The 72089-nt window shown below is 36.7% G+C and overlaps 3 protein-coding genes, 1 long non-coding RNA gene, 1 other non-coding gene and 1 pseudogene across 8 annotated transcripts; 3 read left to right on the plus strand and 3 right to left on the minus strand.

Moving 5' to 3' along the window:
* The first annotated feature begins 7368 nt into the window (after window positions 1-7368).
* LOC145105825 (uncharacterized) lies at window positions 7369-9318 on the plus strand. The gene is made up of 2 exons (XR_013707421.1): window positions 7369-7855; window positions 8849-9318. It is a non-coding gene; the product is annotated as an uncharacterized LOC145105825 (long non-coding RNA).
* A 10312-nt stretch (window positions 9319-19630) lies between these two features.
* LOC145153041 (lipid phosphate phosphatase gamma pseudogene) lies at window positions 19631-29160 on the minus strand (annotated as a pseudogene). Its single transcript, XR_013733575.1, has 2 exons — window positions 28329-29160; window positions 19631-19759 (listed from the first exon to the last, which is right to left on the minus strand). The product of XR_013733575.1 is annotated as a lipid phosphate phosphatase gamma pseudogene (transcript).
* A 2026-nt stretch (window positions 29161-31186) lies between these two features.
* Window positions 31187-34556, plus strand: LOC145153057 (importin subunit alpha-9-like). 3 transcript variants are annotated; one of them, XM_079075447.1, is made up of 11 exons: window positions 31187-31388; window positions 31806-32028; window positions 32103-32256; window positions 32349-32451; window positions 32541-32725; window positions 32839-32918; window positions 33013-33163; window positions 33525-33606; window positions 33713-33771; window positions 33864-34185; window positions 34266-34435. In XM_079075447.1, the coding sequence occupies exons 1-11, from the start codon at window positions 31337-31339 to the stop codon at window positions 34289-34291; spliced, it is 1437 nt and encodes a 478-aa protein (XP_078931573.1). In that variant the 5' UTR covers window positions 31187-31336; the 3' UTR covers window positions 34292-34435. The 3 variants fall into 3 exon arrangements, with proteins under 3 accessions (XP_078931573.1, XP_078931574.1, XP_078931572.1); XM_079075446.1 differs by having other exon boundaries at window positions 31189-31388; window positions 33864-34169; window positions 34266-34556; XM_079075448.1 differs by lacking the exon at window positions 33864-34185 and having other exon boundaries at window positions 31188-31388; window positions 34266-34556.
* A 1182-nt stretch (window positions 34557-35738) lies between these two features.
* Window positions 35739-38613, plus strand: LOC145153109 (P-loop containing nucleoside triphosphate hydrolases superfamily protein). The gene is made up of 12 exons (XM_079075450.1): window positions 35739-35950; window positions 36104-36215; window positions 36329-36444; window positions 36544-36635; window positions 36710-36806; window positions 36892-36972; window positions 37082-37314; window positions 37403-37597; window positions 37672-37762; window positions 37846-37968; window positions 38040-38190; window positions 38275-38613. Exons 1-12 carry the CDS (start codon window positions 35867-35869, stop codon window positions 38487-38489), a joined length of 1590 nt encoding a protein of 529 aa, XP_078931576.1. The 5' UTR covers window positions 35739-35866; the 3' UTR covers window positions 38490-38613.
* Window positions 38596-41168, minus strand: LOC145153093 (Tetratricopeptide repeat (TPR)-like superfamily protein). The gene has a single exon (XM_079075449.1). It carries the CDS (start codon window positions 40993-40995, stop codon window positions 38677-38679), a length of 2319 nt encoding a protein of 772 aa, XP_078931575.1. The 5' UTR covers window positions 40996-41168; the 3' UTR covers window positions 38596-38676.
* A 13727-nt stretch (window positions 41169-54895) lies between these two features.
* Window positions 54896-55002, minus strand: LOC145151755 (small nucleolar RNA R71). Its single transcript, XR_013732311.1, has one exon. It is a non-coding gene; the product is annotated as a small nucleolar RNA R71 (small nucleolar RNA).
* Window positions 55003-72089: the final 17087 nt, after the last annotated feature.

Genomic DNA, 72089 nt, shown 5'->3' on the forward strand with positions numbered 1-72089 from the left:
GCGTTACAAATGGTGTAAGAAAATATGAAAAATTCATCCTTTATTTATAGGGGTTTGATCATAGAGTAGACCCTAAGTTTCATTCGTATCTTCCGTGTAAAAGCTCCATTTTCTACGTTCTTTATATTCCCACGTTGGTATTTACGGGTACTACAACTTTCATTTAGACCCAATCGGCTAATTCTCATTCTATCTCAGATTTACAAATTTGTATCGAATTTATCGCGCTCGAAGAGTAGGGACTAAGTTTCGTCCATGTATTTAACATACGAGCTCTATTCTCTATGTTCTTTATATCCATGTGTTGGTATTTGTGAGTACTATGACTTTCATTTAGACTCTATCGGCTAATTCTCATTCTATCTCAGATTTACAAATTTGTATCGAATTCGCCGCGCTCGAAGAGTAGGGACTAAGTTTCGTCCATATCTTTCGCATACGAGCTCCGTTTTCGACTGTATTTTTATCGTTGATCTCTTATTAACGAGATATTCAATTCTCTTTTAGATTGTTTTGGCTAAAAACCGACCGATCTAAAATTCTATTCCCGGGTTGTGCACTGCTATGCTAAATCTTAGAAAAATCATAACTTTCTCATACGAAGTCAGATTTGGACGTTCTTTTTGTGCACGCTCTCGGTTTAGCGTATACTACGACTTTTGTTTAGATCGCTAAGGCTAAAAAATATTTTATCGTAAATTCACTTTTTACGATTCCCGGTGTCGTGCCGGTTTTGATGTAAAACTTCGACATGTCATAACTTCTTCGTTATAAGTCGGATTTCAGCGTTCCTTATATTTCCGAAATCCTTGTTACGACTAATTCAACTTTCTTCATAGATATTGGTTCTATCTATTAGTCAATTTTTGACGTTTATTTTTATTACTATTTTATTACGTCGTTATAAATAAGTATAATGCACATAAAATCACATAATACTCAAATAATTCTTCTTTATTACTTCAAAATAGGTTACAATTGTTGATCCTAACTATTACATCATCATATTAATGCTTAGCCAGAAACACGGGCGTTACAAGTATTGATGCAAGTTGAAAACGTTTTAGACTTCATCCATATTTTTTTGCTAACCACAGGAACCAAATTTGCAATTTAGCCTATAAATTACATTAAAATCCATAACATAAATCTATAACATATAAATCCATATCACATAACAATCCTAGCATATAAATCTATAAACACATAACAATCCAAACATATAAATCCATAACATAAATCCATAACACATTAAATCCAAAAAGATCCTAAAGTCATACTAAAATCAAAAAATTAATCCAAACTTCTTTCTAGCACTTGTCACCTACGACTCACAAGTTGACGAATTGAGGCGCACGAAATTTTCCTATTACCTTCATTTTCAGGAAATAGCATAAGAGGAGTGGTGTATTTCGGATCTAATTCTCCCCAATCTAAGCCTTCTAACTTCACCATACATTCATCGATCTCCTTGTCAAAATTATTTGCTTGTGTGGCCTTGATAATATACTTGTTAACTTTTCTCAAATCATCATCTAGTGTGGTGTCCTTGTGAGCATTTTGTGTAACATCCTGTTTCGAATCGTCTGTGGTTAGGGTTCGTGGGCTGCAACCCGGGCATGAGGAAGTCTCGGGGTTGCGACGAGTTGCTAGAAGCGTAGGGCATTTCGTCACCTTTCCATGGGTATGAGGTTCTTTGGAAACGGAGTCATATCGAGGAAGCATTGGAAGTTTGAAGTGTTGGCAGGATAAGTCCCTTAATTGAGAAAGGTGGCAGTTGAGTACGTTGGGCGTACGTGTGTGTACGCTTAGCGTACTCATGTGGGTGGTTTTTAAGCAGAACCACCTAGTATGTTGGGCGTACCAGTGGGTACACTGGGCGTACTAGGCACAAAGTGAAAACCCTAATTTTAGGTGTGTCCATATATAGAGAATGAGATGGCCTCATTCCTGGCCACCATCCTCAGATTTCAAACCCTCCTAAACCCTCCTAAACCCTAAACCTTCGTTCATGGAGTTTGTGAGTGCATTTGAGAGCCTTTGAGTGTTTTATGTGCTCTTGGAGTGAAGAAGAAGCTTTGGAGAAGAAGGAGTGAGAGTCTAAGCCCTTGGATCCGAGCATATTAATGTTGGAAGCTTCATATAGAGGTATAAAGCTTCAAGCTTTCTCACTCTTTTGATTTGTGCATCATAGTGGAGTATTTTAGGGTTTTTGTCCCAAAAGTTGGAGACTTTATGAGTTATTGAGCTCCAGAGACTATGATCAACCCCTTTAAGTGCATTTAGTGGTGATGTGTCATAAAAATCAGGACTTGGACGTTGGGATCAAGCCATGCATGAGTTATGAGCATTTTGAGCTAAGAAAGTGAGAGTTTTGTGTGTTTGTGACCTTATCAGCCATGCAAAGGCTTAAAGTCACTGACTTTATGGAGTAAGAGCCATTAAGGAGTCCAGATCTGGGATTTGAGTTAATGTCTTAACGGGTTAAGACCAAAGGAGTAGGAAAAGCAATCCTAGTCGTACGCTGAACGTAATTCCTGTACGCCCCACGTACTACCAGGTGTCCCCGATGGCTAATCTGGATTCGTGAGTATGCTGAGCGTACCAAGAGAGGTACGCCCCGCGTAACCTCACTGTGGACTTTTGGGCTAAGTCTCATTTTGGGCCTTGAGTGTTGGGCTGGAGTTTGGGCTTGTTGCAATAGACTTTTGGACTAGAGGAATACACATTTGTGCTTTGGGCCCTTGAGTTGGGCTTGCCGTTTAGATTTGAGAGTTGGGCCTCGGGAGAGCCCATTTATTATTGGGCCTTGGTGGGCCCAATGGGTTTTAGGTTATTGATGGGATGGTTAGTGGACTACCCTTAGACCTAGTGAGTGAGAGTTTGGACTTAGTTCCTAATTGTGTTAATTGTGGGTTTGGCACAGAGTTAGAGGTCGGTGCGCAGCAGCAGCATTTATAGGGGTTGTTCTTCATCCGAGGTGAGTCTTCTCACTATACTTACCATGAGTGGTATCCTTGTGTGACTGAGCTGTATTATGTGCTTATCTGTGTATTGTGATATTCTGCATTATGTCTTTGTGATTTATGCTGAGTATTACTATTATTATTATTATTATGAGCTTATTGAGTTAGGACCGGAGGGTCCACTCGAGTTTTGGGACCGGAGGGTCCCATTGAGACACATCGACCGGAGGGTCTTATCTGAGTATAGCCATGAGAGGCTACTGAGACATGTGTGGTATTTTGGGGAACTCACTAAGCTTCGTGCTTACCGTGTTATGTGATATGTGTTTCAGGTTTTTCTCTGGATCGCGGGAAGACACCGGCTTGATTGTACACACCAGTGAAAGAGTTATGTTTTGAGGATCCTGGATTATTAATTAAACAATTATGGAATTGCGATTTGTAAATTAAATAATGAGATTTTTGTGTAATGTGTTACGAGAATTATGTGATTTTTAAATGAAAATTTTGTTTCAAAATTTACGGTGTTACATTTTGTTTTCCTCCTTTGTATTTTGTCCAACCAGAGGATTCTTCACTTGCATGTGAAGAACTTACAGGTGAGGGTACTATTGAGGATGAGGTTGATATCCATATGAGGTGTTGGGTCTTCCATCTCAATATCCTCAAAATCATGTGTAGTAAACACTTCGGTGGGATGAGGGAGTGTTGAAGATGACCCCTAACTGTGAACTTCGATCAATGTATCCCCATCAAACAGTTGGGTACAAAGATAAAGGCAATGGAGGGGTGTATTTCTCGATTTGTCTACAAACTTGTTCAACTATTTAAAAATTTAATAAATATTATCAAACTAGTAAAACAAAATAATCAAATTTAAACAATGTATATATAGAAATATATCTTCGCCTCCACTTCCCATTCTTCACCACTCATGTTGAAAGTGTTTGTTACAAGATTAAAAGATTCATGGTTTTGTTTTTTGTTTCAACCAAACAACATACCATGCTTTTTAGTTGTCATGTCGATTTTTCATTTGTTTTTTGTCAACAACAAAATTATGAGCATTTTTCAGTTTCTCCACTACTACAACAGACCATTAGTTGTTAGTTCGTGTATACATGCTTCTAAAAACATTTTTCCATACACTCTAACTTCCAACTAACTCTAGGTCTCTTATTTATCATGTTTATCATAAAAGAAAAGATAAATCAACCAACTTAACAATTTGTGATTTCAAGCATAAATCTTGTCACAACTAGGAATTTTGGTGCCTTGTAACTACAACAATTATGTCAATTATGAATCAACAATATGAAAGCATGTATGATGCTTATTCAATAACAACAAAACTTCATCAAATACTTCATTCAAGCACTACGAATAATTAACAAAGAATTGGAAACCCTTGAAATCCCGGTTTAAGTCCATTTTGGACTAGGATTTCCTTATTGGACCTAATGGACCAATAAGCTTCCAATTTAACTATATTGAACATAGAACTCTCAAATGGGCCCAAATTGGACCCATATACATGAAACTTAATATTTTGGGCCTTATAAGCCTAAAATAAACTAGGTTAACTTTAATGGGCCTTATTGGGTCACAACCAATTTAATTTAGCCCTAATAGGTCATAAAAATCATTCTTTGATTTATTTGGGCCAAACATCATCTAGTTGAACCATAATATGGGCTTAAGCATACAAGGCCCAATTATCTTTCCTTCCCCTCTCCATTCTCGGCCCAACAACCCAAAGGAGGAAGGGTTGACTTTTCATTTGCCACCTCACTAATATTTGATGGGTTTCCATGCAAAAGATCTCATGCTTCCAAGTAACCATCTTATCAACCATCTCTCTTCCCCTCTCCCTTCTTCTCTCGGCCGAACACAACACAAACACACACACATTTCACTCAAAACTCTCTCAAGGAAACTCCCTCCACTCTTCATCAAGTTCTCGAAATTTAGGAGGTTTTTCAAGAAGATATTTCCACAAATTCATCATCTAAGGTAAGTTCATGCTTGGATCTATGATCTAGATTCTTTGTTTTATCAAAAACCTCTTCCTAATCTATACAAAATCATGATCACTCTCTTAGAAATCATCTAAGTTCGAGATTTACCAAGAGGACTTGCTAGGATCGAAATTTCTTCATCTCTTCCTTCAAAAACCGAAACCACAACTCAAGGTGAGCTTCATACCCCTCTCTTTTCGGTTTTTATATGTTTTATGGGGGAGAATACAAGAAAATGTGTAGATCTATGTGTATGTGTATGCTATGTGTGATTTTATGCATGTATGTGTGATTTTATGTGTTTTTGTGATGAACATGTAATCAAAAAGGGGTGTCACTCGAGATCTATGATATGAGAAAGGAAACAAACATGATCTAAGTTATTTCACTCTAAACAAGTCAAAAATAATAACTTATAAGATTATGATAAACATATTTCAACATAAAACCCATTTTTGGGCTTAAATTGTCAAAAATACAAAACTTGGGTTAAAAACTGCCAAGTCACGGTTTCTTAAGGGCCAAAAGAGTCAAAACAGTTTCCATAATTGTTTTTATGAATATTAAAATTTTCAAAGGACTTGAAATGTAAATTTTTAGCTTAATGGGCTAATTTTGGGCTTTTTGGCCCAATAAGCCCAAAATTACGAAAAATGACAATCAAAGGGGCTGAAATGAAACTTTCTTCAAAACAGGGGATAAAATGCGTAATAAAACTATTTCAAGGGTCAAAAATGTTTTTCACTTCCAAAAAGGATCAAAAATGTAAAGTTTTTGGATTTTGGGCCAAAACTGTAAAATTTGCGAAAAATAGGGTTTTAACCGAGAAATACCATTCTGGAAGGGTTGAATCTGTTAACAAAATAAATTTTGGGTTAAAACTGTCATTTCAACAAATTTATGATGCAAAAGTGTCAAGAAAATGTTTTAAGGACTAAAAATGAAATTCTTTTATATAAAGGACTGAAATTCTTATTTTTATAAAAAGAAAGGTAGTGAAAAGGACAAACTTCTACTTTTAAACAAACTATTTCAATAAGTAAAAATACAAAACCACGACTACCGACAAATCGATAGACGAATACACGTTTAACTCCAAATATCGTGATACACGAATCGATCGGTCTCGAATCGATACAATATAACAAACGTTAAATCAAACCCTTCAATAGATACGCGATACCTACGATGAGAAAACTTACAAACTTTGGGCTTGAGGGTTTCAAATCATGCCTGTTGGATCTTGCAAGTCCATCAACATGATCTTTGGGCCCAAAGGATAACGCTTATATGTTATTGGGCCTCCTATGACCCAATTCCATGTAAAAGGACTTTCAATAGCTTTTATGTGCTATTGGGCCCTAGTGGCCCATTAGTAAGGCTAGTAAGGTCAAAGTAATCAAATGCGAGTTGGACCATCGCGTCTTTCGCATCCCTGACAGCCTAAGGTACTTACGATAGTAGCAGGACATAATGCTCCTCTTCCCTTTGTTCGCTAAGGCTTATGAGTAATCAAAGTAGACGGAATTAGGACGATATTCAAGGTGGAGTAATCAATATTCATTCGATATGACGATACAAAAATTAGTAATCACGTATACCTTTCGACATCCGAAAACATCGGGTTTTCCGGGGAAATCAATACTACTCGCTCGAAATTCTATATCTATAATACAAAACGCCCTTCATATATATGTTTTTGAAATCATTCATGCATCAACTTATGGATCTTCACACTTTGATAAACAAAAGTCTTTTCAGAAAATATCGGATTTTCTGGGTTTTACAAACTATACAAATCATTTTATTTACAACTTTGCTTATGAACTCACCAACATTCCATATGTTGACGTTTTTCCAAAATAACTTGTATTCTCAGGTAACAGATAAGCGGAAGGGTAATACCAAGTATGTTAGAATATTTTGTGTTATAAACTTTGAAACAAGTTGTGTTATGAAGTGTAATATTTGAAAACAATGTACTGGATGTAAACAATATCAGTTGTAATGTATTGATGCATGGTGATGTTTGTGTTACGATTCATGTATATTCATTGTGATGGTATTCAATTTAAGTCACACGAGCCCCCGGACGTTTCCGCCGTCTGGTTTCGGGGGTGTGACAAATCTAATTTGGTACCAAGATCATACAAGCTTTTAACAAATTATGATTTCAAAATAATATCTAAACAAGTTGTGATTTCATACCAAGATCATACAACATTTCAACAAATTTATGATATCATATATAGACCACACAAGCAAAATTTAGATTTCATACGCATATGATACCAACAAAGCATAAGTTCTTATTCATGTAGAGCAAAGCATAAATACTTATTCATGTGGAGCACAAAATTCTAAATTCATATATAGAGCATAAATCAGTTTTCAACTGATTTCATAAATATAGAGAAAAATTCATATCTCATCCATTAACATACATATAAAAGTACCAACTTCAGTTTTCAACTTATTTCAAAACAAAAGGAGAATAAAGTACCTGGCGCAGGCCGACGGACTTCGGTGCTAGTGATAGGTAGAGGTCGGTGTTGGCGATAGGCGAAGGTTGACGCTAAGCTTCAGGCGGCGGCAGCGTGGCAGGAGGGAGGAGCGGCGCCTTCAAAGTCTATGTAGAAGAAGAAAAAGAGGAATAGAGCTGAATAACGAGGTTTTTTTTTTCATAGGGTATAGAAGTCTTTTTTTTTTTGTCAGCTACACTTCAAGCATGGACTGAGTCATGAGATGGCTCAACGATTGTTGATTGAGTCAGCCAAAAAGTGATGACCGAACCTAGTGAGCTACGTATCAACCACCCTTAAATTCGGAATGGGGAGTTCTCGACACAAGTTTGGGAGGGTACCCGATTCGGTATTGTGGTCCACCATATATATATATATATATATATATATATATATATATATATATATATATATATATATATATATCCAATAAATTTTTTTTGTAGGAAGGTAAGAAGTTTTTTCGGCATATTTATTTGGCGAATAAAATAAATGAACCATTAAATGAATAAAAAATGAGATGATTCACAAAAAAATCCCAAAAAAACATCTTCATAATTCACTTTTATGATGATTTTGTTGATATTCATTAAAATTGTCACCAAAATGAATTTTTTCTTGATTTACTTAAAAATGAATAAGTGTTTTTTTTGGGATTTTTTTCTTGTGAATAATCTTACCTTTGGATTATATAATGATTCATTTTGTTTGTTTGTTAAAAATATATTTATATAAAAAAAAATTACATTCCTACCAAAATTTTCTTTCTTATTTGAACTTGGTTATATATATATATATATATATATATATATATATATATATATATATATATATATATATATATTATTCTGAATACTTTTTAGTGGCATTTCAAACTTTTGAATAGTGGCATTTTGGACATTTTAGACTATTTACTTTTTGAAGAGTATGGATTCTAACGAAGAGATATCAGTATTGTGGACAACTTTTCAATAAGTTTTCTTTTTTGCACATTATCGATTCAAACAAGTTTTAGGAATACAAATATCTTTTCGAGACATGTAAAACATGCCCAAAATGTAGTATATTTTTGATAAAAATATTTCATTGGAGTGGTTGTCGACATTTAGGTCTTTTTTTCTATTAGTATTATGAAGAATTAAAAGTAGTCGGGAACAAGTAGACTGTTCCAGAACATGAAAATCATGTTCGGAATAAAATGCAATTTTTTTTTCTAGCATGATTGTGTATACGACACAGTGCTCACTCCAAATTTGCAAACCAAACTTGGTTCGAGACATTATGGCTAGGCTACAACCTATCTGACACGAGTGACGCTTTTCAACTTGTCTGATTTTGGTAGGCGGATAAATGTAGCGACGGGTGTGGAAAACCACATGTTATTATGCCATTACTTGTTCTTCAAGGAGGTAATGATCAATTTGCGGTCCAATATGGATGTGTTATTATTTCCGTTGGGCTACTAAACAAGAGAGCATTTTTCCTAATAAAGGGATTGTATTTCGATAAGTATTTTTTATGCTCGCCTGTCGGTCACATAATTCGAAAGTTGGGTGTTTCCATTTGTCTCAACATCGGATACAATGAAAGTTGTTGACTTGCAGCCTGTCTTCGATAACTCAATTAATTAGCTATCTGACAAAGATGCAACATGAGTTTCACTATTGTATATGTTATAGAAAAGGTTTTATGGTAGATACGCTATCGTCGCTATGCATCTAATGTGGGACGAATACAATGTTTGATCTCGATCAGTTCAACAAGTATCATGTAATTTACAAATTTAATTATACTTATCTTTTTATTTTATAATATTTTATGACACGGGTACACTTAGGGCATAAATTATGAGATTGCACCTACAAACATATACCCATCGTGTTTGATAAAATAGAGAAGCAGTTGTACCTCACCCGTCGAAGAACCGGCCAGAGACACTCATATATCGTGCAAGAGTGTTAGATGCATAAAATGCATCTTTTGGAACATTTAATTATTGCATTTGCATCACATTTTAGTTTAAATTCATGCGTTTTTAGTTTATTTTGGTACATTCTATGTTCTTGGTGGAACTTCGTGATACTACACGATTTTGGTTGATTTTTACTTTTATACGAAAGCATGGATGGATTTGGGTTGCAAAAGGAGGTAATGGTTAAAATTTGAAGTAACTCAGGCGGAAAACGCGGAAGCTACAGAGAAGAGAATTTGGGCAAACAGAAGACAAAATGGGTCATATGGATTTACTCATGTATTCCACACGGGCTGTGTAACTAGAATTTAGAAATTGAAGACTCGAAGCCACATATGTCATACGGATTTATACTATAATCACACATTTCATGTAATTGCAAGATTTATCATGAAAGGAATCATATGTTGGAAGATTTTCTCAAGCGGGCATCATAGTTTCGTTGCCACACTGGTCGTGTGGAATTACATTGATTTCACATGGGTCATATAAGGCCCACTCATACCTTTTCTTAGTGATTTGTCAGACTAAAACCCTAGATCACTGTTTTGCAATAGAATCGACCATTTTATGGGGTTAATCATTTGATTTGATGTTGGTTTTGTATATTCTATTTAGCAATTTTAGTTTCAGTTTGACCAAACGTTTAAAATATAATTCGGTTCATGTTGGTCGCTTAAATCATGGTTAGTTCAATCTCGTTATTTAATTTTTAAAATATGTCATTATTTTATGAATAAATATTAAGTAATAAACATCGAATTGGTTATGTGATGAGATTTAATGTTGGTGTAAACTAATAACTGCATGTATTCACACTCCCGAGATGATAAGGAGAAATTGACATTGTTTGGGAATATTTACACAAAACTTAATGTGATCTTTCAAATTAACTATAAGAGGTTTTTAAGACTAAATTAAGAAGATTAAGTTTAATTCAAAGAGCCTTTTTTATTAGACAGTTTCTTAAATGAAAGAATACTATAGCTTGTTAGCTATCTTTAGTATCAAATTAGATATAAAATGCATTACTAGGAGAGTCAAACTATATATGGAAATAGGTTCGGAGAATACAAGGGACTCCAATCCCTAAATGTGACAACCGAGAGGTTTTCATCACTGATCACCATTAGGAAAAGAGTAGGAAAATAGATGTAATAGCTTAGTATTGTAATATTTGATTTTTGAGATAATAAGAATCAAATATGTCATTGCAATTATTTGTTAAAATGTCCATTATACTAAAAAATTAGCGTCCCAAAAGTTGTATTGTTTTCTAAGCTGGTTAACATATTTGGATAGTACTCGTTAACATGAACTCAAGGATATAAGATTCGAAAAAACTCTGACTCCAAAGAAAAGAGTTATGGATTTTATAGAAATTGAAATCAACCGCGTGATTAAAATTAATTACGTCAAAACAATACTTAAAGATTGGTTGAGTTTTGACTAAAAGTGCAAAAATGAGTTATGTAGTACTCCTCAAGATATAAACTTTAGGACAAAGTTTGCTAAAACGGGATACGTATGAGAGAGATATGATTTTTGTAAACTCATTTATTTTTACCCCCGTTAGGATCGAAAATGAAAGTCAAAACTAGCTAAAACAACCTAAAGGAGAGTTGTAGTACCCATTGATATCATCACATAGATATAGAAGGGCTTAGATCGGAGCTCGCACGAAGAAGTTATGATTTTTACAAAATATTTCCGTACGTGCGAGGTGCGCGTCTCTGCACGCCGCACACCTAACACCGGATTCAAGCAGATTACGAAAACGTGGCCAATTTGGGAAGTGACACGTGTCATTCTCTGGATGGAGCCAAGATGATCATGCGCGACGCGCACAAATATTTGCGTCACGCGCACCTCAAATCCATGACTATAAATAGAAGGATCTACTGAACACTTCTGCATACCTTCAACCATCACTCTCTCTGCATTTTCAAAAGCTTCTTCCCTTGGAGCGGTCCCCAGAGTCCTGAGCCCAATTCAACCCTACATCAAAGGTTTCACGCGACTAGGGCGAGTACACGGTCCCTATTTTATATTTTTAAATGTTTTTTTTTTTTTGGGGGGGGGGGGGGAGGGGAATAAATGCTTATCAAATGGTTTTACCAAAATATATTTATATCTATAAATATCAACCGTTTTATAAACCTTAAAACCTTAGGATAATATAGCTATAGATATTATGCCTAGTTGTAAGCTATGATATTATGCCTAAGAGTTATGATACCCGATAGTCTACGAAGAGATAATACCTAGATGTTATAATGACTAAATCCTTATAATAAAGTTGTTATATAATAGACCTAAACCCTAATCACTAACAAACGTAGTACCTAGAAGTTATTCTGGTCAAATGTATGGATATGCACCGTACCTAATTGTTACTCTGCTCAAATATTCTGTTTTTAAATAACAATTATTAGGGTGTATATATATATATATATATATATATATATATATATATATATATATATACACAAAATAATTATGAGATCAAAAGTTATAATTATCAAATATAAGATAAAAGATTTATATTGTGATAATTATAGGAAGTCCCTAGGAAAGATAAAAGATAAAAGATAAAAGATAAATACCTAAGGTTAATGCGTTAGTGAGTTGTTAATATTCATCCAAATGCCTTGATTAAATTCGGCATTCCTCAATACCTATAATCGTTAAGCTTACAAGAGCTAGAAAGTTATTCATAGATCTATACGGGGATTGACACCCCCACCTGAAATTGTTAGCTATAATCCTGACAAGATAACTTTATTATTATTCATTATTCGACATCCGATGAAGCGTCGTGGCGGTGCAAATTATTAGTCAAACAACATCGATTATGGGGGCTCATGGTAATACATTACAAAAACCTTATAGATCCGACTACCATTAGGGGCGCCTTAGAATGGTAGATAAATTACGTTAGGATCGTTAGATATCCTAAAAAGATAGTAAGCTAGTGTTGATAAAATACTTTAGGAAATGTTTTTCTAAAAAGAAAAAAGATTCTTAAATTAATACAACCAAATAAAAGCTGAAAAATATAAAAACTTGTGCACTCACCAACATTATGTTGACGTTTTCAAAAATAAATGTATTCTCAGGGAGATTAGTGTGGATGATTGTTGTGCTAAGGAAGAGGAAGTCTTCAAGGAAGCTTGTTGGAGTTTAGTTCCGTCTGTTTATCGTATCTAGTGATATTTAAGCTGTGTGCATGTCTTTTAAACAATGTAATCCCAGAATAATTTATAATAAATACAAATAATGTTTGCGATATACCTTTGTGTATTTTTCTTTATATATATGTATGCTTCGGTCCAATTTCCCCTCGTTCACACCGTCGATGTTTCTGCAGTCGGCCGGGGCGTGACACTAAATTATCATTCCATTCCCCATCCTCATCCTCATCCCCATACCCAACGGGGACCGGTGATCGTCATCGGAGAATCGACGATTTCTTTTTCCATTTTAATATGAGAACTTTTATGTAAAAAAAATCTAAATTTCAATTTTACCAACATAAGTTTAAAGACTTTACAAAACATAAAAATATTCATAGATTGTATGAAAACTATAAATAATTTTTCTACAAAATTTAACTACATATATGGAAAATCAAATAGAAAAGAAAATTATCAAAGTGATATTTGAGGTAAAAATAGATAAACCAAAAAGAAAAAAATATATACACAAGGTTAAATTAGATAAACGAAGATGGAAAAGTATAATTTTAACCAAGTAATTACTAACGAGTTGAGTTACTTGGATCAAGTTTTAGGTATTGTAATTTCAATATAAATATATGTTTTGTATTATTTTTATATATTAATATCTATCAAGGCCGGGTCCGGATCGAGGACCAGGGTATCCCCATCCTTGCTTTTTTATTTGGGGATTCCCCGATCAAATCGGGTGCGGGGTCCGGGTTCCTCATCGGGTATGGGTTTTATCCGTCCCTAAGTCAAACTTAGAAGTGGATCACTTTTATTTCTAAATCTCTTTTAAAACTCAATAAATTTTTATGTTATTTATTTCCGAATTTTTAGTTTATAAACAATCTCGTATATGTCATTTAATTATTATTTCGAACACGTGTGTCTTATGCAAAGAGACATAAATCATTAATTTGTGTCCTTAAGAATCCACCATGTTTGACTTGTAATATCCTTTTGTCAAAAAGCATTGATTATCTGTATCATTTTTATTTTTTAGGTCAGATGACACCCATGGATTCGCCTTTAAAGTGAAAATAATTATTTTGCTAAAATATTGTTTTTAACATAATTATGTTTTCTACTAGCGAGACATCTTAATTTTCTAGTTTTGGATGATAGAGATGTTTCCATAGTGTAGGATGCTCGGTATCCCAATACATTATGAGATCCCTCTGACGATTGCATAACTAAGGCTTAGGCGTTTACGTTCGGTCCGTTCGGAGGTGTTTAGTTTCGGCCAAATGTACACATGTGATTGATTTTCTGTGGTATTAAGGTTACTTTACCATTTTCCATAACATACTATCAACATAAAATGTTTTCAATAACCTTTATTTATTGTTAGACAGAGAATTTATTACACCCCTCACTTTCGTTCATAGGGAATAGCAACGTACTTTGAGAAAAAATATAGGTAACAAAAATCATTTCGGAAATGTTTACAAGATTTGTTAATAAAAAATATCAAAAAAAATCCTAAACACTGGGGGATGTTCCCAAAACATCATTACAATATACTATTCCCGTATTTGTCCTTAGCCTCTGTGCTTGAACTTGACCTGTTGCCCGTGTGGTATTCCCGAAAGGTTTGCTGGGAACGCTTCGGGGAGGTTTCGGATGATATAGTACTCTTCGCATGAGTACTTCTGGGTTTTGAAGCCTGAGACAATTCGGGGGTTTGTGCCACATTCGTCGTTATGAGTTACGAGGGTTTCGTTAGTCGGTTGGTTAAGGCGAAGGATCTTTTCGTAGCACCTGTGATTGATGTGGTGAGGACTACACCAATCCATGTGGAAAGACGACGTCGAAACTTCTCATTGTAACGGGTGTCAAGTCTATTTGGAAGGGATGTTTGTTAGAGTGATAGTGCATTATATGCTTACGTTTCTAGTGCCTTCAGTTTTTATCCTTGTTATTACTACTGCGAACATTTGGTACTGCGTTTAAGGAGTACTAACAGTAAGAGTGTTCCGATGGATAGTGATGAAATTTCATAATATGATTAAGATCTAGTTGGTAATAGTTTTCGTAAGAATTTTTAGTTTTAACATATTTTTATTTGGGAAACGTACCGCTGTCCACAGGTGGTCCCGGAAGTCTCTCCTGCGGTGATCATCAACACTCTTCCATCTTCACCGGAGTTCCTTGTTATTGGACAATCCCTCTTGAAGTGTCCAGTTTCGCCACACTTGTAACAAGCCTGGCTTACCCCAATGCCGAGATTGGTTGTGCCGGTGACCTACAGAAACGGGCAGTGTGCCCCTTATTGTTGTAGTTTTTACAGTGCATTACTCGGCAAACTCCCGTGTGATGGAAGTTGCACTTGGTACACTTTGGAAGGCTTCCATCATATCGATTGGGCGGGGGGGGGGGGGGGGGGGGTTGGAGTGGCAGGTGTTGTGGCTGTAGGGGCTGCCACAAGCTATGGTCTCTTGGGAGGACCTTGAGTCGAACTGCTCCCTCCCTTGTTCCAGAATTTTCGTTTCTTATTCTTAGCTTTGTGGTCTGAGATATCCTTGACAACAGACACTAGTCGGTGCCCTTGGTTGCTATTGCGATTAGCATTGTTGGTACAGTTTCTGTGGCCGCTTGTGTTGTCAACATTGAGTTTTGCCATGACGGCTTTCACGGCGACTGTGACCGCAGCTTGAAAGGTAGCGGAGTCTATCTGCATAATTAGTGTTTCGCCGGTTGGCTGGTTACTTCCTTGGGAAGGCATGATTCTGTTGCATGATGAGAAACGAGCTCGTTAGCAACTATGGTCGTTTCTAGTCATATTCCATCTATTTATATATATATATATATATATATATATATATATATATAAATTCTTCGTTTTGTTGAACTCTTCTCAATGTTCCTGCCATCATCCCTGAGATGTACTTATGGTAGGGAGTAGAAGTAGGTATTTTACAAGTGTTAGGTTTACTAAAATAAACTATGGGTGCCCATGGCTTTCTTCGTGGTTAGGATGGTTAGCACCATTATCCAACCCACTGGTACCACTTGTGTGGATTTGAGTCATGACGGCTGCTACAGCGGCCTGAAAGACAGTAGTGTCGTATAGTGGAGGATTTGTTGACGTTTTGTTGAGGGCACACCTTATAGGTCTATGGGGAGGCACCCTTCTACCGTGAGGTTTTAAAAGATGGAATGGTGGTAAGTCCTTAGTAGTGGTTATAAGTCGAGTGTCGTTTGAACTAAGTTATCTTAGTTTTGTGTGTATCATGTTCCGAATTTTATAATGTTTTGAAAACAATTCATAACAGAGGTCTATGTACAATAGACTTATGAATTTTTAATAGTGACCACCTTTAAATGAGACTCCGTGACCTGGTTCACTGTTACTAATTGCGACGAAAGAGGCAATAAGCCTAACACATAGTCTGAGTAGTATAATCACTAACTCACTAGTTATATTTGTTTATTAGTTATTAGTATGACGCATAAGGAGCTCGGCCTTCTCACGTGATTCGCGAATAGTCTCTTCTACTCTCTGTCCTAGTTATGATTGCCCTAGCTGCAGTTGTAACGGTTCGTTTTCTCCCGGCATTCCTATGGTGTTATCGTCCCTATGATTGCTCTAAACTGGACTGAAACGTCTAAGGGGGCTCTCCGGTTGGTTTCTGATAGGGTATGGTTCGTTAGTGATCTTTCTAGTGCCTTCCTCTTCGTCCGATCCTTTCTCGGAATTCTCCTCGTGAACCCTCTTTTGGTTCTTCCTCGACTCCTCTATTGGCCGTGGTAGTGGGGTTGCGATGTTTAGATATGTTTTTTATACGGGAATTAGGGGCGTATAAAGGATCTATGAGATTAATATAAGTATTTTTATTGAAATTTTTATGATGATCCTTACCGAGTCCTCCTATAATCACATAGTGTATACATATTATATATAACCAAGATCATATAGACCTTCGAATAAGTGATCCTACTCTAAGACCACAACCAAACAAGGAACAGGAAGTAGAGCGAAAATCACAAATTCTAAGTCTATAAAATTCAATTATATATAACCTTAACGTATACGCTCAATAATTATAGACCTACCAGGAAGGGTCTTTTAGTTTTCACATAAGTTAGTTATAGTGCCTAAAATACTCCTATAGTATTTTAATTGTATGTTTGATTCTACAGCTTCTTGATATACGAATTTGATAAGTTTTTCGACTTTTTGTTATTGTATAGTATCACAAAAATACTCCTATAGTATTTTAAACTTTATGTTTGGTTATAGTATTCCTTTGTATAGAGAGTTGGTAAGTTTTAGATTTGTTGCAACACCACAATCGCTCTCAAACACATGTTGGTCGTATCTCAAATAAATATAATTGATCAGACTATATTTATCCTAAATATGATTACATAACTGTCTTGGTTTGACTGTAGTGTCCAACCTCTAAATACTTATGCTTCGTTCTTCTTGTAATACTTGTTCTAATATGTATGTACATATGTTCGTATACTTCTCATAAAATACTTATATTTTAAAAGTATACTTTTAGTCAGAGCACTTCGGCCCCTTTGTATTTATAGTTGTATATCTTCTTATGGGTAGATATATTGAGTTCATTATAAACAATGCTCTGATACCAATCTGTCACACCCCTAAACCGAGACGGCGGAAACGTTCGGGGGCGGAGGACGTCATGAACAATATCATCACAATTGAATATTAGTAGTCAAAGCAACAACAACCGTTGTATTGATAATATAGTGTTTACATTGTATTTGAAACATAGCTTTGAAAGACTTCCAAATGTATATAGTAAAAACTAAGACTAGAAGTTATTATGCTCCGTCTTCTTGAAAACCCGCGCGTGTACCTGCCTACTGGTTTCCTTAGAATACAAGTAATTTTGAAAGTGTATCAACATTTAAGTTGGTGAGTTCATAAGTATTTTGTTTTAGAAAATAAGTTCTTTGTTCCTTGAAAATGTTCGTATGTTCCTCCAAAAAATCCTATATTTTCTTAGTAAAATAGAATGTAGTCTTAGTCCCTTCGGACCAAAATGTATAAATGTTATCGTATGCTTGAGTGGTAATATCACGTAGATTTTTAAATCTATATAAAAACCATTTGGATGCATGATTTCTGAAATGAAAGTTGTTTTGTACTTGAAAACGGTGCAAAGTAGTTTTATAACGATACAACCCTTATGTATGCATGCTCTCGGGTAAAAGTTACTCCAGATATGTAAGTTTCTGTGTCTTAAAATAGAGTACTCCTAGAAAGACCTATAACTTCCTTCTATAATCCCCCAGTGTATATATAAGTTATATAAAAATCAAGATCGAATAGACCGTCGAATATAAAGGGTCTGCCCTAAGCCAACAACCAAACGAGGAACAGGATCTAAGGCATACCTAGCCATTTCCAAGTAGATCGTGTCTAAATTTTATATAACCCTGCCGTATACACGTAGCAATTATGGATGGAATCTAACCATTCTAGACGAAATGTAGTCTTAACTACCCTAAGACCAATAATAGTGAGTGTTTGTTCGTGTAAATAGTACATTGTAGTAGTAGTACATAAAGAAAACTTCTTTCTTTATAAATGTAATGTGTATTCACGAAAAATCCAATAATTTTCCTTATAAACTGGTTGTAGTCTTGAAAACCCAAGACCGAAATGTACAAGTGTTTTCCATACTTATGAGAGTAAGTGCAGTTTTAAATAAATAAAACTCTTATGAATGCATGAATCCCCGTAAACTATATGTGTCGTTGTTTCCGTATGTGAGTTATTATAACCGTGTAATTGACATAGCAATGCCTGTTACGACGTTCTTCGGGCGTCAGAATGTTTTGACATTTCTCACCCCAGACCTGCCTGTGTAGCTATTGTAAGCAACTTAGGGTGCGGGATTGTCAGTCCCAATATAGATCTATACACAAGTATCACGCTCTCCCTACAAGAGATTAAGGTTATAACACAGGACTTTAACCAGCACTCAAAGAGTACAATGAAGTAGTGTCTCATAAATTTGATTCAACGTGTGTGTCGTTGTTTCCCTATGTGAGTTATTATAACCGTGCAATTGACATAGCAATGCCTGTTACAACGTTCTTCGGTCGTCGGAATTTTGTCACCCCAGACCTGCCAGTCTAGCTATTGTAAGCAACTTAGGGTGCGAGATTGTCAGTCACATTATAAATCTATACACAAGTATCACGCTCTCCCTACAAGAGATTAAGGTTATAACACAGGACTTTAACCAGTACTCTAAGAGTACAATGAAGTAGTGTCTCACAAATTTGATCCAACGAGTTTACGTGTAGTGTGAATGAAACCTTCCTTAGTATGTTCGTAGTGTTAATGTACCATAAACTATATACCTATTATAGTTTATCTTATATATACCTTCCTTAGTATGTTTGTAGTGTTAGTGTACCATAAACTATACCTATTATAGTTTATCATATGTATACCTTCCTTAGTATGTTTGTAGTGAATGAAAATCCTTATGATGAACGACTAATTCTGTTTCATGAAGGTAAACTATCATGAAATACAATCAAGATGCAGCTAAACATGGTTATACACTTTGCTCAACATGTTACAAAGTGTTAATGCATTTATAAACTATTTTACTAGTTTTAACTTTTCTGTCACTGTTTTTAGAAAATTCATAGAAAAATCATAAGTCGAAAACTGAATCTGTAAACTCTGGGAGTTTAGAAAATGTGTCTAGTTTGTTCATAATTTTTGTTATGATTTTTAGAGGTCTCTAACCAGTGTGAAAATGTTCATATTCACAGACTGTGTGACATCCCCATTTTCACGGCCATAAAAGACCGGTTTTGTTTATGCTTTATAAAAATCAGAGTACCGCTTTTAATAAAAATGTTGTGGAATTTGTTCCCAGTAAAACATGATAAATACGTTATCAAAGCATTTCCGAAGAGAAGTATTTTTATTCATTTTAATACATTTGGGATGTCATCGTCAATACATAAACATAAGCATAAACAGAACTTACATTCATTATCACTAGTGATTTATATCTCCTTAATCTCTCAGTGTAATGTGACTTCATATCAACACCTGTGATATAAATAAATTGAGTGGGTCAGGTTGGGAAACCTAGTGAGTACATAGGGTTTTCAACCCACAGTAATATAATTATTATGTTTAAACATCAAACAATCAACCCAATTACCCATCCCCATTATCTTCTTAAGGATTTACCCTAAGAATCAGGTACTCCTCGTTCATTCATTCCTAAGGATCATCCTAAGGAAACGGCACGAAGTCCATCGTTGCCAATGACACAGTTGTCGAGCACAGCTGCTAATATTATCACTTAGGCGCAACTGCCAGAATTGTGATATTCTCTATGAGGCGCTTCTGCCGGTATTGTCCTTTAACCGCTACTGTCATGGTTATAATGTTCTCTATTAGGCGCAGCTGCCGATACTATCCTTAGAGCGCAGCTGCTAGGATGTTTACCTAGATCAACAACATCTACAGGTTGTGGCGCAGCTGCCAATGCTCATCTATAGGGTATTAGGTCCATTGTTGCCAATGTTCACCTATAGGGCACTATGTCCATACTACCAATGTTCCTCTATATCAGCTTTCATCCCTCATCATTCATTTACTCATGTTTTACCCAACATATTTTGTAGATATAAAATACATATACATTTTAAATCATTTAAAACATGTATAAAATCGTTCATCCAGCATAGATAACAAGTATACAGATAATATGCACACATAGCACATAATTTATATAAAATACGTCATATCTATGTGTAAGATGAAAATAATTATGCACTCACTTGATAAGGTGGTGACTCGGTACTCGGACAGCGCTTCGTTTACTTTAAAATAATTTCCTTCGACGAAACCTACTATTATTACCACTAGATTTTAATCTAATATTTACCGTGACTAATTATTAGTCTTGTTATTATTATTATTATTATTATTATTATTATTATTATTATTATTATTATTATTATTATATAAGCGTTTAAACAATATTTTCTAACCACTATGTACAGACAGGGGTCAGACATAAAACACCGGAGGGCAGGACCATTTTGGCATATAGCACTTCTGAAATCCAACAACCCTATGTGGCCCTTTAAACCAGATTCCCCGTACCGCGACTAGTTAAAAAGATATAATAACGACACTTATATAAGTCATAGTAATAGTCCAAATATTTATTATAAGTTCATAATAACAATACTAATTTTAAATATAAACTATATTAAAATAGGGTAAGCATAACTTACTTATAAGGGGGTTTTAGCTAGGAGTCGGGCTCTGCAGGGGCAGAACTTCGTCGCTGAATCTTTCTAAGAAAGATTCGTGCAGCGCTTCAGCGCTCACCTTACTATACTAAAACTACAGAAAGAAAAGTCGAATCACGAGGGACCGAAATGCTCGGGGGATAAGAAGAAAAAGACTCTTGAATCAAGAGAATGGTGCAAGAAATATGAGAGCTAGAGGCTCTTATTTATAGTAATTGAATTTTCAAAAACTACCCTCTATATTTACTTAAGGACCTTATACTTATTTAAACAACTAAACACCCCTTTATAATACTATTTTAAATAGATTTAACGATATTTGTATTAAACTAATGTCGAAAGTATTCAACGCTAGTCTTATAATGACCGCATCGTTGATACCTTTCTAATGATATATACATATGTATATATATGTGTACGTATATATGATTTATACTTTATTTTAATACATAAATATGCTATTATAATTTGTAACTCGTTCATACGAACTCCGTTTTTGATGCTCTTTATATCCACACGTAGGTGGAGACGTACTCTACAACTTTCATTTAGACTCTGTCAGCTAATTTTGACTTTATTTTTAAAGTTATATTTTTAACAAGCCGGGACAGGAAAAGTCCGTTAAAAAATCATAACTTCTTCATCTGACGTCCGTTTTCGTCTGTCTTTTTACCGTTGCGCTACTATTAATGAGATCTTCAACTCTCTCATTTAGGTTGCGTTGGCCAAAAATCGATCAATCTAAAATTCGAATTTCGGGTCGTGCACTGATATGCCAAATCTTAGAAAATTCATAACTTCCTCATACGAAGTCAGATTTGGGCGTTCTTTTTTTTGTATGTTCTCGGTTTAACGTATACTACAACTTTTGTTTAGATCACTAAGGCTAAAAAGTCCTCTATCGTAATTTCACTATTTATGTCTCCCGGTGCCGTGCCGGTTTTGCCGTAAAACTTCGACGGGCCATAACTTCTTCGTTATAACTTGGATTTCGGCGTTCTTTATATGTACGGAACCCTTGTAACATATACTACCACTTGGTTAAGATTATACTTCTAAATAACCTTCCATCAAAAACTCATTTTTGATGCTCGTTGTCTCTAAATTGATTAGCCCGGATCTACGGGCGTTACAGACTGGTCCGAAATCATTTTTGAAATGATAGCCAGTTTTATAAAAATCGCCATAAAATGTAGAAAATTCGTATGAACGTGTGCAAGTAGTCATTAGAAAGGTATAAACCTGAACCAAATTCATATTAAACAGTTTTGGAAAATATTAAGTTTAAGATGGTCAAAACAGTTCATGAATAGACCATAACTTTTCTGTTGAAAGCTGTTGATTTAGTTTAGAATATGTTTTGGGTGTTGTAACTTGTATTCCCACTAAAACTTGAAGAAAACATGAAAATGTAGGGGTATGAACTCACCTTCTGTGATTTCTTGAAGAATGGAAGGTTGAAGATGAAGAGTTTCAAGTCAAGAACACTTGAAAGATGCTTGAAGATTTGAAGATCCTAAGAACAAATATTTGAATATTTGTGTAAATGATCACGATTTGTATGAAGACCGTGTAGAAGTTTAGAGAATATACTTACCAATCCAAAGGAGGAAAGTTCAAGAACTTCTTGGAGAAGTCGTGAGAGAGAGAGAGAGAGATGTTTGCTTTTGGTGATAACAAATGAAATCTTGGAGAAGTGAAACAAATTTCTTGGATTTGTTCATAAAGGTTGATTGGATGAAAAGAGTGTTGAAAAGGCTAAATTAACTGACTAGCTAGATGTGAATAGTGACATAAAGTTGTCATAGAGTGGATATGAGAGTGGTTGGTGTCATAACTTAATGAGAAAGTCAAAGAGTGCCTTTATGCACTCTTGATATTTTATCCCAAGAAAAATATGATTTATATTAAATAAAACTTCAAAATGGGGATAAAATATGAGTTTAAAGGGTTTAAAATGTCAAAATTATGAATTCGGTGAAATTCCCACGTCAAAATCATCAAAAACGGGCTTAAAATGCAAAAGTAGTCAAAAACCGGGAGAAAGAATCGAAGGTGCGAGGCTACCGAGAAGGTTCGCGTGAGAGAGGGTTCGTGGGTGAGAAGGTTCGTGGTATGAGAGGAGTAGGCGCGAAGGTAGGGCTCGCTGCGAGTGTCCTCGGTTCCTGCTATGCGAAAGTCCTCGGCCCAAACACGAGAGTCAACAACTTCCGGTGCGAAAGTAGCTTCGCTTCGAGAGGAGCGTATGCGAAAGGAGGCTTCGGTCCGAGAGGCTAGGGTGCGAATCTTCTCGGTTAGACAGAAAGTCCGATCAGAAGCGAAAGTGAGGTTCGCATCAGAAGGGTTTCGCGTTATGAGGGTTTCGCTTCTTGAGAGGGTTTCGTTTCTTGTGAGGGTTTCGTTTCTTGAGAGGGTTTCGCACCCATTGTGTTGTTTTTCATATTTTCTTCCTGTTTCGAGTGATTTTCAACTAATTGAAGAGTCGGGATGGCCGGTGTTTATAAAAAGTTGAAAGAGATTTTGAGAGAGATTTGTGAGAGATTTGGGAGAGAGAGAGAGAGATAGAGTGAGAGGGATTGAGAGAGACTTTATCAGTGGCCTTTATTAGTGTTTGGCCCCATAGTGCAAGGTTCGTAAACCCCATTATGCCTTGTTATGAGTGTTTTACACCCCCGAGGGGTACATAATAGTGCTTTATAGAGTCGTTACATCACTCACCCTCGTTAGAGTTTAGAATTTCTGAACATTTGAAACTTCTGAATGCCACTTTGTATTATGATAGAGAGTTTGTACATTAGTAAACATAGAATGAGTCCTATCATACAAGCACTAGTTGAGTTTACCGGTTTGACTCGTTGACTTAGTTTGACTTTGACTTGACCAGAAATTGACGGTTGTCACATCATCCCCCCGTTAGAAGGAATTTCGTCCCGAAATTAGCATTTCGAATGGGACTTCAAGGATTGGGGAAAAGATGTGGGTATTTTTGCTTCGTCTGATCTTCTCGATCTCAAGTGAATTTTGATCCTCGCCTGACATTCCAACGGATATTCACTATTACGTCTACTGTTTTGATCGGTAGAGAGTGTGTGGATTTTAGTTGTCTACGTTTGTCTGAATGGTGCATTTGGAAATCACAAAACAAAAAGGTGTTCAACACGATTCCGACTACTCCCTCAAAGACAATGGATAATCTTATTACCTATTTTTCGCTTGGATAAGATATAGGGGTAGTTTTAAAAAGTGCAATTAGGCAAGCAAGAATTATTTCCCTTTTAATATTTTGTAGTTCTTTTTTTTTCCTGTTTTTTCCTGCCTTGAGCCTTGCTTGGTTTAGGCTTTTTTCTAATAAAATCCTTGCAAGTTCCAAAAAAAAGACTTCAAGGTTGGTGGATATAGATCACTCTCTCCACACCAATTCTTTACCACCTCATATATTATGTCACTCTCCATGCCACTCCATTTTAGTTAGGAAATTATCACCATACAAAAATAATTTTCATGTCATTTTTTTCAAGTTTTTATTTTCTATTTCATTTTTTTTATAATTTTAAAAATAAATTACATAATTTTATAAAAAAAAAGTTTTATAAAACATAATATGAAAATAATTTACATAATCTTTTTTTTCTAAATACACTACTCGTGTTTTTGTGCGTCTTGAATATCAACGACTCTACGCAAATATTCTGTTGAACATGGTACAAAGTGCATGTGTCGGGGATCCGTTGACATATATTGTGTAATATTTCGCCTTTTATCTTCCACTATCATATTATGCATTATGATATATGCATAAATAATATATTGTAAGATTTTTGGGTCTTAAAATATCAGTTAACTTGGATAATTTATGGGATCGTGATTGCAATCACTTTCCAAAATCTGTGATTTCGACCATTATGTCTGGTATCACGAAATCTGATTTGGGATAATCCAAAAACTGCAATTTGGAAATCAGGCCACTTCAAAATTCAAAACACACAAAAATATACTTTGTCGTTTTGTGTTCTTGAGAGATAGAACAAATAAAAATATGACTTTCGTGTATTAGAGTTCCAACCTGTTTTCTAGAAACAGAAACGTTCTTATTCTAGAGAGAAATATGGTTAATGGCGGTTACATGCCAAATTGGCGCCAAAATGGTTAGTTAATAGACATAACCAATGTTTGCATCATCAAGATGTCATCAAGAGAGTTTTGGCGGGAAACTGCATGGATGGAGTCATACCCGATGTAAAATCCGTTTAGGTTTTGGGAAAATGCATGGATGGAGTCATACCCGCTAGAGGCTCTACCCCTTGGACCCCGCTAAGGGCGCTTCCCCTAGACCCCGCCAAGGGGTTGCAGTCCCTTGGAACCCTACACCCACCCAGGGGCGCTGCCCATGGACCCCTGTATTCCCGAGTTCACATTTATCATACCGAGTGTGCACCCCACATCTCCAAACTCAGTTAGTAAATGAAACTCGACTTATCTCATTATTAATAATAATTACACCAAAATATGCTGATAAAACTAAAATCACCAACATATATCATAGAGTTTCTATCTCATATGGACTTGTTGCATGTTCTACTATTTGTCACTTCGACTTTAGAACTCCAAAAGCACGTCCAACATCCTTATGTCCTGCTTCCTGCCTTCTCTTGAATAGTTTTTCTTTTCGTTATACCGTATGTCGGAATACCTTTATGAATGTGGAATACGTAAGATATATTCCATCTGTAAGGTAATACCCAAACTTATATTTATTTCTTTTCACTGTGAAATAAACATCTACTACCTTTCCTGACAAAATATCGTTGAATATTGGTGACTGATCAACAACACTGATGCCGTTTTTGGAACCCACAACCCAAAAAAAGCATGTCAAACCCATAAATATTGGGAAACAATAGCCTCTAATACCATGGAAGATGTTCCATGATGACTACTTGCAAACTCCCATCTCCCCTCTGGGCATAATTTCTCCAATCCCAATGTGTGCGATTAATGTTTCCATTCATACCGGGAAAATCATGTCTCTCTTCATGTGCCGCATAATTCCTACTCAAACAAAACCTTTGTTTTGTAATCTTTTGAATTGTATATAAAATTATCCGCAAAGCAATCGCGATATAGACTTCCGTGTGCTTTCGCATGATTTATTTTTAACCTCACGTTTCTTGTTTGAAAGTGACTTTTTTTTAGTTCGTTAGTGTAATACTCATACATCATAGTGATAAACATATCATCATCATTAGAGGACAAATCAAAACAAATCTGTTGTTGGAAATTTATATAAACAAATAAGAAAATTGAGATTGGTGTGTAAAAAAATCAAATGGATATTATATTTATAGGATTTTTTTTAACAAAATTGACCGTTGTAGTGTTTTTCTTCGCATTGAGCAACGTCTCATTCTCCATGAGATGCAATTGGGTGTGTAGACGGGACAGTGTTCCTATTGCCTCAACGTCGTGGAGGCTGTCGATCTCATGGCCCATACCAAATAGCTCAATCATAAAATGCCCAAAAACTTTAACGGGGAACAAATTAAGGTGGAATGGAAACAAACGGACATTCCGACAACTTATAGTTGAAGCATCAAATTCCAATTTCCCACACCTCAAGAAATTGTTCAAATGTCAACTCCTTGAAACAATAGGATTTACTATTTTCATAAGCCGTAGAGGTATTTCTGTGTTGTTTGTATATATTTTTTCTGTGTTGTTTGTACATCAACTTCAAAATATTATTTTCTTCGATCATGTGGTTTCAAATAAGTAGGGATGAGCATTAGGACCGCCGGAACCGGAACCGGACCGGAACCGAACCGGAACCGGAACCGGAATTGGTAACAAGGTCCGGTTACCAATTCTCAATTTTTATGAAAACCGGTCCCGGTTCTAAAAACCGGAACCGGTTTGATAATTTTTTCGTTTTTTAAAATGTGCATAACTCACACATATGAAGTCAGAATTATTTGATTTTTTTTCCAACATGTAATTCGGAGTTTGTAGTTCATATTTGACTATACAAACATATGTTTTGGTTAGATATTGAATCAGATACATGTCCCGAAAGAAAGAATATCGATACTGTGTTTTTTCTATTTCTGCATTTTTTTTGAATCTGTCCCATTTTTTTAAATGTGCATAACTTATTCATATGACGTCAGAATTACATAATTTTTTTCCAACATGTAATTTGGTGTTTGTACTTCATTTTAAACTATAAAAACACATATTATGGTTAGATATTGAATCAGTTATAGACATCGGAAGACAGCATATCAATGCTGCGTATTTTCTGTTTCAACATTTTTTTGGAATCTATCCCGCTTTTAATATGCGCATAACTCACTCATATGATGTCGAAATTACTTGATTCTTTTTTCATCATGTAATTTAGTGTTTGTACTTCAATTTAGAATGTAAAAAGTCAAAATTTGGTTAAATATTGAATCATGTACAAGCTCTGGAAGATAACATATCATCTATAATAATTCAACCGGTTCTAGTTTGAAAAATAACCGAAAAACCGGGACCGGAACCGGAACCGGCACTAGAACCGGCGGTCCGGTTCCCGGTTCTTATAATATAGGAAAACCGGTTCCGGTTCCGAACCGGTCCGGTTCTAAAGCTCATCCCTACAAATAAGCGTATGTAGATTTTATTTATTATTAATTCAGTTTAAGACTATTTGATTACACGTCCATTTTGTTGCCTCTAGAGTAAAGTATTGCCATATATATATATATATATATATATATATATATATATATATATATATATATATATATATATATATATATATATATACTAAAACAAAGTCTATAGTTCACCTTTTAGTGTCAAATGAGTTATTTTCCATATCAAAATAGAATAAATTTGTATTATTTGTTAATTTGAAACTACTTCAGCCATTCAATAAAAAAATTGCAATGTTTTGACTCTACAAGTTTGTATAGAGTTTATAAATGAAGCATTAGTCAAATTTCCAAGATATTCTTTCATCAACACAGAATGAAAATAATCTTGTTAGCAATAAGTAAGAATTTTCATAATTTGTAGCCATCATAGATGCTTGTAAATGTTAGTATAATTCATATTTTATGACTCATGTCAACAAAAAGGTTAAAAACCAATCAACAATAATTATGGCTGTATACTTTTGTAGATGATTAGTTATAAACATCAATCAAAAGCATAAGATCAAATAATGCAACAGAGCACTGAAGTACCAAAAATATTAAATTGTATCCTCAAGATTTAAAGAAAAAGGAGTTAAAGTTTAGGCCAATTTTCTCTTCAAAAATTCCCCCAAAATAACTTTGGAGAGAAAGGAAGAAACAAAAGCATACCTGTGAACTACTATTAGATCAGTCATCAGTCTGAGCGTTTGTACGATGGATGCCTTCTTGCACCTCTTGCATTTTCATACTCGAACTCCAAAATATTGGAAATATGTGAAGTATCTTTGAGATAAAGCAACCTCCCAATCGAACTTTCTTCAATCGCCGGAAAACACCGTCTAATCTTACAATAAACCACCCAAAACCATACCCCACCAAGAAAAAGCCCAAGAGAAGCACCGGCAAACACCTGACCGACGGTATGGTACCCCAAATATACCCTAGAATACATCGTAAGCACTGCCAATGGCCAAACGACAAAACCCACGATCCACATTTGCTTTCTAAACAAAATCTCCAGTTTGTAATAAGTCAATAGAGTGAAATAGGTGGCGAAGAAGAACATGTAATTAGAATGGCTGGATGGCCAGCCATGTGAATCGCACATTTCGAGCAGGACGCAGGTTTCAGGTCGGGCTTGTTTGACGACTAGTTTGATCGAATCGCTGATGAATTGGGCAATTAATAAGCCTATAGCGAAGAACATACCTTGGAGCTCACGACGAAACATGAAATGGGAGATGAAACCACCGAGGCTAATGAAGACGGGAACTAATGAAATCCATGCTAAGAAATGGCCTAATTGATCTCCTCTTCGGTAACGGACATGGGTTAGGGTTACAGCTCTTAGTTGATTCGACATTGATGGAGTGAATTGATCAGAATTGGGTGTCATGTTTTAGGAGGTGATTGATTGATCAAATCTGGATTTAGGTTTGATTAGTAGTCGCCTTGGCTGCCCAACCACCTTTCATCCACACAATAACTAACTACTCATGAGTGGCCCTCTTTTCCCTGAAATTTTTGTATATTTGTTTAAAATATAATTATAATCAACTTCAAAACAAAAATTATAAATTTTAATAAAATTGACATCCAAGCATTTTACGATTCACTTTTAACTATAACAGCACATTTCTTATTAGAAAACCCTTGAATAAATTTATAGGAAATAATATACAAATTTATAGTTGTCTTGTTAACATTTAACAACTCATAATAATAATAATAATAATAATAATAATAATTAACCACTTGAAAAGATTAAAAATACTTATAACAATGTTGGGCATTGAAGCTAGGTGATTTGATCATGACTATAAAGCTAAAAGGAATAGATGGAGGATTTTTTACACATAAAAAGATGATCATATTAGCCAATATCAACTGATGTTCCACCAGTACGTTGTTAATAAATGGGGAGAATAAGATATATATATATATATATATATATATATATATATATATATATATATATATATATATATATATAGAGAGAGAGAGAGAGAGAGAGTGAGAGAGAGAGAGAGAGAGATGAATGAGAGAGATTGCGAGCAAGCATAGACTCACTCACGGATGGTCACAAGGCAGGGATGGTGTTCCCCCCAACTCACGCGTCAGTTTGAGTTCCATGTCATCTTACGCATAACAAAATGCTACCATAGAGTTTAGCCTAAGGCCACGTGGTGTGCATCTAACCTTCATACGTTATGCTTAGGTGACACATATTATAACATGTGTCATATGGGTTATACTGACATGAAGTGATAGGTATATAGGATAAGTGGTAAGAAAGTGGTGTCGATGTGTAAGGTGTTGTTTGTTTTTTCGAAGCGAAAATGTCTGAAGTCTGTGGACCACCTCTGCAACCCTCTGTAGCAGAAGAGGTGGAACAAACGGCTGCAGCATTTAAAAAAAATTTGTTTGTTTTTTAACGTCTGCAGACTGCTGCAGTAAGTTAAAGTAAGACGTGAAGAGGTTTGAAGCAGCTGGTTTAGTGCTGCGCCACGCAGCACACACACAACAATTTTTAAGTCAGAAGTCTTCTGAAAAACAAACAGCTGCGAATGGTCAAGTGATGCGCGTGTGCTGCGCGGCGCAGCAATAAGAGGCCATGAGAGGTTTTTTAGAAAAAACAAACAACACCTAAGTGATTTTTTTTTGTGATATACCCTTTAGCCTAACTAGTCCCACAAAATATTAGACACTGAGATACACATACAAGAAACATTTTTTTAAGGTCTAGAATTAAACATATTTTAGTCAAAAAATATATATTTTTTTTCTTTTGTAGATGTTTCATATACAAAAGATCTTAATAATAAGTTTGTATGTTTTATCTTTTTCTTATGACGGGTAATTGATAGTCTCTACCCTCGGAAAAAGATGCATACATCTTATTTCTTATTTACCTCATTCAGATATGCATTTGATATTGTATTTATTATAGTTGTTATTTTCGCTATGAAGATTAGTAAGACAATATAAAAAGTCATAACCCTTACAATTTAGATGACTCATATTGAACTCTAACAAACGTTCATCAAATTAAGATAGATCGTGTAACACTATCAATATTTTGGATCCGTCATGTTTGTAACATTGAACATTTTATGAGATTGTACACATCAACTATTAGATTGTACACATTTTTTATGAGTTTGTAAAATTTTTACTATCAATATTTTGGATCCGTCATGTTCAATATACATTAGTATTTGAGAACATTTTAGAAAAGAAAACCAACATCGAAACTAACATCAATTATATTTGTAATATATACAAAAATAGATTTTATGTGTATCTTATGTAGTTATGTATTTCAAATACCAGCAAAGTAATTGAATAAAAACTTACATTTATATCCGTAATAATTAAAAAACTATATAATTCTTAATAATGAAAAAACAAAAGTCTTTGTGTTATTTTCAGTTTGATATTTTACCGTTATTATGATAGTTTATGTTAATTATGACCCAATCATTAAAAAATATTTCAAGATTTCACCCCACTAGCAACATTTGACATTAGGTATACGGTTACTCCCTAATTGCTGATTTGAAAGAACAAACCCCACATTGGATCCATCTGTGTCTGATATTCAACATTACTGCAGAGGGTTTTGCTTGAGAACACGTTGAAAAACCTGAACTTGCTCCGTTTTTGGAGTCAAAACAATGGCCGATGAAAACGCAGCGACACCCAAAAGAGACCCCATCAAGAATCCTGGTTTGCTTTCTCTTTCCCTGGACAGTTCACAAGTCAAATTCACGTCTTTCTTCACATGTTTGTTCGAATTATCTTTAGTCGATTTTCGTTTTGAGTTATCGCTGTTAAGTATGTTAACTGAACAAATTAAGTAGACTATAGCTTCATGCGCTCTTTTTTCGAATGACAAAACAACTCTATATTGCTGTTTCACATTCGACCCCTTATATTTCCTCGATTGACATCTACTCTGCACTGATATCGATTTCATTTGGGTTTTAGGGGAAGTGAATTTGGATGATAACCCTAAAATTAATAGCTTGATTTGCACAATCAACTGACCAATCCACCAATTCTAGACTCCTATATGTAGATTAACTATTCGTTTTAATTACCCGATAGCTTGTTCTAGACTGAAATGTTATTTCATAATTGTAGTTGGGAACACTGCTGCACAAAAGAGAAAACAAAATGCAGTTTCAGTTGGTAAAGAAAGAAGAGAAGCTTTATTCAGAACCAAACGACTATGTAGAGCAGGAGTTAGCACCGATACAGATGTCCCCATTGATGATAATGAGATGATGATAGAAGAAGAACAATCAATTCTAGAGTCTCAAACAACTTCAGCTGTCCAAGAATTAAACCTTGCAGTCACCTTTCAGTAAGTTATCCCCTTTCCACAATCCTCAATTTCACCACATCAAATACCCCTTCATTCTCTTTGATAATCCTTAGGGGAAAAGGTGCAGTTCAAAAGAAAGTAAATGCTCTTCGTGAGTTAAGACGTTTATTGTCTAAATCCGAATTTCCTCCTGTTGAAACTGCTATAAAATCTGGAGCTATACCTTTACTTGCACAATGTCTTTCTTTTGGATCCCATGATGAACAGGTAATAAACAATAATAATAATAATGATTTTCTTCTTTTTTAGCATACCTTTTTTTAATATGTTTTAATTTTCATTCTGGATCCATAATACAGTTGCTTGAAGCAGCTTGGTGTCTTACAAACATAGCTGCTGGAAAACCTGAAGAAACAAGAGCTTTATTGCCTGCATTACCTTTACTCATTGCTCATATTGGAGGTCAGTGATAAGTACTTAGTTTTTATTCTTTCTTGTTTTTATTCATATCACTTCAATGGCATAATTGTAATTTTGTAATTGTTATCCAGAAAAGAGTTCAGTGCCTGTTGCAGAGCAGTGTGCATGGGCATTAGGAAATGTTGCAGGAGAAGGTGAAGAACTGAGACAAATTCTGATTTCTCAAGGGGCATTACTTCCTCTTGCAAAAATGATGTTGCCAAATAAAGGTTCAACAGTTAGAACTGCTGCTTGGGCATTATCAAATCTTATCAAGGTATGTGTACTTCCACATCAGCAATATATATTACCCGTGTATGTCCTACATGGACAATGACATTTGCTATTTTTTGCAATTTCTCCTTTGATGAGTTGTGTTTGTGGATGTAGGGACCAGACCCAAGGGCTGCAACAGAACTCATAAAAGTTGATGGTGTAGTTGAAGCTATACTAAGACATTTGAGGAAATCGTACGTTTTTTACACCATATCTAATTTTTTTTTTTTTTTCAATATTAAGTTGTTTTAACTTTTAATTTACTCCCTTATTATTTATTATCTTTAGCGACGATGAATTAGCGACAGAAATAGCATGGGTTGTGGTGTACCTCTCAGCTCTTTCTACTGTTGCTACTTCCATACTTGTGAAGACTGATCTTCTTCAATTACTTGTTGAAAGATTGGCCTCTTCAAATAGCTTGCAATTGCTCATTCCGGTAACAACTCAGACATGATTGCTATTTAAATTTAGAGTAAATTACATTTTTGGTCCCCAAGTAAAACTGATTTTTTCAATTTTGGTCCCAAAAAGTTTTCCCTTGCTATTTTGGTCCTTATTTGAGGTTTACGTAATGTTTTTTGTCGTTGTTCCAAGTAAAATGACTATATTTTTGGGACCAAAATTGCAAAAATTCACTATACATACATAGTAGGTACCAAAAATAATTATTTTACTTGGAACATGGACCCAAAACGCTACAAGAACCTCAAAAGAGACTAAAACTGCAAAAATCAGCTATAGTCAGGGACCAAAAGTGTAAATTACTCTCGAATTTATAAAGTGATATACACATGTAGGTGCTACGGAGTTTAGGTAATCTCATAGCAGGCGATGCTTACACAACTAATGCCATTCTTGTTCCTGGACATCAAATCACAGGCTAGTTTTATTTATTTATTTATTTATTTATTTTTCTGTTATTTTCTCAATTTAATCCTTCTTTCTGTATTAAGTTGAATGAAACAACGTTTTATAAAATTTGCAGATAATATCATACAGGCATTAAGCAAGTGTCTGAATAGTGAGCACCGTATCTTAAAGAAGGTATTCTCTCTCTCTCTCTCTCTCTCTCTCTCTCTATATATATATATATATATATATATATATATATATATATATAAATTTAACATTTGTAGGAAGCTGCATGGGTGTTATCAAATATAGCAGCGGGTTCAGTGGCTCACAAGCAATTGATATATAAAAGTGAATCAGTGCCAATATTAGTACAGCTTTTGTTAACAGCGCCATTTGATATTAAAAAGGAAGTGGCGTATGTTGTGGGTAACCTTTGTGTTGCACCAGCGGAAGGTTCCGGAAGGTCAACTTTGATATTTGACCACTTGGTTTCATTTGTTAGAAGTGGATGTGTTCGTGGTTTTATTGATTTGGTTAGATCTGCTGATATTGAAGCTGCAAGACTTGGTCTTCAATTCCTAGAGCTGGTGACTTGTGATATTTGTGTGTTTTTATATATTTTTTTACTTTAACCTTTTTAAACTGTCATAAAATTATAATGGTTTAACCTTTTTTTTTTGTAGGTGTTAAGAGGGATGCCGAATGGTGAGGGGCAAAAGTTGGTGGAAAGAGAGGATGGGATAGATGCCATGGAAAGGTTTCAGTTTCATGAAAATGAAGATCTTCGGAATATGGCTAACCAGTTAGTTGACAAATATTTTGGGGAGGATTATGGGGTTGATGAATAATAGGAAATTTGTTTGTGATGCCCCTTAAATTGATCATGTAACATTAAGGTTTGATATGGGTTAAATGTTGAATGTTGAATGTTGAATATATGTATGTTGTCAATGGCAGTGATGATTTTGTGTTGATGTCATGTAGGCCGATGAATGTTAGAAATTAGAAGGAGGAACTTGCTAAAAAGAGTTTTGACATTATAGTCCCTTTTCGTTATTTATGTTTAGTTATTTGTATAAAAAACTAGCAAAGTGTTGCAAGATAGCTTTATAAACAAGAAAATTTACTAAATAGCAACCATGGTTATTAAGATCCATATCTTAATTTTAAGACCTTATGATTCATCATTAAAGGGAAAAACGATCTCGATTAGACAAGGACTACTGTTCCCGAAGCAATATCTATACTAGAATCTTAGGATCCTACTAGGATTTTAAAATCTTAATCTGATTCCGATTGCATATCTTTAGTTGTTATTCTATTGCCAATTCTTTAGTCTTATACACCCTACAAATTCTATCATTTCTGCTAAATAAATCACATGCATGACTTAAAAATTGCCTATTCAACTTAATATCAAGCCTTTAAAAATTCACCAATTCAACTCAATATCGAATTCAACGCAATATCGAGGTGTATCATATAGTTCATATATCATCACAACTTCATCAATTCATTTTCAATTATAAAGAGAATCATTACACATATGTTACCTTGTGAGTTTGTGCCTTTAGTTACACATGATCATGATTTTTTTTTCTTTCTTAATTGTTGTGATTTGCATCTACAAATTTTATGATTGTTGCGTTACAAGTTAAAGTTTATACCACCGTTGAAGTATTAATCAACATCAAGTTGTAATAGATATTTCACAAACAAGAAATTGGGAGCAAATTTGAAGACTAATTTATTTTGATTGGAACTTCCGTTCTCAAGATCTTACAATACATAAAACGGTCATAGATAAGATCTCCAATTTTGACTTTACTAGTCTACTATATGTGTTATAAAATCGGAAAGAAAATACACAAAAATAATTAAAGTATTTGGTCATTTAACTTAATCTGTATTCAATTTCTTTTGAAGGATTAAAAAAAAAAACAAATGTGAATTTTGTTTCACTCAATTTATTGCCAGAAAATTCTAATTTCTTTGATATATTTCAATGTGATTTTAAAACATCATAAGGACCAAAAAGTTGAGAATAAAATAACAAAGAGCATTAATTGGAATAATCTACTTATAAGGGTATATATTGCTAATAGCGTATAGTTTAGGTCTACATGTGCAATAAAAAAGTTAAACCTATTTTCTGGTTTCTCAAACAGAGGTTTATGGTTTGTTGTCCTTTAAACCCTAATTTTGTGGCGCTTCAACTGTTCAAGGGAAATTGTTGATCGTGGCGTGGAGAAATTGATTAAGTGGAATTTCTTAGGGCTTACGAATGACGGATAAGGATCCTTCTTTTCTTTTCTCCGGAATCACATTCAACCGGAAGAGATTCTCCAGTGATTTTGCTCGGTTCAAGGTAAAATAGTTCAGACCTAAGATTCTAGAGCTACTTTATCGTCATAAGAAATGTTCAAGTTGTTCGATATCAAATTCAAGTTCCTAGTTAGTTTGATTAGTTGAATTGCTTTTGGCACATATCTGAATGTTGTTTCATCATGTTCCTGTTCAGGAAAAGAAGGAAATCAATGATTCCGAAGAGACGTTGCCTGAAAACAAAAGTCCTGAGGTGGAGGTGGCAGCAAAGCCTGCTAAAAAGAGGAAGAGGAAGTCATCCGTTTCAGGTAATTCTAGAATATGGGTTTAGTTATATACAAGTACACCTGAATGCGTATAGAGATTTTCCAAGCTTTTTATGTTCTTACTTTGATAGTTTGATTTGTTGCATTGATTTTAGACCCTGTAGAAGGATTTAATGTCTTCAAGAGCTCAAAAACAGAGCCAGTACTTGAAGACAATGAAGAATCTGAAAATGCATCTCAAGGGAAGAAGGAACTATATAGACAAATGGAGGTTCTCTCTTTCTCTGATCATCTTATTCTATACGATCTGAGATAATTATATAAACATCTGATACAAACTTATTCCTTTTGTAAACTCTTTAAAACTCAGAGGGATGCAATTTTCCGTAAGCAACATAACATTCATACATCTGGAAGTAACATCCCATCTCCTCTTCATGATTTTTCAGAGTTGAGGTCAAGGTACTTTCATATCCATTTCTACTATTTAATTATTTATAGAACGAAAATTTCACTTTTACTTATGTTGTTCACAGGTATAAATGCAAACCATATATCTTGCGAAATTTAGCAGAACTTGGAATCAAAGAACCAACACCAATTCAAATGCAAGCCATTCCATTACTCCTATCTGTATGATCTTTTTTATAACATTAAGTTATTAAACTTTTTATATTTTAACATCTATTCTGAATCTCCTTTATGTCACTTTTATTAGGGTAGGGAATGCTTTGCGTGTGCTCCAACTGGTTCAGGAAAAACATTAGCATTTGTTTGTCCTATGCTTATGAAACTAAAGGTACTTAAGTACTTCAATTCATTTGATATTTATTGTAAACATTTGAAACAAATGTTTCACTGACAATTTTTTTTTTATTTTTTTTATTTTTTTTATTTTATATTATCAGCATGCATCAAAAGATGGTGTTCGTGCTGTTATACTTTTGCCTACACGAGAACTAGCCTCTCAAACAGCAAGAGAATGTAAAAAATTAGCAAAAGGAAAGAAATTTTACATAAGGTTAATGACAAAACAACTTGCTAACACTGGTGAATTCTCAAAACTTCCTTGTGACATACTCATCTCTACACCACTTCGATTAAAATCCGCAGTCAACAAAAGGAAGCTTGACTTATCCAGGTTAGTTTTGTCAGTTTTATGGAAGGGCAATCTTGTCATTTTTCATAAGATAAAGAGAATGTTGAATATTGTTTTTTGGTTTTTTCAGGGTTGAGTACCTTGTTTTGGATGAATCTGATAAGCTTTTTGACCTTGGTTTACTGAAACCAGTTGATGCAATTGTGAAAGCGTGTTCAAATCCTTCAATTATTCGTTCATTATTTAGTGCTACTTTACCCGATACAGTTGAAGAACTTGCACGTACAATAATGCATGATGCTGTTCGTGTAATTATTGGAAGAAAGTAATATTTTATTTTTTACTTCCATTATTTACCAATATAGGCAATGTATACTTACATTTATTTACCCATATTAGGAACTCTGCTTCTGAATCAATAAAGCAAAAATTGGTATTTGTTGGGAGTGAAGAAGGAAAGCTTATGGCTCTTCGCCAAACCTTTGAAGAGGTGCAAATAATTAAATAATCATTTGATTTACGATTAATGAAATATTGATTTTAATTTTATGAAGTATTATTGTTTCTTTGCAGAGCTTGAATCCACCGGTATTGGTTTTTGTGCAAAACAAGGAAAGGGCGAAGGATCTTTATCAAGAATTGAGATTTGGTGATATTAGAGTGGATGTTATACATTCTGATCTGTCTCAAGAACAGGTAATTTTTAATTCCAAAAATACAAAAACATTAGAAATTGTCCCTGATTTTTTTTTTTTTTTTTGGTTCAGAGAGAGAATGCGATTGATAACTTCAGAGCTGGGAAGACATGGGTGTTGATTGCGACTGATGTGATTGCACGTGGGATGGATTTCAAAGGGGTCAACTGTGTGGTCAACTATGATTTTCCGGATTCCTCTTCAGCCTACATTCATAGGATTGGTATGTTATTTTATAATTTTTCTTAACGTTTTTTTTTATAAAATTTAGTTTTTGTTTGGTGATTATTGTTTGTTATTTTATTAGGTCGGTCTGGGAGAGCGGGTAGGAGTGGGGAAGCGGTTACATTTTACACGGAAGCGGACACACGATACTTGAAAAATATCGCGAATGTTATGAAAGCAAGTGGTTGTGAAGTCCCTGAATGGATATTGTCGTTACCCAAGCTTAAGTGGAAGAAACATAGACCAAAAAGAGAGTTTTTGTCAACGAAACCACATGATGATGAAGAAGAAGAATAAGTTATAATTAAGCATGTGTTACTTTTATGCATCCCCCACCCCCTCTAAGAATTTGTTTGTAATATTTCAAACACAAACCCAATTTTGGTTGTAATAGGACACATGATTGGATTTTATGCTTTCATTAGTTTCTCTCTCAGGTCTAAATCGATTAAGGTTTAATCCAACAATATACATCTTAATCGCCTTATACAACAACAATACCTAAAGGAGTTGCCCTAGGTTCTATTCCAACTTGCTCCATTTCATTCAACTCATTAACACTCTCTACTTTATCGAATGAACTCATATGTAACCACAATTCGTCTAAAACTCGGTATATTTTATCCCTTTTGTTATGCAAAACATCTTCTACGCAAAACACATGCACTAGTCCCTCAATTTCAATCCAACTTTGCCCCGGAACTTTACCTACACCCTTCTCTTTCATCAACCTTCTCAACTCACCAACCTCTTTCCACTTCCCTAGACCCGCATATATCCCACAAAGCAACACATAACCCGTATAATTCCCCGGATCAATCCTCAATATCTTCTCCACAACCCTTTCACCAATCTCAACATTATTACACGTTTTACACGCAGCCAACACAGTCTTCCACATCACAACATCCGGATCATATGGCATCCGATCAATAAACGTTTCAGCTTCTTTTATCAATCCACCTCGAGCAAGCAAATCGACCACACACGCGTAATGTTCTCGAGTTGGCATGATTCCATGTTTTGTTTCCATGGAATTGAATAACTCCAATCCTTCTTTTATCAATCCCACATGGCTACAGGCGGTTAAAACACCAACAAAAGTTACACCATTCGGGTCGACCCGTGAATCTCTCATTTGTTTAAAGAGATCAAGAGCTTCGTTTCCGTATCCGAATTGAGCATACCCAAGAATCAAACTACTCCATGAGAAAACATCATGATAACACATGTAATCAAAGAGTTTTCGACCGTTTAAAAGGGACCCACATTTCGTGTACATGTCGATTAATCCATTTGTCATGCATATATCAACCTCAAAACCAGTTTTGATTATAAAGCAATGAACTTGTTCCCCTGTTTTTAAAGATGCGAGTTCCCGACAACCCACGAGTAATGAAGCAAAAGTAACATGATCGGGCTTATTGTTAGACAAAACCAATAATCGAAAAAGTTTGAAAACTTTTTCTGATTGTTTATTCTGAATGCAAATGGTAAGTATAGTGTTCCAAGATACCAAATCTTTGTTGTTTTCAAGGTCATTAAAGATTTGAAAAGCATTATCAAGATCCGAACACTTTGCATACATTGAAAGTAAAGTATTACATACAGAAATGTGTATGTCTAACCCTGTTTTAGTCACATAGGAGTGCAATTGTTTACCTTGATGTAGAGTTGATGGAGTTGTGAAAGCACAAAGTAGAGACCTAAGAGTAATGTCATCAGGTTTGAATCCCATGTTTCTCATCTTTGAGAAATAGAATACAGCTTCATTTACATATCCAGAATAAGCAAATCCAGCTATAATTGTGTTCCATGAAACAACATCGGGATTCTCAATCTGACAAAATGCAGTTTTTGCAGAATTCAAAAATCCGAATCTTGCATACATGTCACTAAGTGAACAACCAACAAAAGTGTCGTTTTGGAGCCTGTGTTTTATACTTATTGCGTGTATTTGCTTTCCGTATTCTGGGTGTAGAAGGTTGCCACATGCACTGAGAATACTACCAAAAATGAACTCGTTTGGGTTGTATGTTCCATAGCTGAACATTTTCTTGAAACAGGCTAAAGATTCTTGTTCATAACCAAGTTGAGAAAAGCCAGAAATCATAGAGCTCCATGATATTAAATCTTTTGTCCTTATACTGAAAAACACAAGTGAAGCCTCGGAAATTTTGCCAAAGTTTGTATACATTGTGATTAAAGCGTTTTGGGCTATGAGGTGAGAGCCTGATGATAACTTAATGACATTTGCATGCAGTTGTCTTCCTAACTCGATGCTATTCATACCTGATGAAGCTCTTATTATGCTTCCAAATGTAAACTGATCAGGCATGATGCCTGACAACCGCATTTCACAATACATCTTAATTGCTTCGTTTTCTTGACCAGTTTGCGAGTACCCAGCAATCATTGAAGTCCAAGAGACTACATTTCTCTCAGGCATTTTGTCGAACACCTTGCGAGCATCCTCTAATGATCCGCATTTTCCATACATGTTGAGAATGTGATTACAGAGAATCATATCTGGATGATAATTCGATGCTAGAATATGTTCATGAACTCTTCTGCCTTCTTCAAGCGATCTCAGAGACGAGCATGCAGAAAAGAGATGGGCGTAGGTGCTGGGCTTTACTTGAAAGTTGGTTCTTTCACGTAAAAAATCAAACCCATCCATTGCAGCTTTGAAAAGTTTTTGTTTACACAACGAACTAATGTGGTCATTGCTTGACTGATCTGTTCTGAAGTTGGCAAGAGCAATTGGTCTGCAAGCACGATTAGCGAGCGTTGCCATGGACATGCTATGCTATGATCCAATTTGAAAGCGAAGAGTCGATAACAAAGCTTGAACTGATAAATTGTTGAGCGATGTGGAATCAAAATCTATATATGGCGTTCTCAATTGCAATGGCGGGGTCAATCCACGCCACGGCCATGTCAACATCTTTCGCATATCACCATCTTCTTGGGGACAAATCAAGTAACATTCAAAAACTATTACTATAGTTATGTCATTAAAATTTTTTTTTTAATCGATCTATAAATTTTCCAAGATATGCACTGTTTTTTATTTATCTTATTTTTTATCTATAAATCTATAATTTTTATCTATAAATTATGAGTATTTTTGTTATTCATTTAGCTTTTTCACACATCCTTTAAATCCTAAATTACATTTTAATCCACTAAAAAAATTGAACTCTGAACCCTTAGAAAGGAACACATTTTTATCGAAGATCAAACATTCTTGAGAACCCTATGATTATTAATCCTCTTCCTCCTCTAATAAAAAGAGAATTTCTAGACCACATTAAAATATTCCCAAATCCTTCATATGATGAAAACTTCGATTCCTCTCTACCTTTCTTCCGAAATCAATGATAGCTTTACAATAGAACGAGGAATTTAATATCATTTTGAAATCATGTTTTTTCTACAAGACTGAAGCTTTATAACCTTAATAGAAGGTTTTCTAGATTTTTTTTAACAAAGATGGATGTTTTTTAGATTTTTTCTTAACAAAGATGGTGGTGTTTGGGATTATTATGCTCTTCCCATGGATTTAAATTTCTTCTTCTTCCATTGTTTAGTTCTTGATGAGTCTAACTTGGAATATTTGTTCGAACCCTCAAATACAACAAAGTTATCACCAATCGAATTCAAAAATATTCTAAGTTTGATTATTTGGTTTGTCAATCACCATCGATTACAGATTGAATTGAGATTTTGGTGCGGTCTCTGGGTTGTCAATCGCCACCACCACCGGTTTACCGCCACCGTCTATTTCTCTTTATCTTTATAGATTAATGCTATTAACTAAATGCATAGAAGAACCAAATTTTGAATACCCCAAAGGAACCAAATCGGTACTCTCCCAATTTTATGATGCATAATAGCAAGGTTGTAGAACTCGTTATTCGGTACCTATTCGGCCGACTACCGAGTAGCGAGTACTCGGGGAGTACTCGGATTCGGTAATTCATGTAGAAATATTTTTAGGGAAATTATATATGTCAAAATCATATCATAATTTGATTGAAATATATAACAAAGTTAGATATATGTGATTACACAAAAACTGAAAAACACATAATGGTCTCACTTCGTGAGTAATTACTGGAAATTTAAGATATATATGTAGTAATAATCACATGTGTGTGTGTGTGTTAAATAATAAATCATTAAGTATATTATACATATTAATCACCGAGTTGATCGAATTTTACAACACTGCCCAGTTCAGTAAGGAGTCGATCGGGGAGTACTCGGGATTCTATAACTCGCCTCGGTAAGGGGCCGAGTAGTGAGTACTCGGAGGAGTAATCGGCCAACTCGACGAGTTTTACAACACTGCATAATAGGAAGTAGCACTCTCATTTGTAAGTTTTTTTTCCTTGAATCATCTCCATTTACTATCTTAAAAATAAGATTGTGAATTTCTGATGCATTAAAGGTTGGGATATACTGATTTCAACGTTTTTTTTTTCTTTTAATTTATTTAAGATGATAAAAAGACTGATTTTGGGATATTCACAACACAACTAAGAAGAAATAAGTAGATCTTATGGGTTTTGATGTCCGAAGAGCGTCTATTGTATCTAACTCAGGTGACTGTAATATCATTCTTTTATGTTTATAATTCCGATTTATTTGTTGTAAAAGACATTGAATCTCTGCATTTCATTGGCTAACTCAGGTGAATGTTAACCAAGTTCACCAAGTGTGACTTCTGGTTGCACGAGGTTCAGTTTTTGGGACACCTCGTCAATCATAACGATATCTTGGTCGGCCCAGCCAAGATAGAGGCGGTGATGCAGTGGGAAGTTCCGAGATCTCCATCTGAGATTCGAAGCTTCCTCGGATTGACAGGTTATTATCGGAGATTCATCAGAGACTTCTCAAAGATTGTTGTTCCTCTCACCAGGTTGACAAGGAAGGATGTTGCTTTCAGTTGGGGGCCTGAGCAGCAGACATCATTTGAGACTCTTCGCCAGAGATTGTGTGAGGCGCCAGTACTTGCCCTCCCTAAGGGAGTTGAGGACTTTGTGATCTACTTTGATGCATCCATTGTAGGATTGGGCGTTGTATTGATGCAGATATGTCATGTGATAGCATACGCTTCGAGGCAGCTGAAGCCTCACGAAGCGAAGTATCTTACGCACGATTTAGAGTTGGGGGCAGTGGTTTTCGCCCTCAAGATTTGGAGCCACTATCTCTATGGTGTTCGGTGTACCATCTACACGGACCATAAGAGCCTGAGATATCTAATGGATCAGTCTAACCTGAATATGAGGCAAAGAAGGTGGTTGGATGTAGTGAAAGACTATGATTGTGAGATCTTGTATCATCCGGGCAAGGCCAATGTGGTGGCCGACGCCTTGAGCCGGAGGGCGACAAGTGTCCCGATTCAGGAAATGTGCATGAGGATGACCGTGATGACTCCAGTCCTAAAGATCATCAAGGAAGCGCAATCGGAGGCCATAAAAGAGGAAAATTGGAAAAGTGAGTGGGTGATCGGTCAGATTTCAGCCTTTGACATTGACAGCCGGTGAATTTTGACTCTTCATGGGCGTGTATGGGCACCGCATGCGGGTGGGGACTGACAGATTCTGATGGAGGAGACCCACAAATCAAGATTTTCCATCCACCATGGGGGCCACCAAGATGTATCTCGACTTGAAGCATAATTATTGGTGGCCATGTACGAAAAGAGATGTGGCATGGTTTCTAGAGCAATGTTTGACCTACCGGAAGGTCAAGGCTGAGCACCAGTGCCCTCATGGCAAGTTGCAGCCTCTGGAGGTTCCCCTGTGGAAGTGTGAGCAGATTACTATGGATTTCATTACAAAGTTACGGAGGACTGCGAGGGGTGTTGACAATATCTGGATGATAGTGGATCCTTTGATGAAGAGTGCTCACTTCTTAGCCATTAGTGAGAACTCTTCTGCAGAGAAGTTGGCTGAGATTTACGTTCGAGAGGTGGTAGCTCGTCATGGGGTGCCGACGTCTATTGTGTCTGACCGGGATGTGCGCTTTACTTCCAAGTTCTGGAAGAGATTTCATGAGGATTTGGGTACCCGGCTACACTTCAGTACCGCATACCATCGCAGACAGACAGGTAGAGCGAGTGGACGATTCAGATGCTCTAGGATATGTTGTGTGCCTATGTTATTGATTTTGGTGGGAGTTGGGACTCTTATATTCCGTTAGTTGAGTTTTCTTATAACAACAACCATCATGACAGTATCAGTATGTCTGATATGTGCATAATTAGTCATATATTTTGTGTTAAATCTTAATACTTTTTTGCTATTTTATTGCAAATTATGAACAAAACGTACTTAAATATGTTTAAAATGTATTTGTAGCCTAAAAGATGAGCTCGGAAGCAAAAGAAAGCAGAAAAAGCGATAGGAAGCTCGGGAATTGAAGAAAGAAGAAAGAAAGAAAAAAAAACCTGAAGAACTCGGCGAGTTGGGTGCCTACTTGTTAAGACCGCTGTCGTACACGATTTAAACAAATAAAAATATAAAATAAACTGCTTTATTGCACTAACAGGTAGTACAGGTAAGCAGGGTCGGATCCTCAGGGACATGTTCTAACGTTTACACCTCTTTGCGTAAGGTATGAACTAATTCTTGATGAATGCAATAAACATAAAAGGGGGGGGGGTTATTTCTGAAAATTAAACTAATAGAAATTGAAAATGACAAGAAAATGACAAAATTTAAAATGATGAAAATTCTAATAAGAGAAAGCAATTCCAGTTTCGCGGTGACTCCCCTAATCATATAATTAACCTTCAACACAATATTTGACCATGCACTTGCTTAAACCGGTACTATGGTTCATTAACAAGCTCTAATGACCTCTATTACCAAAAATCATTTAATCAAAATAAGTTCTTTGAATTAAATCTAACTTTTTACTAAATTAACCAAACAAGCTCTTGATTAACAAAGAAAAGTTGCATTAGACACGGTGTAATTCCCAGTAAAGTTCAATACCTCTTATAAGCTCGGATGCGTTAAAACTTGTTTGATCAGTTCATATTAGACTTAACCCTAAATTCAGAATTAATCCAGTATATGTCACTTTTTACTAATTAATCTAGACAATTACGGATCTAAACAATTAGATGACTAGAATGATTCACAAACAATTTAAGTGGCCAACAGAAACAGAAATCAAAATCAAACACTCAATTTAACATAGAATTGATCAAACTAAACAGTAATCATAGTCAAACATAGTGCCTAATGATTAATCGCCTCCTGTAGATTTGTGTTCTTCACTTGAAACCCTCTGAAAATCGCCTCTGAATCGCCAGGAATCGCCAATTAGGGTTACTGAAAGAGTATGAGGCTGTATTTATACATCTAGCTGTCAAAACGACGTACCTGCGATCGCAAAGGCACAACCTGCGATCGCATGTATCACCCAAAATGTGTCACGAAACTTTTTTAATGAAGTACGTTGCCATTTCGACTCTTTTTGACCAACCTGTGATCGCAAAGGCACAACCTGAGATCGCAGGTTTCTTTTTTTTCTTAGCTGATGAATTTTTTGGCTCGACAAAACCTCGAAGGCAACCTGCGACCAAACCTGCGATCGCAAAGGCATACCTGCGATCGCAGGTGTGTAAGGTCCGATCGCATGTTACTTTTTTCGGCTCTTTTGATCGTCGTTCCTCCTTCAAAGCAGTTCTTGATCATTTCCCGGCATCCTTCCTTGGTCTAGACTCCAATTAAGCTCCAAAGCATCCACAAACGCATCCCAAACTTGCGTAATCATCCATGTGCTCCAAATGGTCCTGAAAAGTCATAACAAACGTGAGCAGTACGGGCATTCTACAAAATAATCATGAAACACGAAATACATAAGGATAATCGGGAGTTAGTTAGCTTTCTATAGTGAAATACGTAGGAAATTGTGCTAAAAGATGCATATAAAATGCATCTAACACTACTCGCCGAGTAGGTTCGAAGATTCGTGAACAAATAAGATTCTTTGATGCATACGGATTTTAAGTGGGGGACTCGACGAGTAGCCCCTGTTTTCAGAAACTATATAAGGGGCTTTAATTCATGAATTTCGGACTTCTCCCTGGAACCCTTGAAGGTTAATTTGCGATTCAAGTTGCTGCTGGAGCTCTGGAACTTGAAGATCGAGTCTAAGCATTCGATATTGGGGAGATCAAGGCAATTCAAGTGTACTCTTTACTTAATCTTTTGTCTAAACAATGTTTGCATCAATTGATTTCGTTTTTGAGTTGTTTTCTGCTTTAATTATGAGCTAAAAACTCATAACTTCTGTTTAGGATAGATGACTTTATGAATATGGTTTGATTTTATGATTGGATTAATTTAATTTGGTAATTTTGTTTTGTTAAGCTTGTTAAAGAACCTTATGTGTTAATTACAATTATTTTCTGTTAATTAACCAGCATATTAAGTTGCATGGACATCTCTTAATTGCTAATCTCATATGATTTGTGTGAAAACATTGTTATATGCCTAGGAATAGCGAACGTGAAACTAGGGTTAATTAGAAAATAGGTAAATTAATGTGTGAGCTTGTGTGACGAACCATCAACAAGAGGTTAATTGAATTGGCAATTTGATTAGCTACTACAAGTCTTACTTAACCCGAATCAATAAACTAGAAAATCTATTAGTTTAATCACTTGATCACTGTTTAAATTGATTTGTTTTCTAAGGATTAGTAATAGTGAACGTGAACCTAATCACACTAATCGGTAGCCAATGCTAATTAATCCATTGCACTTGTCATAAAATCAACCATAGGAATAAATGATTCAAAACCTAAACAAAAGTCTTTTCCATTATTGAATTTAGTTGATTTTCGTTTGCTTAGCTCTTAGTTGCTTAGTTGAGTATTAGTTAAGTACTTAAGTTTCTAGTCTTGCAAAACTAGAGAAAACCCTTTCTTTTATTGCTTTTTTTAGATAATGTTAGTAATTAGCTTAATTGTCGTTCCCTGTGTTCGATACCCTGCTTGCTAAACTATACCACCAATCGACAGGTACACTGCCTTTTGTATGTCTAATTTATATTAAAAAGTGGGATTAAAACTAGTGCATTACACACACATCAAGTTTTTGGCGCTGTTGTCGGGGAACGGTTCTAAAATAAATTTTAATTGCTAGTATTATCGATCCTTTGTGTGAGAACTATCTTGCACAAAGTTATTGCTTTAGTAGATTAGTTATTAGGATTGAATTCTAGTTTTTCTGTTTTTAGGATTTTATTTCTAAATTTTTCTGTTTTACCCTCGAACTCGTCGAGTCCATTCGCAGGTACTCGGCGAGTCCAAGGCGAATTTTCAGTTTTGTTTTGTTCTTTTTATGCGTGTTTTCTGTTTATTTCAGGTATTTTTATGACCCGAGGATCAGGCACACCCTTGATCCCGCCACTCGAAAACCCAGAATCACTCTTAGGAAGGACAAGGACAAAACCGTAGAATCATCTTCAACACCAAACAAGTCACTGTTTAGGAGCCTCAAATCAGTTTTTAGCAAGAAAAAGGACAAGAAAGTTGGAGAATCCAGCACCTCATTGACGGACAAAGACCCTAAGAAAGAAGACACCGAGAACGAAACAGAAACCGAAGAAGGAAGCAACATAGAAGGCGAACTCAGAAACACCATGGCTAACATTGCGGATCTCGGTGTCTTCTTTCTTACGAAACAGAAACCGAAGAAGGAAGCGACAAAAAGAGGATTCAAGACGACACCGGTCTGGGGCTTGTGCAACCCGCTATACCCGCCACTGCCACGTTTGAACTAAAGGGGCACATCCTTACTACATTGAAGGAGATTCCTTTCACCGGAAAGGATTATGAAGATGCATACAAGCATCTTGAGAAGTTAACGACATCGCCGACTACTTCAACATTCCAAATGTACCTAGAGTGACGGTGTTATTGAGGATGCTTGGTGGTTGTCGAGGCCAAAAAAATTAATAACCCTAAATCTTTTACACTAAAATAGTATATAGTGGTAAAGGGATCGAATCTACGGAGATTGGTTCAATTTAATAACTCTATGAAAAATCTCTTTGTAAAAATACTTGGAAAATGACAATAAAAATGGGGGTTTTGATCTTTTTGAAATACTTAAATTAAAACTAGAATTAAACTAGAACTTAAATGAACAATTTGGAAAAAATAAGAATTTGATGTGAAATCAATAAGAGAAAGATGGTTGACTTATGGTTTCCTCACTTTGACTTTTGATGAACATATCATTAGAATCTAATGGTGCAATACTTGTTTTAAATCCTTAATTTGGCTATAGTAATCCAAGAAGCTTGAGATTACCTAGACTTTTCTTAATTGTTAAAATGGTTAGAGAATCTCATAACAATTTCCTTAATCAAAGTCACAATTTCCATTAAGCATATAATTAGTGAAAGTCAACTAGCATTAAGAACCAAAAAGTCACCAAATCCAAGAGGAGTCAGAAACTTCCACTACCATGTTGGAGAAAATGTTTTTATGATTGTGTGAAGTAAAACCAACACAAAAATCACTTGTTGCTTGCTAATTTGGAGATCATTTACTTAATCAAGAAATTAGCCAACTAGTCACCACAAACACATTTAAACTCATGAATAAAAACATATAAGTAGTGACAAGATGTTAAAACTCAAAACATTCTCATAAAGATTCAAACACAAGCTCATGGAATCTTCAACATTCAACAATTAGTCAAAGGATTTCACCAAAGTCAACCAAGATTTGTTTAGCCAAGCATGGCTAAACTCAAGAAAACAAAGTTAGATAAGATTGTACCAAACATTTGACAAGAATCAAGAGGATAAATGATGAAGTTCTTGAGGGTTCTTGGCCTTCAAAGTGCTCCAAAACTCCAGAGAGAATGAGTCAAATTGGATGTCAAAGATAAGGCTAAAGAGGCACACCAACCTTCCCAATATAGAGCTCCAAATAAAATCCTGAATTTGCCCCTACAGGAATCCACGCTGTCCGCGTGGAAATCTCACGCGGGTCGCGTGAGGTGTGACGGATTTTGGGCTTCTTCAAGTCTTGGCCCCCCACAGCTTTTCTATTAGCCCAGTTCGAGTCTAATCAGCCTCTAGCCCATTTTTCTTCAAGATTTCTTCAATTTGAGCCCAATTTGACGTTTCCAAATCCTCCAAAGCTCTCGTAATCGCCCGATCATCAATCTCCGCACACTCGAAAATTCTCCCGCACCTTGCAAATTTAAAGTTCAATTCTTCCAAGCCTTCAAGTAATTGACAAGCCCACTCCATGAATCACCTCCATAGCCATCAAGCCCAAAATCCTCGTTGTACTCCAAGTTCAATCGCCTCCCAAAGATTCCGCTCCGCTAGTCTCCGAAAAATCTGCAATTATGCTTAGGAAACTAGAACGTACCCGAAATGGTCATAAAATAACAAAAAGGAAAATATGCATGGAAATTAACTAAAATGCGAATTAAATGAGCTAAAATAAACTATAAAAAGAAGTAAATAAAATGAATCTATCAAATCACCCCAAGCTTAAACCTTACTTGTCCTCAAGTAAGACAAGACTAAAATGAACTCGGGATGAACTATTCTAAGGAAAATAAAAAGAATGGATAGAATCGCGGAACCTGATCACCGTTAGTCAACATGGTCATAATTGATCTTGCTATTATCTCATTACTTTTTCATCCGATGACAATGGGACCATAAACCACAGCTAGGACAACTCCTCTAGGTGAGTAAGGAGGGATGGTCAGTCGCAGCCCCAATGGAACATGCATACAATGAAGAACATCTGTAGTAGGGAGAAAGCAGTTGGATGAGCTCGTGTTGAGCTCTTGTTTAATTGTACACTCTTATCACGAAAGTTGCGTGATCTCACGTCTGTCGGCCACTCTCAAATGTGATTGGGTTTCATCGCTCAGGCACCGTTGTAGGAATCAGTTCACTTAGTGTTGGCCCAAACCTCCCGTAGTATCCGACTCAACAGTCTCTCTAACATTACCAATTTGCGAAAAGAAACAACTCGATCTATATACAATAAAACAAACCTAAATAAATGAATATCAAACGTCGGGTGACCAAAATGTACAAAAATTTGTTCAATAATTGAACCGGTCACCTATCTAAGACTATTACAGCCATAAACCTCTTTTTTTTTGAAGTACATACACTAGTAAACTTTAAGGTAATGCACTAACATATTGAGTTTTTTTTTTTAGAAAACTTTTTTACTCAAAATTTGGTTCCCAAGAGTATGTAAGTGGAACCGAGAGGGGTAATAATATAATCTGAATGGTCTAAACGTGAAAATGACCATGTGTGGAGCGTAAAGATGTAAGCTCCTTTTCAAACTTGCGATTTTTAAAAAATAACGAAAATGCCCAAATGTGGGCTAAGACTCTCTAAAATCCTAAGTAAATCGCAAAAAGAACATGGTGATGTAAAAAAACTGGATATGGATTCTACTCGGGGACAAGCCCCACTGCTTCATCCTAATGGTTCTATTATGATCAAGTGTGTCTCAGCGGTAGTGACCGCAAGGCTAAGAACATCCATTGCTATAGTATATCCTACAGTTGTTAGTATTGCATGCATATTTCTTCATGAAACTACCTGGCCATGATCACTTACCCCTTTAAGCTCCAGCAGTTGATCCCAATTATGAAGTCCCAAATTGCGGCTAGTGGTCCCGGTTTGATGTGTGAGATAGCAACAAGATCCTGGACCAATAATGATACAATAACTATGAACCTGTTCCATGACATCCAAAGGGGTGAGAATAAACAGACAACAAAAATGCATGCATGCTAATGTCTTAAGCTAAATGTTAAGCAAAAATAAAAAGTGGAAAAGAAGAAAATAAGAAAATAAAATATTTTTGGAATTTTATAAAAAAAATGAATGCAAATTAGCTTAAACTAAAATGATATGCAACCTAAATAAAAAATGCATGAAAAAGTAAAAGGGAATACCCCACCCCAAGCTTAAGAACAAGCATTGTCCTCAATGCTTAAGGTAAGGGCAGAAATGACCTAAATCGGGGGATTGGGAGGAGGATAGGGGTTTGTATAGGAGGAAAAATGGTGAAGAATGACGGTGGTCTCGCAGGATTCCGACCGGTAGATCTCCGGGAAATCGAGTTTTTGTGTGGAGCGTGGGCGGGCCGCGGGCCGCGTAGAGGCTGCGTGTAACATTCTTTCTTTTCACTCGAGTCCACAGAAGGTTCAGAAGAATTTTGGGTCGAACCACGCGGGCTGCACAATGGCCGCGTGGAGGCCGCATGAACTGAAGCTCAAAAAATTATTAAGTGTTGAAACCAGCCACGCGGGCCGCATGGAACCCGCACACTGGCCGCATGTGCTGAACAGGGCTAAAGGTAATTCTTCTACGCGGGCAAGGAATGGGCCGAACATAAGCCGCACAGGACCTTACGCGGGCCGCGTGGAACCCGCACGCTGGCCGCTTGACTTCCTGCACTTCAAAATTTGAAATTTTCCAAAAACCTCATTTTTGGCCAAAATGATTCTCGTAAAGTCCCGGTTTGAATAACACAACAAAAGTTTTGACCAAAGGTGAGAATGAAGCTTGAATTTTTTTAAATTAACACTTTCAAAACAAAAAAAACATTTTCAAAATCATTTTATTCGGTTTATAAAAGACGAAAGCACAATGCTTCCCAAAAATGCCCTTCTTTAACATCTTTGGTGAGACGTCTTACCAACTCTTCCTCAATATTTTGGGGTGTCCAAATGGATGATGAATAGGACATTTACATCAAAACCTCCATATAAAGGCTTCAATCGATGTCCATTAACCTTGAAAACTTGCCTCATGTCAACATTTTTTAATTTCCACACCTCCATTGGGACTCTTTTCTTGTATTTTACTTTCTTTTTACGGGAGAACCATACCGGACTTAGACCTTTGATAATAGCAATCATCCAACCATATTCTTTCTTGTACTTGTTTAGTAAGGTGACCAACGCTTCCATCTTTGACATGGTGGTCAAGTTGGTGACCGGTTGGGTGTCTTCATTCTCGGCATATGTATCCTTTAAAGGGTCCGACATATTTATCATTTCCGGATCTTGTGGTTCATCTACCACTGGAGTTAGTTTCTCAATGGTAGTGGGTGTCTCAAACTCTCTTTTGTTAACCCCCAACACGTCCTCTATAGTTTCAATGACATCTTTCTCAATTTGTTCTTCCTCTTTGACAGCCTCTTCCATTTCTACTCCTTCTTCCTCTTCTCCATATAACACTCTTGGGCCATCAAAACTTTTCTCATCTTTCAAAGGAATGACACATGTGCTATGCCATGGGCTCTCTTCATACGGTAGTTTATCTTGAGCTTCCATTATACTTATTGTTTGAGCAAGTTGTGTTATTTGTTGCTCTAAGCTTTTGAAGCTAGCTTGGGTTGTTTCTTGGAAATTTTGGGTAGATGTAGCAATGCTTTTCACAACCTCCTCTAAGGACATGCTTGGTGTTTCAAGTTGTTGAGGATGTGGAGGATATGGATGTTGGAATTGTGGAGTTGGTTGATATTGGTCGTTACTCCAAGCTTGGTATGGGCTTTGGTATTGGTTGTATCCCCAAGATTGGTTGTTGTCCCACTATTGATAATGTTCAGGTTGATCATAACTCCATTGGTTTGACCAGTAGTAGCTTCCCTTCTCTTGTACTTCTTCCCATTCTCCTTGTAAATATGGACACATGTCGGAATGATGTCCATTTTGGGCACAAAAGTTGCAAAGAAGAGGCGTGGGCTGCACACTTTGGTCACTTTCAATCATCATAACTAACTGAGCTAGCTCAGAAAGTTGGTCTTCAGTGCAAGGAGTGCTCATTTTTTAACCATACTTTTTTTTTTTTTAAATTTCGTGGTTTTAAATTAGAGTAACTGCACAATGAGATCTACGCATAGAGAAACAAACTGATTAAATCAAAACCAATCCCCGGCAACGGCTCCAAAATTTGGTGGGTGTCGAGGCCAACAAAATTAATAACCCTAAATCTTTTACACTAAAATAGTGTATAGTGGTAAAGGGATCGAATCCACAGAGATTGGTTCAATTTAATAACTCTATCAAAAATCTCTTTGTAAAAATACTTGGAAAATGACAATAAATTAAAAATAGGGGTTTTGATCTTTTTGAAATACTTAAATTAAAACTAGAATTAAACTAGAACTTAAATGAACAATTTGGCAAAAATAAGAATTTGATGTGAAATCAATAAGAGAAAGATGGTTGACTTAAGGTTTCCTCATTTTGACTTTTGATGAACATATCATTAGAATCCAATGGTGCAATACTTGTTTTAAATCCTTAATTTGGCTATAGTAATCCAAGAAGCTTGAGATTGCCTAGACTTTTCTTAATTGTTAAAATGGTTAGAGAAGCTCATAACAATTTCCTTAATCAAAGTCACAATTTCCATTAAGCATGTAATTAGTGAAAGTCAACTAACATTAAGAACCAAAAAGTCACCAAATCCAAGAGGAGTCAGAAACTTCCACTACCATGTTGGAGAAAATGTTTTTATGATTGTGTGAAGTAAAACCAACACAAAAATCACTTGTCGCTTGCTAATTTGGAGATCATTTACTTAATCAAGAAATTAGCCAACTAATCACCACAAACACATTTAAACTCATGAATAAAAACATATAAGTAGTGACAAGATGTTAAAACTCAAAACATTCTCATAAAGATTCAAACACAAGCTCATGGAATCTTCAACGTTCAACAATTAGTCAAAGGATTTCACCAAAGTCAACCAAGATTTGTTTAGCCAAGCATCGATAAACTCAAGAAAACAAAGTTAGATAAGATTGTACCAAACATTTGACAAGAATCAAGAGGAGAAATGATGAAGTTCTTTAGGGTTCTTGGCCTTCAAAGTGCTCCAAAACTCTAGAGAGAATGAGTCAAAATCGGATGTCAAAGATAAGGCTAAAGAGGCACACCAACCTTCCCAATATAGAGCTCTAAATAAAATCCCGAATTTGCCCCTGCAGGAATCCACGCGGGTCGCGTGGAAATCTTACGCGGGCCGCGTGAGGTGTGACGGATTTTGGGCTTCTTCAAGTCTTGGCCCCCCCACAGCTATTCCATTGGCCCAGTTCGAGTCTAATCAGCCTCTAGCCCATTTTCTTCAAGATTTCTTCAATTTGAGCCCAATTTGACTTTTCCAAATCCTCCAAAGCTCTCGTAATCGCCCGATCATCAATCTCCGCACACTCGAAAATTCTCCCGCACCTTGCAAATTTAAAGTTCAATTCTTCCAAGCCTTCAAGTAATTGACAAGCCCACTCCATGAATCACCTCCATAGCCATCAAGCCCAAAATCCTCGTTGTACTCCAAGTTCAATCGCCTCCCAAAGATTCCGCTCCGCTAGTCTCCGAAAAATCTGCAATTATGCTCAGGAAACTAGAAAGTACCCGAAATGGTCGTAAAATAACAAAAAGGAAAATATGCATGGAAATTAACTAAAATGCGAATGAAATGAGCTAAAATAAACTATAAAAAGAAGTAAATAAAATGAAGCTATCAATGCTCCCTGTTACTTTTAAAGGGGCTGCAAAGGATTGACTAAAATCACTACCACCGGGAGAGATTACTACATGGGATAAGATGCATGAGGAGTTTCTGGAACAATTTTTCCCACCATCTAAAATTGCTAAACTCAAGAAGGCCATTGGCAATTTTGAGCAACAAGCGGGAGAGTCTTTATTCGAAGCATGGGAGCGCTACAAAGGTCTACTAAGGAATTGCCCACAAAATGACCTCAATGTGCAACAAGAAGTGTCAAACTTCTATGATGGAGTAAATGTCACCACTTGAAAACTACTTGACTCTCAAGGCCCATTAACGAAGAAAAATATGGCTGAAGTTAAAAGACTCATTAAAGAATTCTCTAAGCACTCTAGAGAATATCATAATCCAATACATGACTCGACTCGAGGGGTGGTGAACTCTGTGAATGATAGCATGGCAGTTGAATGGCTAAATTGGAGAATATAGAGCGAAGGATGACTAAAATGGACCAATCCATCCATGCCATTAGAGTGGGTCTGAAAATTGTAACGGGCCTCACCTTACAAAGGATTGCGATCTTGACGAGAATGGGAACCGGAAAGCGCAAGTATGTTACTCGAGTGGCGATAAATACGATGAAGATTGGCAAAAACCAAAGAAAGAATGGCTACCTTATGATGAGTACAAAAAGGATAAGGAGGAGAAATATAAAATGAAGACAAGAGGTTTCTTCCAAAAAGAGGAACCAATGCAAGAGAAGAAGCTAGACTTTGAAGATATGTTCACAAGACTTGCAGCTGTGTCCGAGAAACGACACAACGAAACCGATGCTGCAATAAGAGAACAACAACTCATGATGAAAGAGCAACAAGCGTTAATGAGAAACCAACAAGCCTCCATTCTTAATATTGAGAAACAATTAGGCCAACTTGCACAACAAGTCAACCAAAGAGCGACGGGTGAATTTCCAAGTAATCCCGAAAAGAACCAGAGAATAGCACATGTGAATGTGATAACAACAAGCTCTGAAAATAGTTTTTCTCCTTTGAAGCCAATCCAGGAAGTGGAAGAAAAAGTAGAGCTTCAAGATAAAGAAACAAGTCCAGAATTTCAAACTATGACATCGACTCGACGGGTACATAACATGGACTCGACGAGTCCCCAGCCTGCCAGTAAAAATACTTCTTATTTAAAGCCATATCAGCCACAATTACCATTCCCAGGCCGAGCCATTCAGAATAAGCAGATTCAAGAGTGTAAGAAGATCATAGATCATCTAAGGGCACTTCAAGTGAACAACCCATTTGTTGAAACACTCCTTCACACGCCAAAGTATGCATCCTTGCTTAAAGAGCTCCTCACAAATAGAAAGAACATGGAAGAAATATCAGAATTAGTGTTGGATGAACTACCAAAATTTGGTTACTACTCAGGCATTAGCTGATTCAGGGGCTAGTATCAATATTATGCCCTACTCTTTCTTCAAAAAGTTGAACCTTCCAGAACTTAACCTATTCACATGACAATCCATCTAGCTGATAAAATGGTGATCCGTCCAGAAGGAGTTTGTGAAGATCTTCTAATCAAGGTGGATAAGTTGGTGTTCCCTGCTGACTTCGTAGTTTTGGATATGGAAGAAGACTCAAAAGTTCCCATTATCCTTGGAAGACCATTCTTTAACACAACATGTGCCATAGTTGATATGCGAGAATCAACACTTACACTTAGGGTGGGGGATGATTCAGTTACTTTTGTCACTAATCAAGAAAAGGATCATGAAAAAATGATTGAAGATAAGACTTCATCAGTGGAATTGGGTGATGAATTGCTAGAGAAAGAGTTAGCACTTTTGGAAGAAGATAATTCAAAGCAATATTCTTTAGATGAAGAGTTTGATGCTCAAAGCGATTTAAGGGAATTGGAAAGGTTACTTGAAGGAGTTGAGGAAAACTTTGAAGAAATAAACTCAACACTTGATGAAAATAATTTGAAAAATGAGGAAGAAATTCAACTTGATGAGAATGAGGATGGCAAGAACGCTAAGGTTTTGGAAATTGAAGAACATAGCTTTTCTACTAGATTACACCCGATAAATCAAGAAGTAAAAAGAGATAAGCTAACTAAAAGAACAAAACCCCGCGCTTCAGTTTTTACTTCCATTGAAGTTTTTACTTTTAAACCACCGGATTCTCAAGCATATGAAGAAAGTGAGGTCGAATTTGTCACCTCGAGTGATGTTGAAATGATGATTGAAAAGTCGATCGATGTAGATAAAGTAGGGATGGAAACAATGGGGCACACGGTGGAAGAAAGGAAGAATGCAACAACGTAAATTTCAAAACAATTTTCATTTTAAAAACATACTCTCATTCATAAAATATCATAGTAATCCAATGTAACACATGTTATCTCAATAAACGAATCCCAAGATCCTCAAATACATAAATCCTCTCAGTGTGTACGGATCATGCCGGCGCCTTCCCGCGATCCTCGCTAGTACCTGAAACACATAACACAACAACTGTAAGCATAAATGCTTAGTGAGTTCCCCCAAAATACCACATGCAACACATACGCCACTCGAGGCTACAATACGACCCTCCGGTCGATGTGTCTCATCGAGACCTTCCAGTCCCGTAGCTCGTTGGACCCTCTGGTCCGGTCATAGCTCGTCGGACCCTTCGGTCCAGTCTGTGTCGTTGGACCCTTCGGTCCGGTCTATATCGTTGGGTCCTCCGACCCGGTCTGTTCAACACATAACATACATACAACACAATGCACATAACTCATATATATACACATAGCATACAAGACCCTCTGGTCTACACATAAATACCACTCTAGGTAATGTATAGTGAGAAGACTCACCTCAATGAAATCGGATAAACTCTCGTGCTCAACGTCCCGACTTAGCCTCCTCCTATTATTCAGATAACATCCCCGATCAATATTCACTCATGATCTCATCTCTACAGATTGGGTAGAAGGTCATTCTACCCTTCCCTGAACTCTCCTGAATCAGTCTTGACCAGAACCCTAAAGTCAACGGTCAACTTTGACCCGACTCGTCGAGTGCACTAGGGCGACTCGGCGAGTCCATGCGGGTTCTCTGAATCCTTTCATCCTCTCTTGGCTCGTCGAGTTATCCTTCCACTCGACGGGTTACACCTGTCACGAATCGCGGGGCAACCCCGACTCGACTCGTCGAGTCCACTTATGGACTCGGCGAGTTGCCTCCATGTTCATCCTCAAATGACCTCCTAAGGTCAGATCTGCTTCCCTAACTATCAGATCTACCCTTCAAATGTTCAAATGTCACGTAAAGGTGCAACCTTTACGTGCATGCAATCCACAACAAGTCATAAATGGAGAAATAACTCTAAAAATGGCAACCTAGTCCCTAATATTTCATTTTCTTGCATAAAGCTGAGGGATAGTGACTCTATGGACCTCTCATGGTCCAGATCTGATGCTATTAACACAAAGGGGGCCTCATACTCACTAGATCTTACATAAAATGGAGGTAAAAACCCTAAAATCATGAAATCTATCATAACAACACGAAATAGAAGGGATTATACCTCCAGATATGAACTCTCAAGATGATTAGCCCAGATCCAAGCTCCCTTCACGCTCTAGATGGGTGTTTCCTTCTTCCTTCTAGCAAAACTGCACCAAAAGTGATGTATTAGCCTCTTCTTGCTCTCAACTCTCTCACTGCTCTCTCTCTCTCTAGGGTTTCTCTGGGGTGCATTGGCCGCAAATGGAGGTCATAAAGGCCTTTAAATAGGGCACAGGCCCGGGGATTTAGGGTTTCACTTTACAGCGCAGACTCGCCGAGTCCACGTATCTACTCGTCGAGTCCGGTCATTAATCCAGTCAAGAACTCGCGATCCTACTCGGCGAGTCTGAGCGTCTACTCGACGAGTCCCTCCATTAAACCCAAAATAAATAACTAAAATAAGATACCTGGGAATCCGGATGTTACAAAGAATAAATGTGGTAAAGGGCTAAAGCGTAAATCTGAAGGAAATGATACCAAAAGGAGAAAGGAGGAGTTGAAGAAGGCGTATAAGAGAAAAATTCATGCTTACAAAACAAAGTATAAAGCACAAAGGATTAAGCAGGAATTCTCGATGGAGGAAGCCGCTGAAACGTAGAGCGGGAAAGAGTCCAGCTAAAGACTCCTCAAAAAGAAGCGCTTACGGGAGGCAACCCGATATTAGAGTTTGATTTCTTTTTACTTTTCTTTTTCATTTTGTTTTGCGTTTTTTTCGTTGGATTTAGGATTTGTCAATCTCAATCTTCTTCTTTGTTAAAAATGATTGCTTGAGGACAAGCAAATCTTGGGTGTGGGGTATGGTGGCATAAAACTAAAGGACACAAAAATTTTCAATTTTTTTTTTCAGATTCTAAGACTCGAGGAGTCCGAGGTCTTGCTCGGCAAGTCCATTTGAAAAATCCCGATTTTTTTTAAGAATCGCGTATCTACTCGGCGAGTAGGTATACCTACTCGGCGAGTCCACGATTAAGTCAATTTTTTTTTTATTTTTACTATTCTGTGAAATTAGGGTTTTACCCTAATTGGTAAACTTGAGTCTCATTCACAGCCACCATAGCACTCGACGAGCAAATCGCCTCTCAAGCATTCATCTTCAATTTCTTGTGTTTTCTCCCAATTCTCTTCAAAAGGAAATGTTTAGGAGCGGGCAAAGCTCTTGTGGAAGCGGGCATGGGAATATCCCATGGTTAAGTGTTCCTCAAATCACATCCAAATCATCACTAGTCGGAGCCAAGAAGAAATTGGAGATATTGATGAGGAAAGAGATTTGTGTGTCAAATGAAATTGATTGGCATTGGATTGACCAGGCAGGATTGGAGGAGGAATTGACCCTGTACTTGGTCAAGACCTTTATGGATAATGGGGTGATGGTTACATGTGATGGGTGGATGTGACAACCCATAAATTTCTATCTTATAAAGTCAATCCAATCAATCAAAAGTTAGACTTGTTTCTATTACCTTTTAGCCTTGTTGAGGGTCATTCTAATGAGTTATAAGCCTAGTACACTCAAGGATTGTGTGTTAGGAAGTGTTAGCTTGAGATCATTGAGTTGCAATCAAGCCGGAAAGACCCTCACAAGTAATTCACGTCCGCGAACCCATCTTGGACCGTGAACTCATGCTATATACATGAGTTTTAGCCATTTTTGATTCATTTCTCAACCCTTGGTCGTGAACCTCTCAAGTATCATCCACAAGAACTTCAATCTTTCACTCTTAAACACCCCTTTCCTTTGCTACTCCATAGAAGCTTACTAGGATCTTCAAACACTTGCCAAAACACCAAGATCTTCAAGTGTTCTTCATCATTTGGGTCGTGAACATCAAGTGGGCCGTGAACCACTCATCAAGTTGGGTCGTGAACATCAAGTTGGGTCGTGAATCATCAACTTGGGTCGTGAACCATTCATCAAATTGGGCCGTGAACTCCATTGGGTCATGCACCATTCAAGCCCAGCCGTGAACCATCCTTCCTTTGGGCCGTGAGCACCCTATCAGCCTCCTATCTTGCTTCTAACACTCCTTTGGTGAGTTATTCTTGCATCCTAGGTTGTTTCCCATTCTCCTTTGTAGTTAGATTCACTAATTACATGCCAATATATATCATTATATGTCATTTAGGACTCGTTTGTGCCTCGAGACTTCATTCGTGGAACTTATAATCCTTACTTGAATCTTCAATTGAATCACCCACATAAGGTGAGTTCATACCCCTATAATCAATCTTTTAAATGTTTCTAAATGCTTTTAAGGGGTGGAATACAAGTTGAACACAATAATATTGTGTAATTATTTACCTGTGATAACCATCACATTAAAGAATTTCTTATGCTTTAGTTAGTGATTAAATCAATTCAAAAACTCGTTTACAAGATGTTAGATTGTTGTTTATAAAACTCCGTTTTTAATAGTACATGCATAACTGAGTAGATAATCGAGTCTTTTCTACAAATCAGGGACAGTTCAAAACAAACATACTAGTAAACTATAATAGGTATAGTTTAGGGGTTCAGTTCATATTATAACTAGAACAGGAAGGAACATACTATATTCTAGAACAGAGGAACAAATCATGATTTACATACTTATACTTTACACTCCCAGTAACCTAGGAAAGGAACGTATCATTAACTCATTGTTCAAAACAAAATATGATAATAAACATGGTATAAGGTTATATATATGTGGTGCATCTACAGAGTACCAGGTTATATATATGGGGTACATCTACAAAGTACCGAGTGATATATGGGGTACATCTACAAAGTACCATATTTTACTTAAAAGGGTACATCTACAAAGTACCGGACAATAGTAAATAGCAATATATAAAACTCACAACAGTATCGACTGAGGCATTTAGAGTACAGGATTTCATTACTTCTAGTAGTCTTCGTAACCAATAGAACAACGCCACATAACTTACTAGTAACATGAACATTCAGTTAGAAGGGGGCCTATAATGCTAACTTTATAATTCCTTGGCGGATACATTAGGGATATATATTAATCGGATACGACAGGCAGTAGGATGTGTGCTTTACGCTTCATTTCCTGTTCCTTGTTTGGTTGTGGGCTTAGAGCAGATTCACACAATCTACTATCTATTCGATCTTAGCTATATATATATATATATATATATATATATATATACACACACCAAGTAATCATAGGGAGTAACAGGTGTGTGTCAGGTCATAGCATACAAATTCAGTATACCGCTTTCTAGTACCAAAACATACTTTTCAGATAGAACATTAAGTAGGTGAAACTATAAACTTATCTATAAAAGGTTTGATACGCATTATTAAACCAGTATAACTAAAAGGACCTTAAATGGTTAAGTCTATAATACCTTAGTTTATACATCAGGGTTATATATAATTAATATCAGATAGGCAGTTGAATGTGTGTTTTCCGCCTCATTTCCTGTTCCTTGTTTGGTTGTGGACTTAGGGCAGATTCATACATTTAACTGTCCGTTCGATATTAGATTATATATAGCTAGTATAAACTAAGTGATTATAGAAGGAACTATTGTGGTTACCATTTTTACTAAAGGAAATATATGTTTTTCTTAAAGAATGTTTTCATCAAATATAAAGGAACTATTACAGTTAACTCCGTAAGTACCAAATGAATACGCCAGGGTTATATACAATGAAGATCTAACAAACAATGGGATGTGTGACTTCCGCCTAATTTCCTGTTCCTTCTTTGGTTGTGTGCTTAGGGCAGATTCACACAATCGATTGTCTATTTACTCCGGGTTTTATATAACTTGTATCCATTTAGTACTTGTAGAAGGAATTGTAGAGTCATTTTTACTTATCTTTCATTACATCAGAAAATATAAGATTTTCTGGAGGAACAGGCGAACTTTTCTAAAAAGAACTTACAGTTTACTTTTCATCACTAAAATACTTATGAAGTCACCATCTTAAATGCTGATCTACTCTTTAAAAATAACTTGTATTCTCAGGAAACTAGTAGACAGGTACGCGTACTGGGATTCAGAAGATGGAGTATAGTAGCTTCATGTCTTGTTTTGTTATTTACTTTTGGAGTCAATCTTTTGTGAATCACATACATTGTAAACACTTTAATATTAATGCAATGGTTGTTTGTTACTTTGATTACTATGATGCATGTGTTGTGATACTACATATGACCTCCTCCGCCCCCGAACGTTTCCGCCGTTCCGGTTTGGGGGTGTGACAGATTGGTATCAGAGCATTGTTTATAGTGAACTAAGTATATCAACCTATAAAAGATATATAACTATAAATGCAATGGGGCCGAAGTGCTCTGACTAAAAGTATATTTTAAAATATAACAATATTTTATAAAAGTATACATACCTGCTTATACATATATACATACTAGAACAAGTATCACAAGAAGAACAAAACAGAAGTATTTAAAGGTTGGACACTACGGTCAAACCTGGACAGTTATGTAATCATATATGGGATCAATATAGCCTGATCAACTATATTCATTTGAGATATGACCAACATGTGTTTGGGAGTGATGTGGTGTTGCAACAGTCTTAAAACTTACCTAACTCTATATACGAAGGATCTGTAGATCATAACATAAAGTTAAAATAATATAGGAGTATTTTATGATACTATAAGATAACAACAAGTTTAAAACTTACCAGGTTCATAGTATTAAAATACTATAGGAGTATTTTAGACACTATAAATAACTTATGTGATAATTTAAAAGACCCTTCTGGTAGGTCTATAATTACAGAGTGTATACTCCCAAGGTTTTATATAATTGAGATTTTATAGACTTAGAATTTGTGATCTATGCTCCACTTCATGTTCCTTGTTTGGTTGTGGTTTTAGAGTAGGATCACATATTCGAAGGTATATTTAATCTTAAATTATATACAACTTGTGTACACTGCGCAATTATAGGAGGACTCGGTAAGGATCACCCCATAATGTTTCACTTAATCTCATAGATTCTCTAGACACTCTCATTCTCGCACGACAAACCCAGATAGGTGTAACCACTTCATCATAGCAGTCCGCAGAGGATTCAAGGAGGAACAAGAAGAGGTTCATAGGGAGTTTTCCAAGGAAGGATCAGCCGAAGAAACCAAACGTCCTATGCGTCACACTAATAAATGATAAATGACTTAGTGAGCTAGTGAATACACTACTCACACTATGTGTTAGAATTATTTCTTTTTCGTACAGCCAGTAACAGATATTCAATTCACAATAATTCATTCAAGGATAACCACTTCTAATTCATAAATTTTATTTCATATAGACTTCCGTCATGAATTGTTTTAGAACCTTACGAAATTCAGAACATGATACACTAGGAAACAGGGATAACTTAGTTTAAATATCACCCGTACAATACCTACTTCTACCCACTACCAAGGGCACATCTCAGGAATGTTGTCAGAAACATTGAGAATAGTCCAGCAAAACGTGAAATTATTAAGTATATTTAATATGGTGGAATACAACTAGAAATGACCATCATTACTCACGAGATCATTCTTCGCCATGCAACAGAATCATGTCTTCACAAGGAGGAAACCAACCAACAGCCGAGGCACCAATTCTGTAGATAGACTCCGCTACTTTTCAGGCTGCGGTCACAGCTGTTGTGACAGCCGTCATGGCACAGTTCAATGCTAATAATGCCAATGGAAGCAGAAGCGGTGCCGATTATGCTAATCATAATAACAATCAAGGGAACCCGCGAGTGTCTGCTGACAAGGACACCCCATACCACAAACCTAAGAACAAGAAACGAAAGTTCTGGGATAAAAAGGGGAAAAAGTCGGCTCAAGGTTCTACCAAGAGACGACAACCCGTGACTACCCATGCGGTCACGACAACAGTCACAACATCTGGCACTTCATCTGCCACTACAACCCCCGTCAACCGATATGCTGGAAATCTTCCAAGGTGAGACAAATGCACCTACCACCACAACGGAGTTTTCCGAGAGATGCAGTGCACGAATTGCCGCAGGAAGGGGCACACTGCCCGTTTCTGCAGGGCGCCAGCAAGACCAATCTCCCAAGTAAACCAGGCTTGTTTCAAGTGCGGCGAATCTGGACACTTCAAGAGGGAATTTCCAACAGAGAGAAACGACGAAAGAGCTCGCTTCTGTAGAACTCCGACTCAACACATCACTTCAACCACCGATGCTGGTATAGTTCAAGTATGCCATGCATGTGGTGAAATGGGACATGTCAAGAGAGATTGTCCAACAGAGAGAAATGAAGGAGGAAAAGGAGGAATCTAACGACAAGACATAAGGGAGCAACGAGGAACCCCTCTTTTGAGATTTTTGGTACGTCTTCTAAATAAAATTTCTTTAAAGATTTAAATTATATTTCATATTAAGATTAATAATTTGGGGATATTAAAAGTAATTATAATAACTCACTCGTCCGCACAAGTCACAACATTCATAGGAGAACTAAAGATCCGTTCAGGTGAGCTATGATGGCTTAGCATGTACATCAGGGTTGTGCATAGATAAGATTTTGCAGGCTTAGAGTGAGTGATTCCGCCTTATTTTCTGTTCCTTGTTTGGTTGTGGATTTAGGGCAGAGTCACTTAGTCAATCGTCTTATTCATCTTAATTATACATAACTTGTATATGCCAGGGAATCATAGAGGTACAGAGGAGGATCATAACATAAAGTATCGACACTAGTTATCAAAGCACTTTCACTGTTAGTACTCGCTCATCGCGGTATGATTTGTGGCAGTGGTAATATCAAGGAGAAAACTGAAAGCACTAGAAAGTCTTCACATAATACATTGTCGAGCACACTCGGGATACACCATCGTATAACAAACGTTTCTTTCAAATCGGCCTAACATTTGTTTCTATAAAGAGTCCGTTGTCAACATTCGTCATGGATTGGCGTGGTCCTCACCATACCAAGTTCATGTGTTTCGGAATTCCATCGCTTTAACCGACCGATTAACGAAACTCTCGTCATTCGTAACGACAGCCTGGCCCAGACCTCAGAATCGTCTCCCTCGTATTCTTGACCCCGAAGTACTCATGCGAGGAGTACCTTACCCTTCGAAACCTTGCCACCGTATACTCAGCAGACCTTCCCGAACTACCACTCATCCAACATATCAAGTTCAAGTACAAAGGCTAAGGACGAATACAGCCCACATATCACTATTAAGTTTATACGCGAGGGTGGTATATAATTATGATTATGCGGATTTAGTATCTGTGTTTCCGCCCTATCTCCTGTTCCTTGTTTGGTTGTGGACCTGGGGTAGAGTCGCACATCCGACCGTCTTACTAATCTTAATTATATACAATTTGTATACACGAGGTACTGATAGATGGACCAGGTATGAATCCAATCACGAACTTCAGGGAAGAGTTGCCTAGGTCTATGAGTGGGTATTCTGCCATTCAGAGGAGCACAACCCCAGAAGTACTGCTAAGAAAGCTAATTTCGGGACGAAATTCCATCTAACGGGGGGATGATGTGACAACCCGTAAATTTCTATCTTATAAAGTCAATCCAATCAATCCAAATTCAGACTTGTTTCTATTACCTTTTAGACTTGTTAAGGGTCATTCTAATGAGTTCTAAGCCTAGTACACTCAAGGATTGTGTGTTAGGAAGTGTTAGCTTGAGATCATAGAGTTGCAATCGAGCCGGAAACACCCTCACAAGTAGTTCACAGCCGTGAACCCATCTTGGGCCGTGAACTAATGTTGTATGTGACATCCCCATTTTCACGGCCAGAAAAGACCGATTTTGTTTATGCTTTATAAAAATCAGAGTACCTCTTTTAATAAAAATGTTGCGGAATTTGTTCCCAGAAAAACATGATAAATATGTTATCGAAGCATTTCCGAAGAAATGTATTTTTATTCATTTTAAAACATTGGGATGTCATCGTCAATACAGAAACATAAGCATAAACAGAACTTACATTCATTATCACTAGTGATTTATATCTTCTTAATCTCTCAGTGTAATGTAACATCATATCGACACCTGTGATACAAATAAACTGAGTGGGTCAGGTTGGGAAACCTGGTGAGTACATAGGGTTTTCAACCCACAATAATATAATTATTATGTTTAAACATCAAACAATCAACCCAATTACCCATCCCCATTATCTTTCTTACTCTTAAGGTCTACCCTAAGAGTCATTTATCCTGCATTCGTTCATACCGAAGTCCATTGCTTTCAGGGTTTATATGACAGACACTAAGTCCATAGCTGCCAATGCTTGTCCGTAAATCACTAATTCCATAGCTGCTAAAGTTCATTCATCGGGTACTAAATCCATAGCTACCAGTGTTCAGCTAATAGGTACTAAATCCATAGCTACCAACGTTTATTTAACAGGTACTAAGTCCATAGCTACCAATTTTTATCTAACAGGTACTAAGTCCATAGCTACCGGCGTTTATTGAACAAGTACTAAGTCCATAGCTACCAACGTTTATCTAACAGGTACTAAATCCATAGCTACCAACGTTTATTTAACAGGTACTAAGTCCATAGCTACCAACGTTTATCTAACAGGTACTAAGTCCATAGCTACTGGCGTTTATTGAACAAGTATTAAGTCCATGGCTACCAACGTTTATCTAACAGGTACTAAATCCATAGCTACCAACGTTTATTTAACAGGTACTAAGTCCATAGCTACCAACGTTTATCTAATAGGTACTAAGTCCATAGCTACCAGCGTTTATCCAATAGGCACTAAGTCTATAGCTGCCAATGTTCACTCATATCATCTTTCATCTCTCATCATTCATCTACCCATGTTTTACCCAACATATTCGTAGATATAAAATACATATACAGTTTAAATTATTTAAAACATGTATAAAATCGTTCTTCCAACATAGACAACAAGTATTCAGATAGTATGCACACATAACACGTAATTTATATAAAATACTTCATATCTATGTGTAAGATGAAAGTAACTATGCACTCACATGATAAGGTGGTGACTCGGTACTCGGACAGCACTTCGTTATCTCAAAACAATTTTCCCTTGACAAAAACTAGTATCAATACCACTAGGGTTTAGTCTAACGTTAACCGCGACTAATTAATAGTCTAGCTATTATTACTATTATATAAGCGTTAAGAAACACTCTTATATAACTCATAATGTTACTATTATATAAGCGTTAAGAAACACTCTTATATAACTCATAATTTTCCCAAATAATTATTTTAATGTACTAATAATGTTACTATATTAAAACATAAGCTATACTAAAGATAGGGTAGACATAGCTCACTTACAGCGGGTTTTTCGCAAAACCGGGCTTCGTTGGAGCAGCGTTCCCGAGCCGAAAGGCTCTTTTCTCGGAGCCTTCGGGCGCTCCGGGGCTTCCGCCTCGTGCCAGGGAGTTACCTTAAGCTTTAGGGGGTTTTGGGGCTTAGAGAGAGAAAGTAGAGAGAGAAAGTGGAAGAGGAAAGGTGTGAGAATGAATGGAACCCGACACCTCTATTTATAAACTGAATTCCTAATGGACTCGCCGAGTCGGTGCCACGTGTCATCAGCTGATGGCTTTTCTTGGGGAGAAAGTCTTGGCCCATATTCAGTCACGTCACCCCTTTTGCAGCAGCACCCTGCCGACTTCTAAACCCCGTAACTTCCGCATACGAGCTCCGTTTTCGACGTTCTTTTTATCTACGCGTAGGTAAAAACAAGATCTACAACTTTCATTTAGACTCCATCGGCTAATTATCGACCGATCTTAAATTTAACAGTAGGAGGATATTAGACTGTTAAATGGCCGCGAAAAATTCGTAACTCCTTCATACGGACTCCGTTTTCGTCTGTCTTTTTACCGTTGAGTTCCTATTAATGAGATATTCAACTCTCATTAAGGTTGCGTAAGTCAAAAACCGCTCGAACTAAAATTCGAGTTTCGGGCCGTGCACTGCTATGCCAAATCTTAGAAAATTCATAACTTCCTCATACGAAGTCAGATTTGGGCGTTCTTTTTTTGTATGTTCTCGGTTTAACGTATACTACAACTTTTGTTTAGATCACTAAGGCTAAAAAGTCCTATATCGTAAATTCACTATTTACGTTTCCCGGTGTCGTGCCGGTTTTGCCGTAAAACTTCGACGGGCCATAACTTCTTCGTTATAACTCGGATTTCGACGTTCTTTATATGTATGGAACCCTTGTAACATATACTACCGCTTGGTTAAGATTATTCCTTCTAAATAATCTTCCATTAAAAACTCATTTTTGATGTTCATTGTCTCTAAATTGACTAGCCCGGATCTACGGGCGTTACACTGTATACATGAGTTTTAGCAATTTTTGATTCATTTCTCAACCCTTGGCCATGAACCTCTCAAGTCTCTCTCAAGTATCATCCACAATAACTTCAATCTTTCACTCTTAAACACCCCTTTCCTTTGCTACTCCATAGAAGCTTACAAGGATCTTCAAACACTTGCCAAAACACCAAGATCTTCAATTGTTCTTCATCATTTGGGATGTGAACATCAAGTGGGTCGTGAACCACTCATCAAGTTGGGCCGTGAACATCAAGTTGGGCTGTGAACCATCAACTTGGGTCGTGAACCATTCATCAAATTAGGTCGTGAACTCCATTGGTTCGTGAACCATTCAAGACCAGCCGTGAACCATCCTTCCTTTGGGTCGTGAACACCCTATCAGCCTCCTATCTTGCTTCTAACACTCCTTTGGTGAGTTATTCTTGCATCCTAGGTTGTTTCCCAATCTCCTTTGTAGTTAGATTCACTAATTACATGCCAATATGTATCATTATATGTCATTTAGGACTCGTTTGTGCCTCGGGACTTCATTCGTGGAACTTATCATCCTTACTTGAATCTTCAATTGAATCACCCACATAAGGTGAGTTCATACCCCTATAATAAATCTTTTAAATGTTTTTAAAAGCTTTTAAGGGGGGGGGGGAATACAAGTTGAACACACTAATATTGTGTAATTATTTACCTGTGATAACCATCACATTAAAGAATTTCTTATGCTTTAGTCAGTGATTAAATCAATTCAAAAACTCTCTTACTAGATGTTAGATTGTTGTTTATAAAACTCCGTTTTTAAAAGTACATGCATAACTCAGTAGATAATCGAGTCTTTTCTACAAATCAGGGACAGTTCAAAACAAACATACTAGTAAACTATAATAGGTATAGTTTAGGGGTTCAGTTCATATTATAACTAGAACAGGAAGGAACATAATATATGTAACATCCAAAAATTTTACGCCAAATTTAAACTTGTCAATCGTAAATAAAACCAAATAGTATTTGTTTACAAAATGTTTTCAATCATTATTCATCAAAGTGTCCCAATAGCCAAATCATAAGGATGAGGAGCGGTACGGTCACGCCTTCGCCTTGCCATGATCTCCTGAAGTACCTGAAACAATAAACTGAAAACTGTAAGCCCGAGGGCTTAGTGAGCTACCCCCAAAATACCAATACCACACTGATAATCCCATATCCGTAATAATCAATCAATCAACATGCATACTGGGCCATCGGCCTGACTGGACCGCCCTACAGGGCCTACAGTCTAACTGAATCTATACCGAGCCTTCGGCATGACTGGACTTCCACGTGGGCCTACAGTCTCCCCGGACCGCTCATAGGGTGTGTTGGCCTTCAGCACAAAGCAGGACCGCCTCAACCCAAGAAATAAGCAAGTAACCATGTGCGCATAACTAACATACATTGGCATATACAAACATCAAACATATCTATCTCACTGATCACCAAACATAGCAATCTCTCATAACTAGAGCACTGACCTAGCAGGTCACTAACATATCAATCCCTACAGATCATAAGAGCATAACATACTGTCTATCCTGATTCCGATCTAACAGATCATAACCACATGTAGCATACCATAATGATAACAACTAAAGAGCCGACCTTGGTGCCTTAGACCCTATCGATATAGTGAGGATAACTCACCTTGCAGATGTCGACTCGGTAGATAAACTTCAACCCTCGGATCACTGCCACAAACTCCACCACCTATTACCATAGTATAATCATACCCATAAGTTCCCAACCTTTCAAGGTACCCCATAAGCCAACTAATCAAACCCTGGTCAAAGTCAAAGTCATCAGTCAAAGTCAACAGTCCATGTTGACCTTGACTCGTCGGGTACCCTCGGCTACTCGCCGAGTTCCTTGCAGTACTAACCCACTCGCCGAGTCACCTGAGTGACTCGTCGAGTTCCTTTGGTTTACGATCGAAACCCTAAGGCCACTCGTCGAGTTTCCTTCTTGCAACTCGACGTTTTCACGCGCATACATAATTTGGGGAAACCTCAACCGACTCGTCGAGTTGTTCATCCACTCGTCGAGTCTACGACAATCTTCATCGGACTCGCCGAGTTCAATGCCTATCTTCAAATGACTCGCCGAGTCGACCATGCGACTCGTCGAGTCTCTTCAGCCCTTTAACCATGCAGACACTTTCTAAGCCATGCCCAGGCCCCAAATTGCAGATCCAACTTCCTTAGGCATGCTTATCACGTAAAGTTGCAAACTTTACGTGCATGCAAGGCTTTAAGACTCTAAAATGGCACAACTAGACTTGCAATGAAGTCACATCCTTGAGAAAAGGCTCATACTAGACAAGGCTGATGGCTTTATGAATCTAGAAGCCAAGGGGAGTCCAGATCTGAAGTTACAACTTCAGATCTTGGCTTAGACACAAGAATCCTTTCCTAAACTTATGCACAAAAGGGGGTTTAGGAGAAAATGAGCCAAGGGAAAAACGATTTAATACCTTCAAGAGAGCCCTTTCTGATGCAGAACTTGAAACCCACAAGCTCTTGCTTCAACTAGCTTGCTTCCCAAGAGATTCCCTCACCAAAAGTCTTCCTCCAAGCTAAAATTTCCAAAGAATACACACACACTCGAGTTAGGGTTCTTCTGGACTCTCAATGGACTGCAAAGAGGCCAAAGGAGGCTTATGCTTCTTTAAATAGGGTGCAAAACCCCGGGATTTAGGGTTTCATCTGCCAGCTCCTGCTCGTCGAGTCCCTTCTTGGACTCGGCGAGTAGGCCGCTAAACACGCGAACCAACCCGCTGCTACTCGACGAGTAGGGCAACCAACTCGTCGAGTAGGCCTTGAAACCAATTAAATTCTTATTTAAACAATACCTGAGAATCGGGGCGTTACAATTCTCCCCCACTTGATCTAGACTTCGCCCTCGAAGTCTGCTGGAATAAACAGCGCCGGGTAATGCTCTCGTATTTCTGCTTCCGGCTCCCATGTCTACTCGGATCCCCTCCGATGTTCCCACTGCACTTTCACCAAAGGTATTTCTTTGTTCCGCAAAATCTTCTTCTTCCTTTCCAAGATGGCTACAGGCCTCTCCACATAATTCAGGCGCTCATCGACCTGAACATCATCCAGCGATACCACTGCCTCCGGATCCATAACACACTTTCGCAATTGCGAAACATGGAACGTGCTATGAATTCGGCTGAGCTCCTCCGGTAGCTCTAGCCTATAAGCCACTTTGCCAACCCTGGCAATGATCCTGAACCTGCCCAATATAATGGGGACCCAATTTTCCCCTCTTCCTGAAGCGGATCACACCCTTCCAGGGCGAGACCTTCAGAAGTACCATGTCACCAACCTGAAACTCTAAATCTGATCGGCGTCTATCAGCGTAACTAATAGTCTTTTTAGGTAAAACAGAGACCAAACGCATAACAAAAACAAA

This window comes from Lactuca virosa, chromosome 1, assembly GCF_052849685.1.
Source record: "Lactuca virosa cultivar CGN04683 chromosome 1, Lactuca_virosa_CGN04683_v6, whole genome shotgun sequence".
NCBI lineage: Eukaryota > Viridiplantae > Streptophyta > Magnoliopsida > Asterales > Asteraceae > Lactuca > Lactuca virosa.

Excerpts from the sequence above, each read along its gene's own strand:
- LOC145153057 (XM_079075446.1), top strand. The coding sequence starts at position 31,337 with ATGGCCGATGAAAACGCAGCGACACCCAAAAGAGACCCCATCAAGAAT. Across the intron at positions 32,257-32,348 it reads TTGGATCCCATGATGAACAG|TTGCTTGAAGCAGCTTGGTG; the intron begins GTAATAAACAAT and ends TCCATAATACAG. Across the intron at positions 33,164-33,524 it reads GCTTGCAATTGCTCATTCCG|GTGCTACGGAGTTTAGGTAA; the intron begins GTAACAACTCAG and ends ATACACATGTAG.
- LOC145153109 (XM_079075450.1), top strand. The coding sequence starts at position 35,867 with ATGACGGATAAGGATCCTTCTTTTCTTTTCTCCGGAATCACATTCAAC. Across the intron at positions 36,445-36,543 it reads AACTATATAGACAAATGGAG|AGGGATGCAATTTTCCGTAA; the intron begins GTTCTCTCTTTC and ends TTTAAAACTCAG. Across the intron at positions 37,763-37,845 it reads TTCGCCAAACCTTTGAAGAG|AGCTTGAATCCACCGGTATT; the intron begins GTGCAAATAATT and ends GTTTCTTTGCAG.
- LOC145153093 (XM_079075449.1), bottom strand. The coding sequence starts at position 40,995 with ATGTCCATGGCAACGCTCGCTAATCGTGCTTGCAGACCAATTGCTCTT.